Raw genomic sequence first — 72089 nt, forward strand, 5'->3', positions numbered from 1 at the left:
CTGATGGTGAAAAACTCTTAATGCACTTTTTTCAAGATAGCTTCAGTGGAGCTTCACTTGAATGGTATATGCAGCTCGAGCACACGCATATCCGAACTTGGAGGGAACTCGCTAAAGCCTTCCTAAAGCATTATCAGTATAATACAGACATGGGGACAAATCAGACTCAACTCCAAAGCCTTGTTCAGAAACCGGATGAATCATTCAAAGAGTATGCCTAGCGATGGAGAGAGATGGTTGCTAGAGTCCAACCTCCTCTTCTTGAAAAGGATCTTGTCGACATGTTCATGGGCACCCTCTATGGGCCATACCTGGAGAAGTTGATAGGAAGTACTTCTGCTGGTTTTTCAGATCTAGTGGTTTTCAGTGAGCGAATCGAGAATTGCTTGAAGATCGGCAAAATCCAGGATACAACAGTTATGTTTAATGGAGCGAAGAAATCCCAGTATGGATTCCCAAAGAAGAAGGAATGGGAGACCAATACTGCCACGACAGCCAAAGGGGAAGTTGATACCTACCAAATGCCATACTATCAGGTGGCATCAATAGCATTTAACCCATATCAGCAGCCAACGTATGTTATTCCTATTGGTCATCCACCAATGCAGTATCAACATCCCTACACTCTGCAACGACAGAATCCTTATCAGCAGGGGCAGCAAAAGCTAAGGAAGCTAGAGAGAAGGATAAATCTGATCCCCATTCCGTACAGTCAACTACTTAATCACTTGCTTCGAGACTCTTTGGTGAAATATAGAGAATTGGACCTGTAAGACCCCGATTTTGACCCTAAGATCCCTCATGCCATCTCATAAAATTTGCATTGGCATTGGGATCACACCTTGATATCCTCCTCACCTATCATTCATTGGGGTTACATTGGGAGAGATCACCAAGCATTTGTAATTATATCATACTTTATTTTTCTTTGTTTACTAACCAAAGTACCAAAAATACGTCTATGTGTAGCTTTGTTTCTTTTGTAGGTAGTGTGTGTATCCACCTATGCCTCATCAAGCTCACAACTAGGGTTTGAGACCCTCAATGAAAGGGATCAAGCTATCAAAGGTCCACATTGGTTCAAAGCATCATATATGGATCCCCATGTTCTTTATTTGTCATTTTGTTCAAGAATTCCTCAAGTGTTTGAAGCTTGTTTGTCAAGGAGGCCCTAATTCATCTGGGTATCTTGTGTGCCTTCTGAAGCTAGCGGAAATATACCCGAACATATCGCACGCTCGAACATACAACTGAGTCGCCATCAAACTTTATTTATTTCTGAAGGAAATGGAAAACATCGATAAAACCTGGGGGAAAGAGATATGTTGGGTAAGGAAGTCGGTTATGCAAGGGGAACATATTAGCACCCCTAACATCCATGGTACTCCATGGGAACCGTTTTGATTGTTCTCGCTCGAATGGGTGTTATATCTAAAGATTACTCGCAAAAGAATGGGGGAAAAGGAAAAGAAATAGATAAAGTGCTCGGTGAGGATTGGGGCCCTCATGCCTACGTATCCTCATAGTGAAATGAGGAATTTAGAGCTCCGTAGTTCAAAGAACTAGTGGTGGGAGATGAAAAGAAGTGTGATCAAAGTATGGACTGAACCGAAGGATTGTGTTTTGAACTCCAACAAGGGTGAAAACATGAACCCAAGAGTAAGGTGTCTGTTACCAGTACGTGGGCTAATATGGTTTCTGCTATAGGGTAATGCCTAAAATACGAAGAAATAAGTGTTTAAGGGTATGACCCAAACATTTATTGGTTCACAAGGAGATGCAAGAAGAAGCACAAAGAGGTAGTGTATTTGGCTCAAAGATAACTGACATATCACATGGAGTGAATGAAGGTCGAATATGAGTGCATAGTGGAAATGAATGGAATGAAGTGACCAAAGTCAAAGAATTGAATATTTGGTAATAGTGACTGAAGAGGTATTGTTTGAAACCGAAAGTATGGATATATTGAGATCCATAAGAGAAATGGGATTTGTACCATAGAGGGAAACAACGTTAAACGATACGTGGAACAACATGGTTTCCACTATATGATATTTAGCCAAAAAAGAAGGAATTAAATATCTGGGTACAAGCCAAACAACTCTAGGTAGAAATGCGGACTTTTCGCTAGGCGCCCTAAAAGGGTGTATATGGAATTCTAAACGAAGTTGTGTTTCATTGTCAAAGAAATAGTATGTCACTAGGGTGAAAGGTTTATGATCGAAGGTAGATAATGGATCATGAAAATTTTGAATGGTTCCCTAAGGCGAAAGAGGAATAATTAGAAGTATGCTCGCCAAGGATTCACATCCTCTTGCCTACGTATTCTCATTATGCAATGAGAAAATCAGAGTAATTGTAGTTCATGGAACCACGAGAACAAAGAGATAGAAAAGTGATGGAAAGTATAACCTGTACAAACATAATGGTATCAAGGGAACCCACAAATGGATGGAACTTGGAATCAAAGAGTTAACAGGCATTTACCAGTACGTGGGCTAGCAAGGCTGCCGCTATAGGGTAAAGCAAAAAACAAAGACTGAATTAAATGTCTGGGTGCCAACCAAACAAATCTTGATTCACAAGACGGACTACTGTTACATCGTCCTAAAAGGGTATAGACGGGGCCCAAGAGAAAGTATTGTTGTGTACAAGGAACAATATATCACTGAATGAGGAACAAACAGTTCGAGATCAAAGGATAAATGTCTTGGATCCAAGAAATAGATAGACTCTGAATCAAAGAGAAAAGTGGTGTTTAAACCCAAAAAGACTGAATAAAATGTTTGGGGGTATGACCCAAACAACTCTCAATTGATGAGGTGGACTGGCATTATATCATCCTAAAAGGATGTACATGGAGTCCTAGGAGAAGTATAGTTGATCTCAAAAATATGGTCTTGATCGATGAATGAAGAAAGATTGATGGATAAATAGGGTAGCTCATGAAGAATCTGAACTCTCCTGCCTACGTATCCTTATAGTGCAATAAGGAAATCAGAGCTTTTGTAGTTCAGCCTACTACGACTGAAAACAAAGAGAGATAGATGATAGGATTGCCCAGAGGCAAGGTAAATTTCTTAACAAGCAAGAGTGTGGCACTAACCAATGATGGTAATCAACAACAAGTAAAATGAGGTATAGCCAGAGTCTGAACTCCATAGCGCAAGATAGATGGATGCCATAGTCTAAACTAAATATAAGGCAAGGAACAGATTTCCAGAGTCTGAACTCAAAAAGGGCAAAGGGAATATAATGCCAAAGTCTAAACTTTAAGATGATGTCAAAGGTTGCTAGAGTCTGAACTCCATGGGCAAGATGTACAAGCATGCCATTGTCTGAACTATATAAGGCAAAAGAACTGATCTGAATGCCAGTGTCTGAACTCCACAAGGGAAAAAGAGTATGATGCCAAAGTCTGAACTATAAGGAAATGAAAGGAGTAGCCAGAGTCTGAACTCAATGGGCTGAGTGAATGAATGTCAAAGTCTAAACTGTAAGGTATAATAATATGTCAAAGTCTATACTGTATAGACAAAATTAGGATAGCCAGAGTCTGAACTCAATAGGGCAAGGATGTCAAGATCTATATCTTATAGGCAAGGAATAAAGGATGCCACGGTCTAAATTGTATGGGCCAGGATGCCAGAGTCTGTACCTCAGAGGCAAAACATAAAGCGAAAGTCTGAACTCCATGGGCTGAAAGAAGTTGCCAAGGTCTGCACTTTGAGGGCAAGAAGCACAACCAGAGCCTGAATTCCATGGGCTAAAATAAGTTCCAAGGTCTGCACCTTGAGGCAAATGATAAAGCCAGAGTCTGAACTCCATGGACTAAAGGAGTTGCCAAGGTCCGCACCTTAAGGCAAAGGATAAAGCCAGAGTCTGAACTCCATTGGCTACAGGAGGTTGCCAAGGTCTGCGCCTTAAGGGCAAGCAACAAAGTATGCCATAGTCTGAACTAATAGGTAATGCATGAAGAAATTGATTGAGATATAGGTATGTGACCCCAAGGTAATAATCCCAAGAAATGTATGAACATCCAGGAGGAAAGTATGATATTGAAGGAGGATTGATGTGCAATGATGCTTCACTATTGAAGTGTTGAATGATTGATGCTTGCTTGAAGAAGAAGGCTTGTCAATTGCATGATTTAAATTGCACCAAAGTCTGTGAACAAAGGCGAATACCTTGATCAACTAGGTTATTCGTCCCGTATCCAAGAATATTATAGACAAGGATAGGAATTCTCCACTCTTATCATTCTTTGTTTCTTAAGGCTCGTAGCGTGTATCTTGAATCGATATTAATAAGTTGCTGATAGGAAATCTCGCGCGTTGGTCCTATTGATGTAGTTTCATTTGTTGTAGAAGAAGACTTGACAATCATGTAATTCAAATTATGCTAAAGTCTATGAATAGAGGTGAATACAATGAGCCACGGGCCAAACGTCCCGCACCCAAAGATATCTAGAATGAGTGTAGAAAATCTCCAGTCTCATCCCTTCTCTATTGCTTAAGGCTCATGCCACACACTTTGAATTATGATTGATGAGTTGCTGGTGTAGTCTTTTGCTTGTTGCACTAATGTTTTGTGAAGAGAGACTTGTCAATCGTATGATTCGAATTGTACTAAAGTCTATGAATAAAGGTGAATATGATGAGCACTAGGTCATTCGTCCCATACCCAAAGATATTCAAAATAGGGGTGGGAATTCTCCAGTCTCATTTCTTCTCTATTGCTTAAGGCTCGTGTCACACACTTTGAATTAAGATAAACAAGTGTTGATACCTTTGCAGTGCTTGAGAAGTAGTCCACTTTGCTAGCTATGCTTGATTGATGTTGACCTGGAGTCTTGATCTTGTATTTGAACCTTGAGGTCTTGAGCTCCTGAGATTCATCATATCCACAATAGCTTGAGCATAATGAACTTGTCATATCAGGTGATCAAAGGTCTTTTGATCACCTGAAATAGGCTTGGGGCTTACAGCATAATTACAAAGGATTTGATTGACCAAAGTGTCCTTTGGTCAACACTAATCGACGGGATTGAAAATAATAGATTGAATCTAGGTACAATAATAGCCTACGGAATTAATCAACTAAGTAAATCAGATAATTCTAATTAAGGCCCTACATAAAGGATCATGTATATTCATGAGAATGTCATATTAAAAAGGGCCTAAAGTTATTAATCAAATTACTTGATCAAAGAATATTTGACCAAATAATTAAATCAATCAAGGGAAATCAAGTCATGAATTAAGTCAAGCTATTTATATCAAGATGAAGACATCATGAAGAAAAAGTCAAAGGAAGTAAAGTGTCAAAATTAGTGGCAACATGTAATCCTAATTTTCTACTAATTCTAATCTACCTCTAATTATGAAAATTAATCCTAATCTAATAAATTTAATCCTAAAATTAATCACTCTAATTCTAAGTAATTAAAAGAATTAAAATACAATATTTTATTACCAAACTAGATTAGCTCTAATGACTATGATAATTTTATGGAGTATTGTAGCGGGGTATTCATTACCTTTAGATTTATTGACTAAATCAAAAGTAAACCATACAAGTCGAGTCGCCACCGCACTTCTATTTATCCAAAGGAAAGGTTAGAAAGCGAACAAAAACCAAGAAGTTTTATCGAATAAAAAACTAATGAAAATGTCAGAGATCGGGTAAGGGGGTTGGTTATGCAATGGGAAGGTTTTAAGCACCCAAAACATCCTAGGTACTCCTAGGGATCCCTTTTCACACTTGTTGTAAGGTTGGTATTTTGTGAAAATTGTTTGTGCAAACATGATTGGAGAGATGAGAGAAGAATGTACAAATTATTTACAATTTTGTGTTTGAATGGATAAACCCATTGCCTACGTACCATCTTAAAAAAGATTAGGATCAAAACCTCGTAGTTCGGGGTAAAAATCTCAAAACAAGTTGGTGAATTGATTGGTCCAAAAGCCTTAAGGTCTTTTGTTATCCAAGGGAGAAAACTCAACCTAAAACCATAAATCCACCATGTGAGGATAGCTTCAACATGCTAGTGAGGGGTTAACCCTATAATAAGCATGGAAGACTCATTGTCCATCACTAAGGATATAGATGAGTATTATATCTACCTCAAGGATAACTCAAACCTAATAGCTAAAGGTTATGAAAAGTTTTTGATAAGAAGTGGCCATTGAAACCACAAAAGCATTTGAATGGGTTATATTTACCAATGAAAAGTATTTACAAAATATAGCCAAAGTTGACTTAAAGATTCAATTCAAAATAAGTGTTGTGAAAAGAAAGTTTGAAAATCAAAAGCATAATGCTTAGGTTTCTAATGTTTGAAAATCAAAAGCATAATGCTTAGGTTTCTAATGTTTGAAAACAAGTGTTAACGTTTGCACAAAAGTTTTGGCTTGGGTTAGAGTGGAGGGAAGAAGAAGAATCGCTAAAGTCCTAAGCATACAAGAGATGAAGGAGAAGAAGTAGAACCACAAATGGAGTTCCTCTCTTGAGATCATATTGATGATCCAAGTAGCTCTCATCCTTTGGAATAAGCAAGCAAATAAGTGTATACTTAAGAAATCAATCAATCAAGCAAAGCTCTTGGGAATCTTCCAATGGCTCTTGTATCTCTCACTTTTGAAGCACATGACAATGATTCTTCAATTTGGCTCAAATAGGAATCCCTAGCACAAAAGAACACACATCAAAAAGTTCCATGAAGCAAATCAAGAATGGACAAGAATGAGTTTAGAGATTTGGTCCTTCTAATCCATCTTCAACATTAAGGCTTTTTTACTCCATTTTGCATAGGGAATGTCCTAGAATCTAAGTCCATTTGTCCATTTTTTGCATTTGGTCCACAACAAACAAAACAAAACACAAGCACAATAATATATACACAATTATGTGCTCAAGTGAGCAAAAGACAAATTTCATTAACATAAACATGTGTTCAAATGAGCAAAGGGCAAAAGCAATGAATAATATGTACAAGAATGGTAAATTGCATAAATGTAAAGTGCAAGAATTAAATGTTAATGGTTAATGGTTAATATTAGTATTAGTGTGCCATAAGGCAATTTAGCGCTATGTTAAGCAATCGTAATTGGACTTATGTAGAAGCCACAACTATCTGAGGCCGATCAATAATAATGTAGGCAACAACACAAGTTAGAGATCTTGATTAGTGAATCAAGCTCCTACAACTTGCCATGCCAAAAAGAAGATGATAAATGATCTTATATTGATTTAGGTTCTTTGCTTGATTAGGAAGCAACCTATCCTTAATGCAAAGTCATTCACTTGATCCATGATCAAGTTGAATTAGATTTGAATCAAGGAAGGTTAAGCCTCTGATGTATCAAGGCTAACCACCAATCTTTAACTCATTGATCAAAAAAAGAAAAAGAAAAAGAAGAAGAAGATGAATAATAAAGTGCATTAATGGAAATGGAATGAAGTAATCAACAAGCATTGACCAAAGATAGATGAAATCAAGGTCAAACAATAGTAAACAGAAGCAAGATGAAGATTAGAATTCAAGAAACAAATAAAATATTTTTGGTATTTTTCCAAAGTAAAATAATATTTGAATTAAAATAAAAAAGAAAGGTCAAAATTCAAATTCACTTCAAATCAACTTTGAAAAGTCCAAATGAATTATCCTAAGTTCAATAAGGTCAAACAAAGTTTGACAAAAAAATTCAGCATTTTTCGAAGTCCGAAACTATTTTTAATCAATTAAAATGCATAAAAATAACCTAATTGAATTAAAATCTCAAATAAATCTCAAATCAATTAATAAATTGATGAAAATATTTTTCATAGATCTATCATCATTCAAAGAGGTTGGAAAAATATTTTTGTATTTTTTGAATATCAAAAACTATTTTAAATGAATTAAAAATAACCAGAAGAGAGAAAATTCCTAAAAAATATCAAATGATAAAATAAAAAATATAAAAAATCATTTTTAGAAACTAGAAATTAAAAGAAGAATAATGCAATTGGTCTCACATTTTTTGGACCAATAATGAAAGAGATATGATTTTTTGAAATGAAATGGAATTAAAGAAATAAAAAGAAAATTAAAATCAGAAATTAAAATGTGGAAAAACACGGAGCGTTGGATGAAGCTCATTAAATGAGCTGGCAAATCAAGCGGACCACATGCGCGCATCCACCATGCGCTTCAGTCAAATGAATCACACGCTGCATATTAAAAAGTCATAACATGGGACGACTTGGATTAAATCTGGAAACACAAATGCACGACTGTAATTCAATCTGGAGACTGGACGGTGGTGTACACCACCGTCTTCTCCGGCCAACTTCCGGCGTCGGCCAAAATTGCAGAGAATAAAAAGTTCACCAAATGCCACGATCCAGGTATCAAATGAAAGCTGGGGTGATGTACATCACCCCTGTACCAACCAAATTCACTCTAGACTTTCATGGAGAAAGAAATCAGAGGTTGAATTTTGTGGAGTTCAACTGAAACTTGATGGAATTCAACAATTCAAAGCACAAATCAAATGCCTCTATGGAGAGGATTTCAGACAACCCAGTAACAACAAGAAATATGCAATATATAAGCAGATTCGAAGAAAACAAAATCTGAAGTAAACCTCTGAAATGGAGAGCTTGAGAGCACGATCTCTTGATGCTTATGCTTGCAGTATGTTATATGGATCAAGGTGAGCAAGGCTTAAGAACTGTAGATCAAAAATCAATCAAGGAAATTGAAATTTAGATATGAAAAATTTGAGAGAAAGAGGTGAGTTCCTTTGAGTATGATTGAGGAGTGATTCGTGCAGCATGTAAGGCGCCCTTAGGTTGTGTAAATGAGAAGCATTTACCCTTTATTTATAGCAACTGATGGCTGATAAGCATGAACAAAGCATTGCATGGATGGAAAGGGCCTCCATGCATGGGCCTGTACAGGCGCATGGAGGGCCCAATTCCACTTGGATTTGCAAGCTTATCATCAGCAGATCTAATTTGGACGTGCAGATGGTGTGTAATCAAATCATGCAATGCATTTTCAAATGGTTTCAAAAATTGTACCAACTTGTTCATCTCTTCGAAAATGGCATTTCCAAAACTGAAGCATAACCTTATGGGTAATGGTTGGAAAGATTTTTGCATGAGGATCAATTGTTATGTTGACCAAAACTTCATTTGACATTTGGAAATTGGTGAAAATTGATCATGAAGTGTAAGGTGCAAAACATGTACATGTGAAAATTTCAAAAATGGCCAAACTTCAAGCCCTTCTGTTTCAATGATGCAAGCTCCAAATGACAAAACCTTCAACAACAAAGTTGTAGATATTTTCAAGACAATTAATTTGGACTTAAATTTTGCATCATTTTGATTTTTTATGAAGAAGTTATGGGCACTTGAAGTTGGACTTTTTCACATTTCAATGCCTTTGCTCCAAAGTGACCTATAATGTTTTACATTATCACATGTATTTCTTTTAGGATTTTGAAAATTTGTTCAACATAACAATTGAAGTAGACACCTTAAACTTTCCAATTCATTCGGTCAACAGAGTCGAATTCGACGAGTTAATATATCGTTGGAATCGTAATTTTACGAAGAATTCAAATATATATTGCAAATTGCGAAACAAGCTTCGAATTATACCAAAAAAGAAAAAAAGGGCAATGTCATACCCTGATTTTGGTCCTAAATTTTTTTCCAATCAATATTCATTTGCATTTCTCCTCATGACCCTTTCATCTGGTCATAAGACTATCCACCTACATTGGTTGCTTAGACATTGCCACTACTTGCCATTCCATAACTCTTAGATTTTTACCTTTCCATTTGACCTTAGATGTTTGATATCTTTTGATAGAATCAGGTGGAATCTCATGACTTTCATTCTCATGTCTAAATTCAATCCATGTTTTGTCTCCCTCATAGGACATCATTCACCCCTCGTTCAAGTTAGTCACCTATGTGGTCATTCACAATCCACTGTCATGTTCCTAATTCTTACTCACCTTTTTTTATGAATTCCTATGCCAAATACAAATATTACGTTGTGGGCCATCATTCATATTCATTTTCCCATTCATTCACAATTCAAAGAAATTCCATACATATTCCATCATTCACATGCACTGTTTCATATTTCTACCTTTCATTTTCAAAATTTTCATTCATGATTAAAAATTCCACATATTTCTCTATACACATTCATATTATCCCTTTCATATTCAAAATTTTCACTTTATATTGAGGAACTTACACGTACGCATTCATATTCCAATTACCTCATTCATGTCCAAGATTTTTCTCACATTCATTCACTCGTAACCATCCATATACATGGCAAGTGATTAGTTCATCATCTTAAGGTACCATCACATGAATAAATGAAAGTTCTAAGGTACAAAAAAAAGTTTTATTTTGCTACAAAAAAACACCAATTTTTCATTTCGCATTAAGTTTCATGTGCATTACACGTCATAAGATGTTCCAAACGCATGAAATATACACAAATGGCATTTGGACCAAATTCAATTCACCCAAACCCCAAGAATCCCAATCCCTACTTCCCTGTGGATGTCTCTAAGCAACCTATATCCACAAAGTAACTTCTTCCAGGAGGCTCAGATGAATGATGCTTCTGAGGTACTGGCAGTAATATTTGACTGCCTTCATCGATCATTTACCTATGGTTCAGGTGTTTCTGATGCAGAATCAGCGGAAAGAAACTACACAGGGTCTTGGGATTGTGCAACTGATAGTTATATAGTACATTCACATTTTGGAATGAACATTTTTGAACGGATGAACTGCTACCATTGTGGTCTTGAGTCCAGAAATTTGAAGTATACTTCTTTCTTTCACAATATAAATTCCAATGCCCTTAGGACAATGAAGGCTATGTTTCCTGAGTGCTCCCTTGACAAGCTTTTGAATCTTATGGAGAGAAACCATCAACTTGTATATGATCTAGAGGCTGAGGGTTGTGGCAAGCTCAACCATGTCCGTCACTTTCTTTCAGCTCCGCCCCGTGTTTTTATGACAGTTCTAGGTTGGCAAAATACATGTGAGAGTGTTGATGACATAGCTGCAACTTTGGCAGCCCTGAGTACCAAAATAGATATTAGTGTCCTTTATCGTGATTTAAGTCCTAAAAGCACCCATAACTTGGTTTCAATGGTTTGCTACTATGGCCAACATTATCATTGCTTTGCTTATGGTCACAATCACGGCCAATGGATTATGTAGGATGATAAGACTGTTAAGGTAATTGGTGGATAGGCTGATGTTCTTACTATGTGTGAGAGAGGACATCTCCAGCCTCAGGTTCTCTTCTTTGAAGTTGTAAACTAGATATGGTGGTATTCCACTTTGCTTTAAGTCCAAACGACGACACCAAATGGAGATAGCATATTCAAACCAAAGCAAGGGATTTCTTGGAAGTACCTGCAATGACAGTAGACACGGTAACACACGGATCAATAAGATTAAGATTCAAATTCTTAATAACCTTATTGGTTATACCAAGGGTGCCAGAAATGAGATATTTGCCATGGAACCTGCACCAATTCAAGTCACGAATTAACACAATCACATTTCGATAATTCCAAAAAAAACGCATATTCTGTTTTGTTCAAGTTAAATGTACAATGGTAAAATAACCTATTACCGACAGTAAAGGTTCAAGCTTGAAATGAAGAGGGACCATGAAGTTTGGATGCAGACAAAAGATCCCAGAGTGTCTGTACGAATGCTCACTACCACTCCCAAAGTTGTCACGCCATCACCAACGGTAAAAGGACATAAGGGGAGAGACAAAAGGGCATTAAAAAAACCCTAATGAAGAGGAGGAGAACGCGAAGAAAAACATATACTCTCTGACGGGAAAAAGGTAACATCGGCGGCGCTCCTAACCAAAAAAAAATCCACCAAAGTTCCCTTAATCTTTCTTGAAAAAAAAAACCTCCGCCAAGCACAACGCGAGCGGGAGTTCATAACAAACAAACAAGAAGAAAAGAAATGAGAAACGTTTACCTACATCCGTCGGTGAATCTCGCCGCAACTGGTTAGCTTCCTTTCCGAATTTTCTGTTTCTACGTTTCGATTCTGCTTTGCATCCTTCTGAGGGAACCATGGTTTTGTTCTGATTTGGTTTTCATCTAAGTCTCCGTGTGGATTTAGCAGTATCGCCGCTCATGTGTGTTTGTTGATTTCTCTTGATTTTTTTTTGTTTTAAATGGAAACAAAATGGGTATTTGGGATGAAGAAATAAGTCTGGTTTTTTTCGAAAATGGCAGAGGAAATTTTCTTGGGTTTTATTTCCTCTATATAAGACCCTAATTTTGACCCTAAGATCCCTCATGACATCATATCATTGCTCATTGCATTTGCCTCAAGGATCATAGCATCTTGGCTCCTTAACCCTAGGGTTGGGACTTGTGTGAGTTGGTTTGAGACCACCAAGCATGCTTGAATTGTATATTATTGCTTTTCTTATTTTGTTTACTAACCAAAAGCACAAAAATATGTCACTAACATCTTTTGTTTTGAAGCTCAAGCAATCATGAGATCCTATGCTCCTAGGAGGCTCCTAAGCTCAATGAAGTGGCTAGATGAAGATGAAAGCAAGCATGACAATGGTTCCCAAAGCTCTCAATCATCATATATTTCTCCCAAGCATCTCAATTTTCCAATTTGATCAAGATAAACCAAAGGGCTTGAGGATTGCTTCCCAAGGAAAACCTAATTCATATGTGCATTGACTGTGCCTTGCTCATGAAGCAACCTCAACCTATGATCAAATTCAATCAAGGGAAGTTCTTTTATTCATTATTTTATGAATATATGAGCCTATGTGAGTATCCTCAATCATTCATTCATCAAGATTTGAAGTTTGGAGTTGAGAAGTTGACCAGTCAAGTCATCTGACCAAACTGAGATCCACTGAGACCTAACTTTTGATGTATTTGTCAAATGAAGATGACCCCAAGAGAACAACTGTTCTTAAGAACCATATGAACAAATTTAATGTTCATCAAAAATTCATTTGAAACTTGGAAGGTCATCATTCATTTCAAAACATTATAACGTCATTTTGAATGAAACCCTAATTTTGGGTCAACTTCCCAAGGACCTAACTCCTTAATTTTTTTAATGATTTTGAGGTTAGACCAATTGCATTGGAAAGCTTAAGATTTATAGTTCAAATATTATGTTGGAAAAAATTTCATAATCCTAAAAGAAATACATGTGATAATATAAAACATTATAGGTCACTTTGGACCAAAGCCATTGAATCTTGAAAAAGTCCAACTTCATGTGACCATAACTTTCTCATAAAAAATCCAAATGATGCAAAATTTAAGTCCATATTGATCATCTTAAAACGATCTACAACTTGGATGTTGGAGGTTTTTCCATTTGAGGCTTGCATCATTGAAACAGAAGGGCTTGAAGTTGGTCACCTTTGACAAATTTTTCAAAGGCATGTTTTGTACATCAAACTTCATGGCCATTTTTCACAATTTTCCAAACTCCAAATGGATTTTTTCCCAACATAACTTTTATTCCTTATGTCAAGACCTTTCCAACCATTACTCACATGCATATGCTTGGATTTTTTATGATTGACTTTCGAAGAGGGGAACATTTAGGCCTAAATATGGAATTCACATTGAACCTTCATGCACAAGCAATTGCAATGCAAACTACACGTCCATTTAACTTAAGAGTGAGTTCAGCATCCATTTCCATCAGCTTTTGGCCTTCACATGCTCCTGTACAGGCCCATGCATGGAGGATCCAAAGCTTCATACACACGAGTTTGGCACTTCATTGCTTGGATCTCAGCTATAAATAAGCACATTGCCTCATTCAAATTTCATCCTGGAATCAACCTGAAGCTCTGCAGAATTGGAAACCCAACCCTACCAAAGGAATTATCATTTTTAATTTCTCATTTCAAGTTTGAATTTCAACAAAATCAGTTGATCTTCAATACTAATTCCTTAGCCTTGCATTCACATCATACCTCAAGATCAAACTGCAAGCAAGAGTTGGAAGAAATCGTGCTGATCAAAGCGACACTTCAAAGGTTCATTGCTCAACTGTTTTGATCCATATCTCACCATATATTATGATTTGATTGTGTTTATTTGGTTCTCTGAAGTCCTCGTGTGAGAGGCAAGCCAATGGTGGCTGTGATTTTGTGAATTGATGCATTTCAGATTGAACACCTGGATTTTCCATCTCAGATTTCTCCTTCCATAGGGATCTTGAGGATAATCCAAGGTTACAGGGGTGATGTACATCACCCCAGCTTTAATTTGGTATAAGGCACGTGCAATTTGGTTAAGGTTGCAAAACCTGCAACTGGTGGCCGGTTTCTGTTGGCTCACCGGAGAAGACGGTGGTTTCCACCACCGTCCCCACGTGGAATCTCCTTGGCCTTTGGATCCAACTGCCACGATCTAATCTGAGCCATGCTTTCATTTGACTTTTTTAATTCATTCCATTTCGCGCTTGACTCATGTACATGATGCGCGCGCGCCTCTGATCCGTTGATGTTGTCCATGTCAACTAATGAAATGGATCGTGCGTTCCCTGATTTTCCATATTTTTCTAATTTCTGTTTTATTTTCTTTTATTCCATTTATTTTCAAAAATTCATAACTCTTTTATTTGGAATCACAAAAATATGAGACCAATTGCAAAATTTTTCTTTTAAAATCTAGTTTCAAAATCTTATTTTTAATTATTTTTGTGATTCCATTTAATATTTTTTGTGAATTATTTTGTTTCTATTAGTTTTTAATTCATTTTAATTACTTTTTGATATTCAAAATTTCCAAAAATATTTTCTTAACACATATGGATGATGATAAGTCTATGAAAAATATTCTCATCAATTTCTTAATTGATTTGAGGTTTTAGTTCATTTGTGTTATTTTTCTTGATTTTTAATTGTTTAAAAATAGTTTCTGTTTTCAAAAAATGTTGAGAAAATTTGTCAAACCTTGTTTGACCATGTTAGACTTATGATGATTCAATTGGACTTATCCAAGTTGATTTGAATTGAATTTGAAATTTGACCATACTTTGTTCATTTTATTTTATGTATTATTTTAATTTCAAAAATACCAAAAATATGTTTGACCTTCCTTGACTTCTAATCTTCATTTCACTTCTGTTTATCATTGGTTGATGATGATCCCATTCACATTTGACCATTGTGTTTTGATTATGTGATTTGGATTTTCATTTTGTACATTTCATCGTCATCTCTTTTATTTTTCTTTTTTTTTCTTTTGGCCAATGAGTTAATGATTTGTGGCTAGCCTTGACATATGAGAGACTTAACCTTCTTTGATCCAAATCAAATTCAACTTGATCAAATATCAAGTGAATTGCTTTGTGTCCAAGATAGGTTGCTTCTTGGTCAAGCAAAAACCCTAAAATCCATACAAGGCCTTTCCTTCTTTTCTTTTGGCATGGCAAGTTGTAGGAGCTTGGCTTACTAGTCATGATCTCTAACTTGTGTTTATTTGCCTATAGTTTTATTAACCGGCCTCAGATAGGTGTGACTACTACATTAGTCCACTTACGATTGCTTAACATAGCGCTAAATTGCCTTATGACACACTAACATTAAATACTAACACTAACTTTTAATTCAAGCATTTAATTCTTGCAATTTATTTTAATGCAATTTAATTTCTTGCTCATTTATTCATATTGTCTTTTCCCTTTGCTCATTTGAGCTCATGTTTATGTTTATGCTATTTTCCTTTTGCTCACTTGAGCTCATTATTGTGAATAAATATATTGTGGCTTTGTGCTTGTTTTGTGGCTGTTTGTGTGAACCCAATGCAAAGAGGAGAAAGGACTTAGAATTAGGACCTTACCTATGCTTAATGGAGTTCAAGAGCAACTAGGCCTCATGCCTTTAGAATGCTAAACTTGTTGAAGAACAACTAGGCCTCATGCCTTTAGAATGCTAAATCTTGAAGGTTGATTTGAAAGGACCCATAATCTAAACTCACTCTTGTCCATTCCTCTTATTGCATTGTGAACTTTTTGATTGTTTGTTATTGTGTGATAGGGATTACAAACTTGAGATAGTAAGAGGGACCATTGTCATGAATAGCCAAGCTAAGAAAGACAAGCCAAGTGGAGATCCTAGGAGATTGAATGTTTAATTGTTTTGATTGCTTGTTGCTTGCTAAGTCCAAAGGAAAGGAGCATCTTGAATCATCTTTATGATCTCAAGAAAGGAACTCCAAGGGTTTTATCTCTTCACTCATCTTTGCATGTTTAGGACAAGCCCTTCTTTTCTTCTCCCCACTCTAACCCAAGCCAAACTCATTCTGTGCAAACATTGACATTGTTTTCAAAACTAGAAACCTAGGCCATATGCCTTTGATTTTTCAAACTCTTTTCACTAATACTCATTTTAAATGAACTCTAATTCATACTTTGACCTCCTTTTGTGAATACTTCTAATTTGTAAATCCAACTCACTTCAAGTGATTTTTGTGGTTCCGATGGCCACCTTTGTTAAAACCTTTTTTCCTAAACATTAGTCATTAGGTTTGAGTTATCATAGTGGTTGATGTAAACCTCACCTTATCCTTAGTGATTGGACTATAAGTCTTCCATACTTATTATAGGGTGGATCCCTCACTAGTATGTTGAAGCTCTCCTCACATGGTGGGTTGTTGGTTTAGGTTGAGTTTTCTCCCTTTGATAACAAAAGACGTTAAGGCTTTTGACAAATCAATTCACCATATTTTGAGATTTTTACCCGGAGCTACGAAGTTTTGATCCTACCTTTGTGATGGTACGTAGGCAATGGGTTCATTCATTAAAACAACAAAATTGTAAGTAATGTATATTCTTTTCTCATCTCCCCAATCATGTTTGCACAAATATTTTCACAAATACCAACCTACAATACACTTTTCAAAAAGGGCTCCCTTAGAGTACTAAGGATGTTTTGGGTGCTTAAAACCTTCCCATTGCATAACCAACCCCCTTACCCAGATCTCTGACATTTTTATTAGTTTTTGATTTGATAAAACTTCTTGGTTTTTGTTCGCTTTCTAACCTTTCCTTTGGATAAATAGAAGTGCGGTGGCGACTCGAATTGTATGCTTACTTTTGATTTAGTCAATAAATCTAAAGGTACCGAATACCCCGCTACAAAAAAGTGGCGACTCTGCGGAGGACCTTTACTTCCTAGTGGGTTTAGCCTACTTTTTGTCTTTGTTGTATTGTATGTTTTTATTTATTTGTGACATATTTCTGTGCAAATTTGGGATGACTATATTGTTTGTAATGTATGAATTACTTGATATATATCAATTGCTTGTGTGCTTGGTGGTCTCTTATGAGATGAGTTCTATACCCGAACTCGAGTGCACTTATGATAGGAGAATGGCGTAGTCTTGTTGACTTGTGTGGAGTTATTCCTTAGCAAGTTGACTTGCAAGCCCATTCACTTGGTGGAGGTCTTGTTGGGATCAATAATGTCACACGAGTAGTCGTGGTTAGGCATTACTCTTTCCATTACATACCTTAGAAGCCAAGGACCTTAGATTACCTAGCCTATCTTGGCATATTTTAGGACATAGTGCGAAGGTCGTTCAAGTGTAAGATTTGATACGATTTTTACGCGATCCTACACTCATAAGAGTCTCTCTTGAGAATATTTTTGGAATACGAGTAGTCGTTTTATCTGATAATATCCGAAAGATGAGATGATGACTATGGGGACCCTTTTAGAATATGATTATCAGGTTTAACCATAGTACACTCCTATTGGGTGGTTCTTAACCGAGACTACATGCTCGTGACTTGCAACAAGCCCTTGATTTACGGTTGATCTGTTCTCGTATATCCTTAATATCAATGGAACTTGGGTGTTGATAAGGTGTAAACCATAATCCAGCAAAATGGATGATTGATATTAAGGATGACTTGAGCCATCCCGTGACCTTTGTGTGGCGTGACTTGCTTGATCCTTGAGTGTGATTGTTGCATCCATGCATTCAGGCATTCATTTGCATCCATATCATTAATAATGAGAAAATTTTCAAGGAACTTAAGAGGTCTATTTGCAAATTTTCAGACATGGATAAGCAAAAAAGGAATACAAAGAAGTACAGTTTTAGACAACCCGACTTGAAAGAGTTAAATAGTTTGACATCCTATGTATTAGATCCCTTGGAGTTCAAAGCTCGCCATGGGAAGCTCTTGTCTATTCTTGCTACTCAAGTAGATGAAGGTTTGATGAGTGTGTTGGTGCAGTTCTACGATCCTCTGTACCGTTGCTTCACTTTTCCGGATTTCCAGCTTTTGCCTATGCTTGAGGAGTATGCCTATCTTGTGGGTATACCTATCTTGGATCAGTTGTCGTTCAGTGGCTTGGAGAGAGTTCCTTCTTCCCAAGAGATTCCTGATCTGTTGCACATAGATGTATATGGTATTGGTGCTCATATGACTACCAAAGGTGGAATTCAAGGTCTCCCATCTGATTTTCTCATCGCCCAAGCTACTTTGTTTGGTAAGGCCATGAGTGAGGACGCCTTTGAAGCCATATTTGTACTTCTCATCTATGGGCTGATGTTATTCCCCAACATCGACAATTTTGTGGATGTGAACGCTATTAGGATTTTCTCTACTCTTAATCCTGTTCCGACTCTGTTGGGTGACACTTATTTCTCTTTGCATATGAGGAATGCAAAGGGTGGTGGTACCATTGTGTGCTGTTTGCCTCAGTTGTACAAGTGGTTTATTTCGCACTTGCCTCAGACGCCTGCCTTCAAGGAGAACAAAGGATGTCTACGGTGGTCTACGAGGCTTATGTCTCTCACTAATGACGATATCTTTTGGTATAACCGTGTGTATGATGGTGTCCAGATTATTGATTCTTGTGGTGAATTCTCCAATGTGCCTCTTCTTGGTACATGTGGTGGGATTAACTACAACCCTATTTTGGCTCGCCGTCAACTTGGGTTCCCCTTAAAGGATAAACCTAATAACAGTTTGTTAGAAGGTGTGTTCTTTCAAGAGGGTAAAGATCCCCAGAACTTGAAGGGAAGAATGGCCCGCGTTTGGCGCAAGATTCATAGGAAGGGAAGGAAAGAGCTTGGTCTGAAGAATTGTATTTCTTTGGAACCCTACACCTCTTGGGTGAGGAGGAGAGCGCTTGAGTACCGCATGCACTATGACTACCCGAGACCTACCCCTGTGGTTATGGTTGGGCCTTCAACCCTCCCTAACCAAGGAGTAGAGGAGTAGAGGAGTTGAGAGATAAAGACCGTTCGCGTGCTTGGGTCCGTGAGCGAGAGGAGCTACTTCAGCAACTCAGAGATAAGGATGCTGTGATAGAATTTATGGAGCATCAGGTTATTGATGAGCCAGATGATGTGGTTACTTCTCTTCTTCCTCAGTCATCCAAGTTTTGGAAGAGGAAGTATGATCAACTCGCCAAGGAGAAGGCAGATGTGGAGGCAGCCTATGAGAGAGAGGTGAAGAGGCTTCGCGCAGCTTATCTTCCAGTCTCAAGAGCTTTGGACGATTGTTTCTAGGGTTCCATCAGATGTTTATTCTCCCTTCCTCTTGTATTGTATTTGGTGACCAAGACTGTACTTCTTTGGTGTAAATTTTTTTCCAAATATTATGAATATTCCATTATATGTCTAAAAAGATTAATATTTCCAAATATTTGCAAATAGATCTCTATAAGGTTCCTCAAACAAAAAATAAATCATATGCACAAACACTGCATGCATCATATGCATAAGCAAGTTTTGTTCAGAGCTTCTTGATCAGTGGTCTAACTCTTTGTTCTTCATTTATTTTGAAGACAAGCTGACGCACCGGTATAACACCAGGGAAAATTTACCAAAGCTGATGGATCATCTTGAACAAGAGAACCGTGAATTGAAGGAGGAAGTAGTTAGGCTGACTGCCATGATGGAGTCAGTGCTAGCTGCTCAGAGCCAGTCATCTCCAACTCCTGCAACTCCTCCCGCGAGGACGGTCATTTCAGAGGTAGCTTCCTCTACTGTGTCTGCCGCCACTATTCATTTTGCACCGACTATTCCAGTCGGGTTTCCCTAGGGGATGCCCGCCAACTTTGTGCTTGAGGGTCTTGCTCCGACCTTCGCTTCTCTGCCGGCATCTAGCCCGGTCCTTGCTGTGCCACCTGTCGTTGTGCACACGTTACCGAGAGTCGAAGACACCATTTATCCTTCTGAGCCATCTGAGGACCCAGATGTTTATGAGAAAATGGATGCTATGAATGACCAATTCCTTGAGTTGCGCAAGGAACTGAAGACTCTAAGAGGGAAGGACCTCTTCGATAAATCTGTTGCTGAGTTGTGCCTTGTGCCCAATGTTACAATCCTTATCAAGTTCAAAGTGCCTGACTTTTAAAAATATAAGGGAAACACTGGTCCTCTCAGCCATCTTGTGGTGTACGAATGCAAGATGTCAACACAAACAGAGAATGATCAACTCCTAATCCACTATTTTCGTGACAGCCTGTCCAATGGCGCACTCAGATGGTACATGGATCTGGACAGCGCGAACATCCGCTCCTTCAATGATCTTGGCGAAGCTTTTGTCAAGCAATATAAGTATAATGTTGATATGGCTCCTGATAGGGACCAGTTGAGGGCTATGTCCCAGAAAGAGAAGGAGACGTTTAAGGAGTACGCCCAGAGGTGGCGTGAGTTGGCCGCTCAGATCGTGCCACCCCTCGAGGAGAAGGAAATGACCAAGATCTTTTTGAAGACCTTGAGTTCATTTTACTATGAGAGGATGATTGCTAGTGCTCCCTCGGACTTCACTGAAATGGTGAACATGGGAATGAGGCTAGAGGAAGGAGTCCGGGAAGGAAGTTTGACCAGGGATGAAGGCTCTTCTGCAAAGCGTTATGGGGGCTTTGCAAAGAAGAAAGAGGGAGAGGCACATGCAGTGTCTTCCCATATCAAACGAAGACCCTCTGTGAAGAGGAAGACTGTTCGCCCTGCCAGTAACCAGCACCAAGTGGCTCATATAGCACTTGCCTTTAGGTAAGCTCAACATTATCAACAACAACAATAACAACATTATCAACAACAACATCGTCCACAATAGCAGGCCTACCAGCCTCGAAACAACAACAATACCAGCACCAGCTACGATAGGAAGAGGGTCAATTTTGATCCAATTCCAATGACCTATGCTGAACTCTATCCTTCATTGGTAGACCGAAAGCTGATTACTCCACGTGACCCACCTGCTGTACCGACCAACCCTCAGTGGTGGTACAAGCCTGAGCTACACTGTGTATATCATTCTGGTGCTCTCGGACATGATTTGGAGAAATTCTATCCCCTGAAGACCAAGGTGCAAGACCTTGTTAGAAGTGGGATTTTGTTTTTCGAGGACGTAGGTCCGAATGTCAAGAAGAATCCATTGCCCGAGCATGGGAAAGTTGCTGTGAACATGGTCCAGGGTTGTCCTAGCAAGTATAAAGTCCTGTATGTCAGTCACATCAGGCAATCGTTGGTCAAGATGCACAGACTGTTATGTGGATACAGTCATTATGAGAATGACCATGACAAATGCCATGTGTGCACTGTCAACTAGAGAGGATTCCGCCAAGTCAGGAAGGACATCTAAGAGATGCTGGATCAGGGAATGATTGAGGTACTTCAGAATCGTAACGAGGATGAAGTTGATGTAATTTTGCCTGTATTTAGAATACCAGAGCCTGTTGTCGTCAGATATGATGGCAGCAAGAAGAAGGTTTCTCCATCTCTTATAATCAAGCCAGCGGGCCCTGTCCCCTATTCATCAGATAAAGCTGTTCCCTACAGATATAACACAGTTTCGTTAGAAGATGGAAAGGAGGTGCCGTTACCCTCCACTTCTGTTGTAAGTATATCAGATGTCAGTGGTGTGACCCGCAGTGGTCGTGTTTTCTCGGCGCCGCCGAAACCCCAAGATGACATAAGAAGAACTGTCGTTGATAATTTTGCCGGTCCTGTGAGAGCTTCTTCGAATCCGACACTTGCTGTGAAGGGTGTGAACCCTAATGTTGTTGTTAAAACTTCTGTCCCTATTGGCCAGCATGGCATTTTGAGAGAGGACTGTGATGGGATGCTGAGGCTCATCAAGAGGAGCGAGTATAATGTTGTTGATCATCTGCTTCAAACTCCATCAAAGATATATGTGTTGTCTTTGTTGATGAATTCTGAGCCACACCGTGAAGCTTTGCAGAGGGTGTTGGACGTGGCATACGTGGATCACGATGTCACAATTGAACAGTTTGATAGCATTGTTGCAAAGATAACTGCTTGTAACAATTTGAGCTTTTGCGATGCTGATCTTCCCGAGGAGGGAAAAGACCACAATTTGGCTCTACACATTTCAATGATCTGCAAGGATGATGCCTTGTCTAATGTGTTGGTAGACACATGATCATCGCTAAATGTGTTTCCAAAATCCACTCTGGCGAAACTTTCATACCAGGGGCCTCCCATGAGGTAGAGTGGAGTGGTAGTCAAAGCTTTTTATGGATTGAGGAAAACTGTGATTGGCGAAGTTGAACTCCCAATCAAGATTGGACCTAGTGATTTCCAGATCACTTTCTAGGTCATGGATATCCACCCATCATATAGCTGTTTGCTTGGCAGACCATGGATGCACGAGGCAGGCGCCGTGACATCCACCATACACCAGAAGTTAAAATTCGTTAAGAATAAGAAGTTGGTGGTGGTAGGGGGAGAGAAGGCTCTCTTGGTAAGCCATTTGTCTTCCTTTTCCTACATAGATGCTAAGGATGAGGTTGGGACTCCGTTCTAAGCCTTATCTATTGCTGAGCCTTCAAGGAAAGGACCTTCTTCATTTGCTTCCTACAATGATGCGAAGTTGGCCACTGAGCATGGCACAACTACTGGTTTAGGACAAATGATTAAGCTGGAAGATAATAAATCCCGGGCTGGCATAGGGTATTCTTCAGGCATTTTCAACGAGCGTGGTTTATTCCAGAGTGGTGGTTTCATCCACACTATTGAAGACCAAGAGGCTGCTGCCATAGTGGAAGATGATGCAGAAGAAGATCTGGGCAACTTTGTCATCCCTGGAGGAGTCTGCAATAATTGGGTCGTTGTTGATGTTCCAACAGTTGTCCACAAGTCCATGTAATGTGTTCACTTTTGTTTAAAAACCCTTTTCCCATGCCAAAAGGGGAAGTGATGACATTGTTGAAACATTAATACAATGATATTCATTCGAAAATTACATGTTAAATGTTTGTTTTTTCAAAATTATTTTTCCTTTTTGCTTTTTGCATGAAATTGGTGATCACCATAAAACCCTAAAAAAAAGAATAAAATCAATCTTTTCATCGGCATAATGATTTGCCTTGTTTGAAATCTGAAATCTCTTTTATATCCAAAATCATTATGCAGGTTAATCAAACCCATTGAACATAATGATCCAACACCATCTCCCAACTTTGAGTTCCCTGTATTTGAGGCCGAAGAAGATGATGTTGAAGAGATTCCTGATGAGATCACCCGTCTGCTTGAGCACGAAGAGAAGATCATTCAGTCGCATCTTGAGAATCTGGAAACAATCAACTTGGGGTCTGAAGATTGTGTTCGTGAGGTGAAGATGGGGTACTCCTTGAAGAGTCTATGAAGAAGGGGTTGATTGAGTTGCTACGAGAATATGTCGACGTCTTAGCCTGGTTGTATGAAGACATGCCTGGTCTAGATACTGATATCGTGCAACATTTCCTACCTTTGAAGCATGAGTGTGTGCCTGTGAAGCAGAAGCTCAGAAGAACTCATCCTGATATGCCAGTGAAGATTAAAGAAGAAGTTCAAAAGCAAATTGATGCGGGGTTTCTGGTGACTTCTACATATCCTCAATGGGTGGCGAATATTGTGCTTGTGCCTAAGAAAGATGGAAAAGTCCGAATGTGTGTGGACTATAGAGACTTGAATAAAGCTAGTCGGAAAGATGATTTTCCTCTACCACATATTGATATGTTGGTAGATAATACAGCTAAATTCAATGTCTTCTCATTTATGGACGGATTTTCCGGTTATAACCAGATTAAAATGGCACCCGAGGATATGGAGAAGACAACATTCATCACACCTTGGGTAACATTCTATTATCGAGTGTTGCCCTTCGGTTTGAAGAATGCCGAAGCCACGTATCAACGTGCTATGACTACCTTGTTTCATGATATGATGCATAAGGAGATCAAGGTGTATATTGATGATATGATTGCAAAGTCAAGAACAGAAGTTGAACATGTAGAGCACTTGTTGAAGCTTTTTCAGCATTTGAGGAAGTACAAACTCCGTCTGAATCCGAACAAGTGTACATTTGGAGTCCGTTCCAGCAAGTTATTGGGCTTTATTGTCAGTGAAAGAGGTATTGAGGTTGATCCTGCCAAGGTCAATGCAATACAAGAGATGCCTGCGCCCAAAACTGAGAAGAAAGTCCGAGGTTTTCTTGGCCGCTTGAATTATATTTCCAAATTTATATCCCACATGACTGCCACATGTGCGCCTATATTCAAGCTCCTCCGAAAAGATCAGCGTCATGATTGGACCGAGGATTGCCAGAAGGCCTTTGACAGTATTAAAGAGTATCTGTCTGAACCTCCAATTCTGTCTCCGCCTGTGGAAGGGAGACCATTGATTATGTACTTGACGGTTCTTGAGGACTCTATGGGTTGTGTATTGGGTCAGCAAGATGAATCAGGGAAGAAAGAGTATGTTATTTACTATCTGAGTAAGAAGTTCACTGATTGTGAGTCTCGGTACTCAACGCTTGAGAAGACATGTTGTGCTTTGGCTTGGGCCGGTAAGCGTTTACGCCAGTATATGTTAAATCATACGACTTGGTTGATATCCAAAATGGATCCAATCAAGTATATCTTTGAGAAGCCTGCTTTAACTGGGAGGATTTCCTGTTGGCAGATGCTGTTGTCTGAGTATGACATTGAGTATCGAGCTCAGAAAGCTATTAAAGGTAGTCTCTTGGCTAACCACTTGGCACATCAACCAGTTGAGGATTATCGGTCTGTTCAGTATGACTTCCCTGATGAGGAGATTCTGTAGTTGAAGATGAAAGATTGCGATGAGCCTACGCTCGATGAAGGGCCAGAGCCTGGTTCCCGATGGGTTATGGTGTTCGATGGTGCTGTTAATCAATATGGAAATGGTATTGGGGTAGTGATTATTACTCCTCAGGGCACATATTTTCCTTTTACAGCAAGGCTCACTTTCAAATGCACGAATAATATGGTGGAGTATGAGGCCTGTATCATGAGTTTGGAAGAATGTATTAATCTTAGGATCAAACATCTTGATGTTTATGGTGATTCGACCCTTGTTGTTAATCAAATTAAGGGTGAATGGGATACGAATCAACCTGGCCTCATTCCATACAGAGATTATGCGAGGAGGATTTCAACTTTCTTTAGTGAGGTTGATTTCCATCATATCCCTCGAGATGAGAATCGGATGGCAGATGCTCTTGCTACACTTGCTTTGATGATTGTGGTGAAATATTGGAATGAAGTCCCCAATATCACTATGATGCGCTTGGATAGACCAACTCATGTATTTGCAGTTGAAGAAGCAAAAGATGATAAGCCATGGTATTTTGATATCAAATGCTTTCTCCAAAGTCAATTTACCCGCCTGGGGAATCTGCTAAAGATAAGAAGACTTTGAGGATATTATCTGGAAGTTTCTACCTCAATGGCGATGTGCTTTATAAGAGGAATTTTGACATGGTTTTGCTCAGATGCATGGATAGACACCAAGCAGACATGTTGATGATTGAAGTCCATGAGGTTTCATTTGGTACTCATTCTAATGGGCATGCCATGGCAAAGAAGATGTTGAGAGCAGGCTACTATTGGCTGACAATGGATCTGACAGCTGCAAATACGTGAAGAAATGCCATAAGTGTCAGATTTATGCAGATAAGATTCATATTCCCCCGAAACTTATGAATGTTATTTCCTCACCATGGCCTTTCTCTATGTGGGGAATTGACATGATTGGCATGATAGAGCCAAAGGCGTCGAACGATCACCGTTTTATTCTCGTAGCAATTGATTACTTCACCAAGTGGGTTGAAGAGGCGTCGTATGCAAATGTGACCAGGCAGGTAGTTGTGAAATTTATCAAGAATCAACTCATATGCCGTTATGGTGTGCCAGACAAGATCATTACTGATAATGGATCTAACTTGAACAACAAGATGATGAGAGAGATGTGTAGCGAGTTCAAGATTGCACATCATAATTCTTCTCCCTATAGACCCAAGATGAATGGGGTTGTTGAAGCTGCTAACAAGAACATCAAGAAGATTATCCAGAAGATGGTTGTTACGTACAAGGATTTGCATGAGATGCTACCATTTGCTTTACATGGTTATCATACATCTGTCCGCACTTCAACAGGGGCAACCCCTTTCTCCCTTGTATATGGCATGGAGGTTGTGCTCCCCGTGGAGGTTGAGATCCCATCAATGAGAGTCTTGATGGAAGCCAAGTTGACTGAGGCTGAATAGGTTCAGAGTCGTTATGACCAACTGAATTTGATTGAAGAGAAGAGATTAACTGCCATGTGCCATGGTCAGTTGTATCAGCAAAGGATGAAGAAAGCCTTTGATAAGAAGGTCAAGCCTCGTGTGTTTTGAAAAGGTGACCTTGTGCTCAAGAAAGTCTTGTCTTTCGCGCCCGATTCCAGGGGCAAGTGGACTCAAAACTATGAAGGTCCATATGTTGTTAAGAGAGCCTTTTCATGCGGTGCTTTGATACTTACAACTATGGATGGGGAGGATTTCACTCGTCCTGTGAATTCAGATGCAGTCAAGAAATACTCTGCCTAAAATAAAAACAGAATACCTTGCTAAGTAGAAAACCCGAAAGGGCGGCTTAGGCAAAAATGAGCGTCTCGGTGGATTGAAAACCCGAAAGGGAGATCCAGGCAAAAGTTAGAGACATAAAAAATGAATATATATCCCGCTAGATTGAGTACCCCACCCTGGGGAAATTTAGGCAAAAATTAGGGATTTGGCAAGTAACTGCATCTTGACAAGACTTGGTTCTACCAACTGTCATCTGTCAAAGATTCTCGCTCAGTCATCGTCAACTAAAGCTTCAAATACATTGGATTCAGAGTTGGTGGAGAAACGATCATTATGTTCAATGTATCCATTTTTCCAATATATATCACCAATTTCAAAGTTGTAAAGATCCATGGAGTCTAGCCATTTGCGGACTACCATTCTATCAAATAAATTTGAGCCTTTATCCCATTCTTTGCACTCTTATTTGTTTTTGCTTAACAAATGTTTGCATGTTTTAATTGATGAATATCATTGTTTTAAACAAATAAAGTTTTTATAAACTGTTTTTTAAACAAAGTGAACATTCACAATGGATGAAAGGATAATGGAATGTCTTTAGTGCTCTCCCAAGGATAGTACGATCTCCAAAAGGGTAAGACATTTGTTCATACTTTTGACATGTTCGTATCCTATTTCATCATCTTTCAGGTTGTCTCCCCTAGTGAGCACAGAGGAAGGTAATACATCATCAAATCTCTAGAGGTCTAGAGTTTTGGCCTTGATCTTCTTAGAGATATGTATACCTCTAACATCCTCAACTCCCCAGCGAGTCTGAGTCTAACATCTTTGTTTTATCAATCATATGGTTGTCATCCCTTGAGTGGATTGACCAAAAATTCCTTATTGATTGATAAAAGTTGATATGCTATCTATTTATGAGGAAGTTGGTCTTCCCCCAGCATAAGTAGAAATCTCCAGCATAATGAGCAGGAATTCCCAGCATGAGTAGAAATCCTCAGCAGGTTGGTCTACAGTCTCTCTCAAGCAGGATGACTTATAACTCGTTCCCCAGTAGGGTTTGCTCATAGCAGACTTTCCCCATTCGGGTCGACTACAGTCTTTCCCTAGTGGAGTTGCCTGATCAGAACCAGGTATTTTTGTTGTCCCCTCCTTATTGGATAGTTTCCTCTAAGTTGAGCTGGTGGTGAATATGTTTATTTCCTTCCCCAGCGGAGCAAGTGGTTCTCTCTCCTCCTAGCAGAGATATCTCTCCAACAGATGAGAGGAAATGTGTTGATTATTGGAACTTCTGTTTGGTGGTTGTTCCCCACAGAGTTTCATATCTTTCATTGATAAGTCCCTAGTAGAGTTTCTTCTACGACGGAATTTTATCCGTGTTGAACTCCCCAGTAGAGTTTCCTCTACGATGGATCTTTTGTCTGTTCAACAGCAAGTCCCTGGCGGTGACTCTGTAGCTTCCCCAGCGGAGCAATTTGTTCCTTCTCCCGGTGGCAGAGAGGTTTCTTCAGCGGTTAGAAGAGAATGCTTGATTGGTGTGTTTCTGTTCGGTGGTTGTTCCCAATAGAATTTCATATTATTGCCTGATAAGATCCCCTGTATATTTCTGCTCTGACAGATCTTATCAATATCTCTGCGTATTCCCGAGAATTGCTGGAAGATCCCTGGTAGTTGGTAGCTGTGACCCTGTGCTGATCCCCGGCAGCGGTCTCTGATCCTCAGCAGTGGTCTTTGTCTCCAGCAGTGATTGGTGTTTCCTGGTATTTGATGCTCCCCACCAGACTAGATCTTATCCTATGGGCCTGGCTTTTCTCTTTTGAGATGTTATACCGGATGTCCGTCCATTGATTTCCCGGACCTGTTTGTGTTAGATATGTCTGTTTGTCAGTATTAATCATACGTGAATCACGCATATACATGCATAATTACAACATTCAGATATTCATGTTGCATTCTTTTCCATATATCTTTGTTTGTTATCTCCTGCTAGTGGTGACATACTCTTCGCCAAGCAGATGTTTGTGTCTGATCTCTCCATATAGAGTCAGCCCTATAGGCATAAAGTGTCTATATTTCCTTATATATTTCTCACTGAGTTATGTCCTCGTGGATGATTATTGTTTCAGTTTCCTCTCTAAATATGCATTGGGATGGAATTACAACCCTGAGTTATATCCTCATTGCGTTGAGTCTTATTTGATTGTGTCTCTCTGGTTTGTTCCTAGATTGACTCCTTTCTCGTTATTCCCCTGCAGTTCCCTGTGGTTCAGGTGATCAATTGCTCAGTAAACGGTAATTGTTCATCCTCTCCCCAGTGGATCTTCCCGGCCTTCTACCCAGTAACCGATAGTTGTAAGTCCTATTTCTGTGGTTTTCTACCCAGTAACCGGTAGATGTAATCCCCTCTTTGTTGGTTATCTTTATCCAATATTCGGTATTGATATTCCTTCATTTTTGAAGTATATCACCCAGTAACCAGTGATATATATCTCGGATGATTGCTTTTGTTAAGCAATTTATCCCTAGCGAGTCATCTTTCATTTACCCTTGTTTGGTAATGATTGTTTCTCCTTTGGATTGGCCATCATTTTATACCCAGTAACCGGTATCCCGATGTCCTTTCTTTTCAGTCAATTTATTCTTTATTAACCCAGTAGCCGGTTGTGGATAATCTTACATGCGAGTATATTATCTACGTTCTGATGGTAACAGATAATATATCTCATGCGCTCTTCAGTCGAAGTCTTTTTCTTCCCTAGTTGAGCAAGATTTGTATTTCCTTATGGAATCGAATGCCCATCCTATAAATCGAGTTTTCTTTTTCAGCCCTCCTTTTCGGATGATAAGTGTCTTGGATATTTTCCCAATTCACGTCTGGTTGATCACCTATTATATGCCCAGTAACCGGTATCCCTGGGGTTCCTTCCTTCTGCTCCCTATTATGACTTTTGTCCCTTGTGGAGTCAGATTTTCCTGAGTTGAGATATGCCTTTTAGGCCCTCCTCGGATGTTTCGGATGATTGATATCTCTCACCCTTATACCGATCTTAGATATTCTTTATCCTTGAGCGTGTTGTTCTCTCACCCTTATACCGGTGTTTTGATCACATGTCTCTTTTTTGAGTTTATTACCCAATAATCGGTAATATCTTGTTGTTTCTTCCTCAGCTGAGTCCTTTATGGACATCCCAACCTGAGTCCGGATTTTTATCCGAAGTATCCTTTGTGGATAATTTTACTGTATTGGCATATTCCCCAATACATGCATCTTTGCGTCAGCTCGAGTCTTTCCATCGATTTATTTTCGTGGAATCCCTTCGTGTCTCCTAGCAAGTTTCAAGTCGTGACCTGCTCACGCATTTGTACCCTTTTCCCCAGAGTCTCTGTCTCTCTAGTGAGAGTGCTACTTCTATGGACTTTCAGTCTTTCTCTGACTTCTTTTTCCTTTATGGCCATATTTCCCCACAAAGTATTAACTTTTGCATGCATACATTTGCATCATGAGGTCTCTTAGAGACCGAAATTCGTCTCTTCGTTATTATTTAAGCCCATTCTACCTCGTCGAGACGAAGATTTTAACCTTCATATCTCCAGCTAGAATGACCCTAATTTTGACCCTAAGATCCCTCATGACATCATATCATTGCTCATTGCATTTGCCTCAAGGATCATAGCATCTTGGCTCTTTAACCCTAGGGTTGGGACTTGTGTGAGTTGGTTTGAGACCACCAAGCATGCTTGAATTGTATATTATTTCTTTTCTTATTTTGTTTACTAACCAAAAGCACAAAAATATGTCACTAACATCTTTTGTTTTGAAGCTCAAGCAATCATGAGATCTTATGCTCCTAGGAGGCTCTTAAGCTCAATGAAGTGGCTAGACAAAGATGAAAGAAAGCGTGATAATGGTTCCCAAAGCTCTAAATCATCATATATGTCTCCCAAGTATCTCAATTTTCCAATTTGATCAAGATAAACCAAAGGGCTTGAGGATTGCTTCCCAAGGAAACCCTAATTCATCTGTGCATTGACTGTGCCTTGCTCATGAAGCAACCTCAACCTATGATAAAATTCAATCAAGGGAAGTTATTCCATTCATTATTTTATGCATATATGAGTCTATGTGAGTATCCTCAATCATTCATTCATCAAGATTTGAAGTTTGGACTTGAGAAGTTGACCAGTCAAGTCATCTGACCAAACTGAGATCCATTGAGACCTAAGTTTTGATGTGTTTTGATAACACGAAATTATATCGCTTTTTAAGACTTAATTCAATTAAATTATATTATCATTTACGCTAGTTTATCTCATTTTATCAGATATTATGCAGTATTCCTCTTCTATTTATATCAGGTACCCATTTTGAAGCAAAAGTGAAAAAGGGAAGAAAAGGAGGTGTAAAAAGGAACAAAAAGGAGAGAAAAGGAACCAAAGGCCAAAGCCCAGCCCAAAGCGCACAAGTCACCAATGCTGTGCCTGTGACGGACGTCACAGGACGCGTGACGAGCGTCACGCGAAGTAGCCTTGTGACGGACGTCACACATGGTGTGACGAGCGTCACACCAGTCCACTAGCTTTTTGGCGCAAGTTACGCTCTCAGAAGAATGGAAGTAACGTTGAGGACTTCGTGTCCTATTCCCAAGCCATGAATTTAGCATGCTGAAGACTCGTGGAAAAGAAGAAAAAGGCAGTTAGTAGCACTACTATAAATAGCTACCCTAATCCCTCTCGTTTGCTCTCCTCTCTTTGCCGTTTACACACACCGAAGCTCTGCCGATTTTCTGTTCAAGCTTTTGCTTAGTTTTCTTTTTCCAGCAGAATTAATATTGTTTATTTTATTTATTTCTTTTGCAAGTTTTATTTTCTTCTTCCCTTGCAAATTTACCTTTCCCGTTTTTAGCTTTTAGATATTTTTCGCATAATAGTTTCTACACCGGAAATTATTGTGCAACTTTATACCGGATTTAACCTTACGTTATATTCGAGTTTTTTTTATTTCCTTGATTTAATTTACTGTTTAATTGAAGAATCGAAGAACAAATCCTACCGGCTTGTGGTGGAGTGTTCAAGACCATTGTATTACGCATTCAGGTTCTCTAATTGTTATTTAATATTTAATGTTTTATTCTATTGTTTATTTACATTGCCTGCCTGAAATGAGTCTGTGTATGCATGATAATAATTATTATTTAGTTAGCATGTCTGGCTAATTCGCCTAGGTATCGGTATGTAAAGTAAGCAGAAAAAGGGGTCGAGACTGAGTCGGTCTATTCAAACTTAAAATTAGAATCAATCTTTTTATGGTCTTAACTTACAGGTTTAATAACAAGATTTTTTACAAAAGTAAAGGACATAAAGAAGTTGAAACCAACAGAGCGAGAGTTTGAGGTTTTAACTGGACAGTGTAAGTTAGTCATTAAGTCTATCTCAGGGCGAGAGCAAGTTTTAGAATTAATTAAATTCTGACTTTTTTCCAAAAAGTATTTTTAAAGATTGAATGTGAGGACGAGAGTTAAGCATTTAGATTTAATTGTATGACCTAAGTCAACAGAGCGAGAGTTTGAGATAAGGGTGTTTAAAACGATCAGTATTTTCTTAAAAAGAGTTTCTGCAATTTTATTGTTTTCAAAATATGATTTTTGACTTAATTATAAGTGACAGCTACATTAATATAAGATCATGGTTTCTTCAACAGAGCGAGAGTTTGAGATAAAACCTTTAACCAATAAAGTTAATCGAAACGATTTATTTTAAGACCGAGAGACCGACAAGGAATTGATTCCCTAGTTTTGACGAACTACATACCGATATCCGTTTTATTAATATTTAATCTAGATATTAGTTTAGTTTTTAGCTTCCTTCCCCAAACAATCAACTATTATTCACCTTAGCTTTACGAAGTAACCTTAGATAACGGTATATCGATTCATAAGTCCCTGTGGGATCGATATCTTTTAAAACTACGCGATAGAACTGTGCACTTGCAGTTTGTACCCCATTCTCGACTCATAAAGTCGCGATCAAGTTTTTGGCGCCGTTGCCGGGGACTTTTATTCAATCGATATCGTAACTCTTCCGTTACGCTGTAGAGACTAGGTTTCTTTTTCCTTCTATTCTTTCTTTCGTTGATTTGTATGCCACGCACTCGCTCTCAAGGCGAACCGCTCTATTTACGAATCAACGATATCGAACTATATCTCCGAGTCTTACGACGAATTCGGGAATATCATGCTGAAAACAATCTCCCTCCTATAAACCTTCCTGATATCAAAAACATTTTTCCTTCTTTAACCGAGATGGCAGAACCAGCTCGTGCTCTTAGAGATTACGCCGCTCCATCGCAAGATGAACCGCATTCAAGTATTGCTCCGCCCGCAATCGAAGCAAACAACTTTGAACTTAAACCTTCGTTGTTGCAGGCTGTGCAACAGAACCAATTCTCTGGAAATCTTACCGAAGATCCAAACCTTCATTTATCCGTATTTGTCCAATACGCTGATACTGTTAAAGCTAATGGTGTCACTTCAGAGGAAATTCGACTTCGTCTTTTTCCTTTCTCATTAAGAGATAGCGCTAGAAGATGGCTTCAATCTCTCCCTTCCAACTCAGTCACCACCTGGAACGAGTTGAAGAAAGTTTTTCTTGCCCGATATTTTCCGCCAAGCAAAACAGCTATGTTAAGAGCCCAGATAAACGGATTTAAACAGAAAGACAACGAGTCTCTTTTCGAAGCATGGGAAAGATACAAAGACATGATGAGACTTTGCCCACACCATGGTTTGGAAGACTGGTTAGTAATTCACACATTTTATAATGGTCTCTTATACAATACAAGGTTAACAATAGACGCCGCTGCAGGTGGTGCACTAATGAACAAACCTTATGCTGATGCTTACCAGCTTATCGAGAGCATGGCCCAAAACCACTATCAGTGGGGAACCGAACGAACAACAGTGGAAAAACCTCAACCGAAAACTGGCATGTACGAGATAAGTAACCTTGATCACGTTAATGCAAAAGTGGATGCTTTGGTCCAGAAGATTGAAAGTTTAAACGTATCACCTCCAACCGCCGTGGTTGCTATAACTCAGAATTGCGAGGTCTGTGGAATCCAAGGCCACACTCCTGCGGAATGTCAACTCTTGACTGGAATCCAAACAGAGCAAGTAAACTATGCTCAAGGAAGCCCCTATTCGAATACCTATAACCCAAATTGGAAGAACCATCCAAACTTTTCATATAAGAGTAATAATGCTTTATACGCACCTGGACAGTCTCCGAATCAAACCCCATCTGTACCTCCGGGATATCAGAAACCGAATCCTAACAATAATACCCCTAGAAAATCCAACTTGGAAATCATGATGGAAAACTTTATAGCTTCCCAACAACAAACCAATAAAGATTTCTTAAACCAGAACATACACACTGGCGAACAACTTAAACAACTAGCAAGCAAAGTAGATGCCTTGGCTACACATAACAAAATGTTAGAAACACAAATATCTCAAGTAGCTCAACAACAAGCACCTACTGCTGCACCAACTGGTACATTCCCTGGACAGCCCCAACCTAATCCGAGAAGCCAAGCTTATGCAATTATATTAAGAAGTGGAACGGAAGTGGAAGGACCGTCTGATCCAAGGATAGAAAACCAAAACCCTAAGAAATCTACTGAGGAAAGTGAACCTAAGGAAAAGGAAGAGAGTAATAAGGATACCCTAGAAAAGAAGGAACCTTATGTACCTCCACCACCTTACAAACCACCTATACCTTACCCTCAAAGGCTTGTTAAAACCAAAGATGTAGGCCAATTTAGAAAATTTGTCGATCTCCTTAAACAATTAAACGTTACAATTCCGTTTACCGAAGCTATTACGCAGATGCCCTCATATGCTAAATTCTTAAAAGAAATTCTTTCTAATAAAAGGAAACTTGAGGATAGCGAAACCGTTACACTCCCTGCCGAATGTAGCGCTATAATCCAAAACATGCCCCCTAAACTCAAGGATCCGGGTAGCTTCTCTATACCCTGTCACATAGGAAAATTTGTCATCGACAAAGCCTTATGCGATTTAGGAGCCGGAATTAGCGTTATGCCTTTATCCATATGTAAGAGACTGGAAATGGGAGAATTAAGACCGACCAAAATGTCTGTGCAATTAGCAGATCGTTCCATCAAATATCCTGTAGGAATCCTTGAAAACGTTCCCGTACGCATAGGTCAGTTTTACATTCCCACTGACTTCACAATTATGGACATTAGAGAAGATGATACTACACCTATTATACTAGGAAGACCATTCTTAGCAACTGCCGGTGCAATCATAGACGTAAAACGAGGAAGACTCACCTTCGAAGTAGGTGAAGAGAAAATTGAATTCATTCTTTCCCAATTCTTGAAAGCACCTGCAATAGAAGATACATGTTACTTCATGGATATCATCGATGAATGCATAAAAGAAGCAGAGTCAGGAGAAGACAAATCATCAGACTATCTTTTAGAAGACAAATCTAAACAATGCTTAGCAATAACACCGGACCCTACGCAGTGTCTTAACAAACCAACCCCTGATTTGAAAACACTTCCCAAAAATCTGAGATATGAATTCCTAGACTTAGAACTTGAACGACCTGTGATAGTCAATGCAGATCTAGGAAGACTCGAAACAGAAAAACTCCTACATATCTTAAGAAAATATCCAACCGCACTAGGATACCACATAACCGATCTTAAAGGAATAAGCCCTTCTATTTGTATGCACCGCATCATGTTAGAAGAAGACGGTAAAACCTCTAGGGAACACCAGAGAAGACTAAATCCGATCCTAAGTGAGGTAGTAAAGAAAGAAATAACCAAGTTATTGGAAGCAGGTATTATATATCCTATATCTGATAGCAAATGGGTCAGTCCTGTACACGTTGTACCAAAGAAAGGAGGCATAACCGTTATTGAAAACGAAAAAGGAGAAACTATAACTAAACGAATCGAATCGGGATGGAGAATGTGCATTGATTATAGGAAACTAAACAAAGCAACCCGAAAAGATCATTTCCCTTTACCATTCATTGACCAAATGTTAGAACGATTGGCTAAACATTCACATTTCTGTTATTTAGACGGTTATTCAGGCTTCTTTCAAATACCAATTCACCCTGATGACCAAGAAAAGACAACATTCACATGCCCTTTTGGTACCTTCGCTTATAGACGAATGCCGCTTGGTTTGTGTAATGCCCCTGCAACTTTTCAAAGATGCATGATGGCAATTTTCGCCGACTTTCTCGAAAACATCATGGAAGTATTTATGGATGATTTTTCTGTATACGGACAAAGTTTCGAAGAATGCCTTGAAAACCTGGAAAGAGTTCTTGAGCGATGTGTAAAAGTAAACTTAGTACTTAATTGGGAAAAGTGCCACTTTATGGTACAAGAAGGAATTGTTTTAGGACACATCATCTCGAACAGAGGAATTGAAGTAGACAAAGCCAAAATAGAGGTAATCGAAAATCTTCAACCCCCAAGAACCGTGAGAGAAGTACGAAGCTTTTTGGGACACGCCTGTTTTTACCGACGATTCATCAAAGACTTCTCTAAGATAACTAAACCATTAACCGGACTATTAATGAAAGATGCTGAATTCATATTCGACGATAACTGTTTAAAAGCATTTCAAACTCTCAAACAAGCATTGATCTCCGCACCCATTATGCAGACACCAGACTGGAATGAACCTTTCGAAATAATGTGCGATGCCAGCGATTATGCTGTAGGTGCTGTTTTAGGACAAAGAAAGGATAAAAAGCTTCATGTTATATATTACGCTAGCAGAACCCTGGATGAAGCACAGATGAATTATGCCACAACCGAGAAAGAACTCCTAGCAGTGGTATTTGCGCTAGATAAATTTCGTTCTTACTTGGTAGGAGCCAAAATAATAGTTTACACCGATCACGCTGCTATCAGGTACCTTCTAACAAAAAAGGATGCTAAACCTAGACTCCTAAGATGGATCTTGTTACTACAAGAATTCGACTTAGAAATCAAGGACAAGAAAGGAACTGAAAACGTAGTAGCAGACCACCTCTCTAGACTTGAGAACCTTGAACCAGAAAGAACATCCATTAATGATGATTTCTCGTATGACAAACTCATAGCTACTTTGGAAGAGAACAACTCCGACATGCAAGTAGAAACCACCTTAGCTATATCTGTCATACCATGGTACGCTGATCTAGTCAATTATTTAGCTGCCGGAATAGTTCCACCTACTTTATCTTACCAGCAGAAGAAAAGATTCTTCCACGACATAAAACACTATTACTGGGATGATCCCTTACTTTTCAAAAGAGGCCCCGATGGTATTTTCCGTCGATGTATACCCGAAGAAGAGGTAGAAAACATAATCCAACACTGTCACTCTGCGCCTTATGGTGGACACACAAGTACATCCAAGACCTGCTCTAAAATCCTACAAGCTGGCTTTTATTGGCCAACTATATGGAAGGACGTACATGCGGCTATTAAGGAGTGTGACAGATGTCAACGCACGGGAAACATATCTAGACGTGACGAGATGCCACAAAAAGGTATTTTGGAAGTAGAGATTTTTGACGTGTGGGGGATAGACTTCATGGGACCATTTCCACCCTCCTTCGGTAACAAATACATACTCGTGGCGGTTGACTACGTATCAAAGTGGATCGAAGCTATAGCTTCTCCAACTAATGACACCCGAGTAGTAACTAGACTCTTTAAAAATATAATATTTCCGAGATTTGGCATCCCAAGGATAGTAGTCAGTGATGGTGGATCGCACTTTATATCCAAGGTACTCGAAAAACTACTACTTAAATATGGAGTGAGACATAGGATAGCAACACCTTACCACCCTCAAACCAGTGGACAAGTGGAAGTATCTAACAGAGAAATCAAGCAAATACTAGAGAAAACGGTCGTCACTTCAAGGAAAGATTGGTAATTGAAACTACCAGAAGCTTTATGGGCATACCGAACTGCTTATAAAACTCCCATAGGGACGACCCCATTTAAGCTCATTTATGGAAAATCCTGTCACCTCCCGGTAGAATTAGAACATAAAGCCTATTGGGCTATTAGAAATTTAAATCTGAATTACAAAGCCGCCGGTGAAAAGAGAATCCTTGACATAAACGAATTAGAGGAACTCAGAAGAGACGCCTATGAAAATGCCAAAATCTATAAAGAAAGAACAAAACAATGGCATGACAAGCGTATATCAAGGAAAATCTTCAAGCAAGGCGACGCAGTACTTTTATTTAACTCCAGACTAAAATTATTCCCGGGAAAACTACGATCCAGATGGTCAGGACCTTTCCATATCACTAAAATCTTTCCCAGTGGAGCGGTAGAAATAAAAGGACAATCTACAGAACCGTTCACCGTAAACGGGCAACGTCTGAAACACTATCACTATGCGGAAACCAACGAAGATTCGCAAATTCTACACTTAGACGAAACGCCCCCAGGACTCATAGACTATATTTAACAGTTTCTTTGTCGAGCTTGCGACATTTAAACAAAGCGCTTAGTGGGAGACAACCCACAAATTACTCTGTTATTTTATTATTCTATTATTATTATCATTTCTCTATTTTTCTCTTAATTATTCTTTTAATTTCTATTTAGTATTCATTATTGATTTATTCAAAAAGAAAAAAAAATATATCCATATAATAATAATTCTTTTCTTCTTTCGGCATTTGGCCAAATCCTGACTTAAACTCATGTTTTCTTTTCTCTAGTTAACACTAACCAGATGGGACATTTTGACCGTATGGGTATCAAGTTCAGAGGAATGGCTCAGAAACGAAGGTTTGAAGAACTAGCCGCTAGAGAGATGCTACCTAGTTTATATGCTGATGATTGGGCTATGACTGCCCTTGGACTGAGACAGAGTGTCCTGTTTTTGCTGAATCAGATAGGATGGGAGACCTCCCCTATCCTGAGACATTTCACCACCTACCGGAGACTCACACTAGAATTCCTTAGTTCATTAATCTATCTACCTAGCCATGGAAAAGGAATTACCAGAGGTTTTATCCAGTTCAGAATGTTCAATATGGAGTACCAATTTAATATTAGAGACTTCACCAACCTTTTGGGTTTTCCTACCTCCTTTGATACATTCACTGTAAGCCAGGAAGAACTTTTTGAATATAGAGAGCTTGAACACTTTTGGGGTAAGCTGACTGGAAATGATGAGCCCGAAGAACATGAGTTTCTCTCTGGAAACATACATAACCCGGCTTTTCGCTATTTCCATAAGATCCTGACCCACACTTTATTTGGGAAGAAGCCAAATAGTACTTCAGTTTCACGTGATGAACTCTTCATCATATTTTGTGCTTCCCAGAACCGTCCAGTAAACGGTGCTACTTTTATGTTAGCTAATTTAGACCACCTTATCCAGGATGAGCGAGCACCCATTAGAATAGGTGGCCTGATAACTATGATAGGTAATGCTATTGGATTACGTCAGCCTATGCTTGACCTGAACCCTTTTTGTGGCATTACTACTCTGAGTATACCTTACCTCTTCAACACTATGTTTATAGCAAACATAGGGTCTGATGAGTTCGAGCTTATTATTGATAACCAGGTTCTCTGCCTATTCACCATGCCCGATCCTAGAACTAGTGTTCATAACCAAAGGAACTGGCTCTATAACCTGAATGAAACCCCAACTCCTGCTGGATCCACTGAATCCATCCAGGATTATGAGATTTGTGATGACTATGAGCACTATGTTGACCATATCTCTCTTGCTGAATCTGACCCTCAGACTCCATCCGGCTACTATGATATTGATCCTCCTCCTCAGCCTGTCCTGACCGAAGAATCAGCTATGCCTGATCTCCGACATCATATGCCAGGAACAGATATTAAAACCGTCATTGAAGCTTTGATGTCAGAACAAAACGCCCTCAGGGAAGATTTCCACAGCTTGAGACTTGCAGTCCTAGAACACATGAGCAGCACGGCAAGTCAGTTACGTATGTTACGGCATCATGTTAACTCTTTTGCTCCTCCGGCCAGAGATCCGAAGATAGATGGAATTTAGTTATTTCTTTCTTAGTTATTTAGTTTTAGGTTAGATTTTTCATTAATGTTATTTGAATTCATGTTCGCATTTATTTTTTCCCTTTTCATTTCATTGTTTTCCCTTCGTGTATTACATTATGTCAATTTTATTAAAGCTTTTATTTTATGCAATGGCTATGTTCTCTACTGTTACTTAGAATGAATTATTATTATGTGAAGTAGAATAGCATGCAATACAAATTAATTAGCTAAATTAATTAGAACAATCTAAAAAACCAAATAAAACAAAAACAAAATAATCAAAATATATTCATCTCCTAATTAAGTCTGTGTAGCGCTACTGAAGAAGCCTTGCCAAAAGAACTGTGTGACGAGCGTCACACAATCCATGACGAACGGCACGCAACACTCTTGTTACGAGCGTCACACCCTTGTGACGAGCGTAACGCCTCTCAGACATGTGAACGTTAGGGAGCCGTTGGAGACGAACGTTACACCCCTACCTTTTTACATTCCCCATTCATTTTTCATTTACCACATTTAATTACTTTTCAACCACTCTTTCTTTTCACCTCCCACATTTTTCTCCTATAAATACCTACCAAAACTTCCTTCATTCACCACAAAACAATTCTCTCATATCAAATACATTTCTTTTTCTTTCCAAATCATCCCTTCAAAAATTCATTACAATGGCGGGAAATCAAAATTTCGGAAATATCATCTTCTGATCCGGAGATGACAACTATCAGCAAGAGCAATTCGAGCGCTTCCAGCAGCGAGGCGTCGCTCCCACCAGGTACCCCGATTTAACTTGCTTGCAACAATTAGGCTTACTCCAAGGTATCGAGTGGATGCTCCGTAAAGCCGATTTAACCTTCCTTTGCACTCATAACCAACCCACCTACCCTTCCCTAACCTTAGAATTCCTAAGTTCTTACGACTACACCACTCCCGCCGGTGAAGGTGAATTTCTAACCGGTACGGCAACCTTCCGTATGTTTAACACCGAGTATTCTCTAACCCAACGCGAATTGAGTGCCATGCTACAATTTCCCACAGAAGGCCTACTGCATGCCAGAATCCCTCCAACCTCAAACTGGAACACAGTTCTAGTTTTCGACCTTTTTAAGAAAATTTCCGGTATAAATACCTACAACTGGGAAGAACTCCTTCTCTCCCACATCCATAACCCCACCATCCATTATTTTCTCCGTATCCTGCAAAACACACTTTTTGGAAGACCAAACAACAGTAAGGTTAACTCGAAGGAGTTATTTTTCCTCCAGTGCGTTTTCGAACCGGATACTAAGGTGAACGCCGCCTCTTTTCTCTTTCATCATATCCGCACCTTATGTGCTAGAGGCCGGCAACCCTTTATAATTGGTGGATTAATAACCTCCATAGCACTTGGCCTGAACCTAGGGGATAAACTCCAAACTTTAGAATCCCTACCACCCCTGTCTATGGATATCAGCTATTGTCGCTCCAGCCGCCTGATTAAAAACAGAGTAGGCGGAGGATACTATCTTATGGTGAACAACCAAGCTGTCCCAAGTGTTGTGCTACCCAATACCACCCTAACGGATGTCACAAACCCGGACCGCCACCTTTATGATCTCAGCGCTCCTGAAATCACCGAGCCTTCACAAACAAACCAGCAAACAGATGAGTTTGAAGAAATGGAACAAGGTGATCATCCGCCAACACAACAATCAGTCCCGCTAAACCCTTCCAGTAATGCAGCCGGCCCATCCTCCCAACGTCGTCGACGAAGACGACCTGCGACCAACGACGACATTATGGATGCTATCGATGGTATGCAGGCACAGAATGCAGACATGATGCAGATGATGCGTCAAATGCTACAGCAACAGGATGCTCGGAATGCCATAACCGACCAGCGGTTTACTGAGTTGTTTAGCAGATTCGACAGCTTAGACATACGCCAAAGATCACCAGGACCAAGAACCAGAGGTGGAAGGCAGCCTTAGTTGTATTTTTCTTTTCATCTCCATTTTGTATTTCTTTCCCTTAAAACATCGAGGACAATGTTTAGTTCAAGTATGGGGGGGAAACATTATTCTTTCCATTCTCATCTTTGTTTCAAGTATGTACTCTCCCTTTTCATTGTTATTTCCCTATAAAAAAAAAAAACAAAATATTTTTTTAAGTTAAGTCCTGAATGTGAAAAATTTTCTATTATCTATTTCCCTCAACTTTCTTGAGCCATAACAAAAATTTTAACACACCCAATAAGTATAAAGGTTGCTTACTTTATAAAATTTGAGTGAAATCAAAACAAAATCATTACCATAACAACGCTCTGAGAACCGCAATATGTTAGATCAGGATAAGTACCTATTATACCGAACTCCTTGAACTTTTAGTTCTATGGTAACCCCAAGTAGTTTATACAGAAGTCAGCACCATCTTAATAGCAAACTACGTGGAGAGCCGATGAATATAAGTGAATGATCCCCAAAGTAACATGAAATATACGAATATATCAAGAAATGCACTAATTAAATTAGGTGATCCTTACCAGATCATTTAATCTAAAGGTTGCAGATCATGCAAAAGCACAATACGAAAGATCCATTACGAGTTGGTTCAGTAGGAATCTGGTACTGAACTTGGTAGGGCGGACTACGGTTCGATCCCCCGCAATTTGCAATGGACTGAATAATGAAGTTATCCGACTTATGTACCAGAACTTCTAGCTAAAAGCGGATCATAATCACTAACCGGTTACTCCACTATGTGCGCGAAAAGATAAAGGGCTTAATGTGATTTCGCTAGAATGAAAACGGGTAAAATAAGACTAAAAGAACCAGGATAGCTATCATAGGGTACTTGAACTGATTGGCATAAGGTAGGGTTATCTAAGTTGTAACGGTAGTTGTTGATGTCAAGATTAAACTCAAGTCCTCCTAAACAAAAATCCATTGGCAACCTAGTACGAATTGATGTGTGCTTTAAAATTTCATCTGGCTAAAACTTTTAACAAGTTCTATACTGAATTTTGCTTGAGGACAAGCAAAGAATTAAGTATGGGGGAGTTTGATAACACGAAATTATATCGCTTTTTAAGACTTAATTCAATTAAATTATATTATCATTTACGCTAGTTTATCTCATTTTATCAGATATTATGCAGTATTCCTCTTCTATTTATATCAGGTACCCATTTTGAAGCAAAAGTGAAAAAGGGAAGAAAAGGAGGTGTAAAAAGGAACAAAAAGGAGAGAAAAGGAACCAAAGGCCAAAGCCCAGCCCAAAGCGCACAAGTCACCAATGCTGTGCCTGTGACGGACGTCACAGGACGCGTGACGAGCGTCACGCGAAGTAGCCTTGTGACGGACGTCACACATGGTGTGACGAGCGTCACACCAGTCCACTAGCTTTTTGGCGCAAGTTACGCTCTCAGAAGAATGGAAGTAACGTTGAGGACTTCGTGTCCTATTCCCAAGCCATGAATTTAGCATGCTGAAGACTCGTGGAAAAGAAGAAAAAGGCAGTTAGTAGCACTACTATAAATAGCTACCCTAATCCCTCTCGTTTGCTCTCCTCTCTTTGCCGTTTACACACACCGAAGCTCTGCCGATTTTCTGTTCAAGCTTTTGCTTAGTTTTCTTTTTCCAGCAGAATTAATATTGTTTATTTTATTTATTTCTTTTGCAAGTTTTATTTTCTTCTTCCCTTGCAAATTTACCTTTCCCGTTTTTAGCTTTTAGATATTTTTCGCATAATAGTTTCTACACCGGAAATTATTGTGCAACTTTATACCGGATTTAACCTTACGTTATATTCGAGTTTTTTTTATTTCCTTGATTTAATTTACTGTTTAATTGAAGAATCGAAGAACAAATCCTACCGGCTTGTGGTGGAGTGTTCAAGACCATTGTATTACGCATTCAGGTTCTCTAATTGTTATTTAATATTTAATGTTTTATTCTATTGTTTATTTACATTGCCTGCCTGAAATGAGTCTGTGTATGCATGATAATAATTATTATTTAGTTAGCATGTCTGGCTAATTCGCCTAGGTATCGGTATGTAAAGTAAGCAGAAAAAGGGGTCGAGACTGAGTCGGTCTATTCAAACTTAAAATTAGAATCAATCTTTTTATGGTCTTAACTTACAGGTTTAATAACAAGATTTTTTACAAAAGTAAAGGACATAAAGAAGTTGAAACCAACAGAGCGAGAGTTTGAGGTTTTAACTGGACAGTGTAAGTTAGTCATTAAGTCTATCTTAGGGCGAGAGCAAGTTTTAGAATTAATTAAATTCTGACTTTTTTCCAAAAAGTATTTTTAAAGATTGAATGTGAGGACGAGAGTTAAGCATTTAGATTTAATTGTATGACCTAAGTCAACAGAGCGAGAGTTTGAGATAAGGGTGTTTAAAACGGTCAGTATTTTCTTAAAAAGAGTTTCTGCAATTTTATTGTTTTCAAAATATGATTTTTGACTTAATTATAAGTGACAGCTACATTAATATAAGATCATGGTTTCTTCAACAGAGCGAGAGTTTGAGATAAAACCTTTAACCAATAAAGTTAATCGAAACGATTTATTTTAAGACCGAGAGACCGACAAGGAATTGATTCCCTAGTTTTGACGAACTACATACCGATATCCGTTTTATTAATATTTAATCTAGATATTAGTTTAGTTTTTAGCTTCCTTCCCTAAACAATCAACTATTATTCACCTTAGCTTTACGAAGTAACCTTAGATAACGGTATATCGATTCATAAGTCCCTGTGGGATCGATATCTTTTAAAACTACGCGATAGAACTGTGCACTTGCAGTTTGTACCCCATTCTCGACTCATAAAGTCGCGATCATGTTTGTCAAATGATATATTACACACAGAGAAAATATGTTATTAAGAACCATATGAACAACTTTCATGTTCATAAATAATTCATTTTAAACTTGGAAGGTCATCATTCATTTCAAAACATTATAGGTCATTTTGACCGAAACCCTAATTTTGGATCAACTTCCCAAGGACCTAACTCCTTCATTTTTTATGATTTTGAGGTGAGACCAATTGCATTGGAAATATTAAGATGTCTAATTCAAATGTTATGTTGGACAAAATTTCATAATCCTAAAATAAATACATGTGATAATACAAAACATTATAGGCCACTTTGAACCAAAGCCATTTAATCTTGAAAATGTCCAACTTCAAGTGACCATAACTTTCTCATAAAAAATCCAAATGATGCAAAATTTAAGTCAAAATTGATAATCTTGAAAAGATATACAACTTTTATGTTTGAGGTTTTTCGATTTGAGGGGAACATTTAGGCCCAAATATAGAATTCACATTGAACCTTCATGCACAAGAAATTGGAATGCAAACTACACGTCCATTTCACTTCAGAGTGAGTTCAGCATTCATTTCCATCAGCTTTTGGGACTCACATGCACCTGTACAGGCCCATGCATAAAGCTTCATGCACACGAGTTTGACACTTCATTGCTTGGATCTCAGCTATAAATAAGCACCTTGCCTCATTCAAATTTCATCCTGGAATCTACCTGAAGCTCTGCAGAATTGGAAACCCAACCCTACCAAAGGAATTCTCATTTTTAATTTCTCATTTCAAGTTTAATTTTCAACAAAATCAGTTGATCTTCAATACTAATTCCTTAGCCTTGCATTCACATCATACCTCAAGATCAAACTGCAAGCAAGAGTTGGAAGGAATCATGCTGATCAAAGATGCACATCAAAGGTTCATTGCTCAACCGTTTTGATCCATATCTCACCATATATTGTGATTTGCTTGTGTTTATTTGGTTCTCTGAAGTCCTCGTGTGAGAGGCAAGCCAATGGTGGCTTTGATTTTGTGAATTGATGCATTTCAGATTGAACACCTGAATTTTCCATCTCAGATTTCAACTTCCATAGGGATCTTGAGGATAATCCAAGGTTACAGGGGTGATGTACATCACCCAAGCTTTAATTTGGTATAAGGCACGTGCAATTTGGTTAAGGTTGCAAAACCTGCAACTGGTGGTCGGTTTCTGTTGGCTCACCGGAGAAGACAGTGGTTTCCACGATCTAATCTGAGCCATGCTTTCATTTGACTTTTTTAATTCATTCCATTTCGCGCTAGACTCATGTATATGATGCGCACGCGCCTCTGGTCCGTTGATGTTGTCCACATCAACTAATGAAATGGATCGTGCGTTCCCTGATTTTCCATATTTTTCTAATTTCTGTTTTATTTTCTTTTATTCCATTTATTTTCAAAAATTCATAACTCTTTTATTTAGAATCACAAAAATATGAGACCAATTGCAAATTTTTTCTTTTAAAATCTAGTTTCATAATCTGATTTTTCATTATTTTTGTGATTCCATTTAACATTTTTTGTGAATTATTTTGTTTCTATTAGTTTTTAATTCATTTTAATTACTTTTTGATATTCAAAAATTCCAAAAATATTTTCTTAGCGCATATGGATGATGATAAGTCTATGAAAAATATTCTCATCAATTTCTTAATTGATTTGAGATTTATTTGATATTTTAGTTCATTTGTGTTATTTTTCTAGATTTTTAATTGTTTAAAAATAGTTTATGTTTTCAAAAAATATTGAGAAAATTTGTCAAACCTTGTTTGACCATGTTAGACTTATGATGATTCAATTGGACTTATCCAAGTTGATTTGAATTGAATTTGAAGTTTGACCATACTTTGTTCATTTTATTTTATGTATTATTTTAATTCCAAAAATACCAAAAATATGTTTGACCTTCCTTGACTTCTAATCTTCATTTCACTTCTGTTTACCATTGGTTGATGATGATCCCATTCACATTTGACCATTGTGTTTTGATTATGTCATTTGGATTTTCATTTTGTACATTTCATCTTCATCTATTTTCTTTTTTTTTTCTTTTGGCAAATGAGTTAATGATTTGTGGTTAGCCTTGACATATGAGAGGCTTAACCTTCTTTGATCCAAATAAAATTCAACTTGATCAAAGATCAAGTGAATTGCTTTGTGTCTAAGATAGGTTGCTTCTTGGTCAAGCAAAAAACCTAAAATCCATACAAGGCCTTTCCTTCTTTTCTTTTGGCATGGCAAGTTGTAGGAGCTTGACTTACTAGTCATGATCTCTAACTTGTGTTTATTTGCCTATAGTTTTATTGACCGGCCTCAGATAGGTGTGACTACTACATTAGTCCACTTACGATTGTTTAACATAGCGCTAAATTGCCTTATGGCACACTAACATTAAATACTAACACTAACGTTTAATTCAAGCATTTAATTCTTGCAATTTATTTTAATGCAATTTAATTTCTTGCTCATTTATTCATATTGTCTTTTCCCTTTGCTCATTTGAGCTCATGTTTATGTTTATGCTATTTTTCTTTTGCTCACTTGAGCTCATTATTGTGAATAAATATATTGTGGCTTTGTGCTTGTTTTGTGACTGTTTGTGTGAACCCAATGCAAAGAGGAGAAAAAACTTAAAATTAGGACCTTACCTATTCTTAATGGAGTTCAAGAGCAACTAGGCCTCCTGCCTTTAGAATGCTAAACTTGTTGAAGAGCAACTAGGCCTCATGCCTTTAGAATGCTAAATCTTGAAGGTTGATTTGAAAGGACCCCTAATCTAAACTCACTCTTATCCATTCCTCTTATTGCATTGTGAACTTCTTGATTATTTGTTATTGTGTGATAGGGATTTCAAAGTTGAGATAGTAAGAGGGACCATTGTCATGAATAGCCAAGCTAAGAAAGACAAGCCAAGTGGAGACCCTAGGAGCTTGAATGTTTAATTGTTTTGATTGCTTGTTGCTTGCTAAGTCCAAAGGAAAGGAGCATCTTGAATCATCTTTATGATCTCAAGAAAGGAACTCCAAGGGTTTTATCTATTCTCTCATCTTTCCATGTTTAGGACTAGCCCTTATCTTCTTCTCCCCACTCTAACCCAAGCCAAACTCATTCTGTGCAAACATTGACATTGTTTTCAAAACTAGAAACCTAGGTCATATGCCTTTGATTTTTCAAACTCTTTTCACTAATACTCATTGTAAATGAACTCTAATTCATACTTTGACCTCCTTTTGTGAATACTTCTAATTTATAAATCCAACTCACTTCAAGTGATTTTTGTGGTTCCAATGGCCACCTTTGTTAAAACCTTTTTTCATAAACATTAGTCATTAGGTTTGAGTTATCATAGTGGTTGATGTAAACCTCACTTTATCCTTAGTGATTGGACTATAAGTCTTCCATACTTATTATAGGGTGGATCCCTCACTAGTATGTTGAAGCTCTTCTCACACGGTGGATTGTTGGTTTAGGTTGCGTTTTCTCCCTTTGATAACAAAAGACCTTAAGGCTTTTGGCAAATCAATTCACCATATTTTGAGATTTTTACCCCGAACTACGAGGTTTTGATCCTACCTTTATTGATGGTACGTAGGCAATGGGTTCATCCATTCAAACAACAAAATTGTAAATAATGTATATTCTTTTCTCATCTCCCCAATCATGTTTGCACAAATATTTTCACAAATACCAACCTACTATACACTTTGCAAATAGGGCTCCCTTAGAGTACTAAGGATGTTTTGGGTGCTTAGAACCTTCCCATTGCATAACCAACCCCCTTACCCAGATCTCTGATATTTTTATTAGTTTTTTATTTGATAAAACTTCTCGGTTTTTGTTCGCTTTCTATCCTTTCCTTTGGATAAATAGAAGTGCGGTGGTGACTCGAATTGTATGCTTACTTTTGATTTAGTCAATAAATCTAAAGGTAACGAATACCCCGTTACACTCTACTATTTACTTTCTTTGGTGCTTTATTTGCTTGGTTTATCAAAGGTCAAGGTGGTTGGACCGATGCACAAAGCTTACCATCCCAATGCTTTGCCTTTTCATTTTCCCATGTCCCCAAACCATCATTATGTCAGCCATGATTACTAGCATCTTTCGCTAGAATCGAGGCTGCCAGGCGAATGGTTTTCCCTTTTGGTCTCCCTTCAGCGTTCTCACGTTGGACCAAGGAATGGAGGTCTGGGTTTTATTCAATCCAGGTCCAGCGTCCCATGCTTGGCTTTTTGTTTGGTTTTCTCTTTGAGAGGTTTTGGTTAGCATTTAGGTGTGTTTGTTGGTCCTAGTTTGGCAACTGGTAGCTCGTGGCCCGGTGGAGATGAAGTTAGTTCATCTCCCCCTTAGTAGTGGGTTCGATACCCGTGTGTGGCATGTATAGATTTTGATATACATTTAATTTTATATTTTATTTCTTTTAATCTCTTTTATGCTTTATTCTCATTTCTTCGACATTTATTAATTTCAATATTTATTCCATTGTTTAAACATCGATTGTTTTTTTATGGATTTTGCAATTCCTATGTTATTCGTCCATGATTATTCTTATTGATATATTGATAGCATTTCACCGCGTTTTGGTTAATCGTATATGACATTTCAATTATTGTCAGCATGCGCAAACCGGCTTTGAGCACATTACCTAGATTTTGGTTGTTCCTCAATTTTCATTTGCCTTGCACGTCTTTGCGTTATGTGAATTTGATTCACATTCTTGCATCCCGATTTTAATCCGTGCATGTCCCGAGTTTGTTTCTTTCAATTTAACTTTCGAAGGTCTCGTAAATATGATTTGTGTGTTTGTTGTTTTCTTCACATGGCTTACTCTTGGGCCTTCTTACAATGAGACGATTCTCTTACACCAACACTCATACGTTGCATTGCTTGTTGTATGGGTCCGGCTTAATTATTTCATTATTTTGAATCCCCATTTGACAAAATATACCCCCACTTCCAGGATGTGTAATAATTTTACTGTTTTATTTCTTTATTTGCTTGACTGTTTAGCTAGTTACTAACACAAGAATAAAAAAAACTTCTTTTCAAAAAGGATAAAAAATAATGACTCGATCCAACGTCGAGTATTTTCTCAATAAACAAATCAATCCATTTCTATCCATTCCATTTCTTTCAAACCACTTCATTCAAATCTTTCTCAATCGCTCATCAAATACTTGATCCAACGTCAAGCCATTTTCACAATAAAACTCAAAAAATACTTAATTCCTATTTAAACACTTTTCAATAAAGATGGAAATGGAATGTGGTGGTGTAGGACCCTACTTTTGACCCTAAGATCCCTCATGGCATCATATCATTTGCTCATTGCATTGCCTTAAGGATCATAGAATCTTGGCTCCTTAACCCTTGGGTTGGGACTTGTGTGAGTTGGTTTGAGACCACCAAGCATGCTTGAATTATATATTATTTCTTTTCTTATTTTTTTTACTAACCAAAAGCACAAAAATATGTCACTAACTTGTTTCGTTTTGAAGCTCAAGCAATCATGAGATCCCTTGCTCCTAGGAGGCCCCTATGCTCATTAAAGTGGCCAGATGAAGATGAAAGCAAGCATGACAATGGTTCCCAAATCTCTCAATCATCATATATGTCTCCCAAGTATCTCAATTTTCCAATTTGATCAAGATAAACCAAGGGGCTTGAGGCTTGTTTCCCAAGGAAACCCTAATTCAACTGTGCATTGATTGTGCCTTGCTCATGAAGAAACGTCAACCTATGATCAAATTAAATCAAGGGGAGTTCTTTAATTCATAATTTTATGAATATATGAGCCTATGTGAGTGTCCTCAATCAGTCATTCATCAAGATTTGAAGTTTGGACTTGAGAAGTTGACCAGTCAAGTCATCTGACTATTTTGAGATCCACTGAGACCTAACTTTTGATGTGTTTGTCAAATGAATATGACCCCAAGAGAAATAATGTTCTTAAAAACAATATGAACAACTTTCATGTTCATATAAAATTCATTTGAAACTTGGAAGGGCATCATTCATTTCAAAACATTATAGGTCATTTTGACTGAAACCCTAATTTTGGGTCAACTTCCCAAGGACCTAACTTCTTCATTTTTTATGATTTTTAGGTGAGACAAATTTCATTAGAAAACCTAAGATGTATAATTCAAATGTTATGTTGGACAAAATTTCATAATCCTAAAATAAACACATGTGATAATACAAAACATTATAGGTCACTTTGGACCAAAGCCATTGAATCTTGAAAAAGTCCAACTTCAAATGCCCATAACTTTCTCATAAAAAATCCAAATGATGAAAAATTTAAGTCCAAAATGATCATATTGAAAATATATACAACTTTGATGTTGAAGGGTGTTCCATTTGAGGCTTTCATCATTGAAACAAAAGGGCTTGAAGTTGGTCACTTTTGACAAATTTTTCAAAGGCAAGTTTTGTACCTCAAACTTCATGATCAGTTTTCACAATTTTCCAAACTCCAAATGGATTTTTTCCCAACATAACTTTTGTTCCTTATGTCAAGACCTTTCCAACCATTACTCACATGCCTATGTTTGGAGTTTCTATATGGGACTTTCGAAGAGGGGAACATTTATGCCCAATTATGGAATTCATGTTGAATCTTCATGCATAAGGAATTGCAGTTCAATTTGCACGTCCAAACCTTCTCCAAATGAGCTCAACTTGCAAATCCATCAGCTTTTGGGCCTCACATGCGCCTGTACAGGCCCATGCATGGAGGACCCAAAGCTTCATGCACACGAGTTTGGCACTTCATTGCTTGGATATCAGCTATAAATAAGCACCTTGCCTCATTCAAATTTCAATCTTGAATCAACCTGAAGCTCTGCAGAAATTGAAACCCAACCATACCAAAGGAATTCTCATTTTTAATTTCTCATTTCAAGTTTGAATTTCAACAAAATCAGTTGATCTTCAACACTTATTCCTTAGCCTTGCACTCTTACCATATCTCAAGATCAAATTAAAAGCAAGAGTTGGAAGGAATCGTGCTGTTTGAAGCTGCACTTCAAAGGTTCATTGCTCAACTGTTTTGATCCATATCTCATCATATATTGTGATTTGCTTGTGTTTATTTGGTTCTCTGAAGTCCTCGTGTGAGAGGAAAGCCAATGGTGGCGTTGATTTTGTGAATTGATGCATTTCAGATTGAACATCTGGATCTTCCATCTCAGATTTCTCCTTCCATAGAGATCTTAAGAGAAATCTAAGGTTACAGGGGTGATGTACATGATCCCAACTTTAATTTGGTATAAGGCACGTGTATTTTAGTTGAGGTTGCAAAACCTGCAACTGGTGGCCGGATTCTATTGGCTCACCGGAGAAGACAGTGGTTTCCACCACCGTCCCCACGTGGAACCTCCTTGGCCTTTGGATCTAATTGACACGATCTAATCTCAGCCTTTTGTTTACTTGACTTTTTTAAATACACTTGGCAACGCGTTTGACTGATGATCACCATGCGCGTGCGCTTTTGGACCACTTGATGTGTCCACGTCATTTAATGAAGCAAATCGTGCGCTCCTGATTTTTTCTCTTTTTTTAATTTCTGTTTTATTTTCTTTTATTTCATTTATTTTCAAAAATTCATAACTCTTTTATTTAGAATCACAAAAATATGAGACCAATTGCAAAATTTCTCTTTTAAAATCTAGTTTCGTAATCTGATTTTTAATTATTTTTGTGATTCCGTTTAATTTTTTTTGTGAATTATTTTGTTTTTAATAGTTTTTATTAATTTTAATTACTTTTTGATATTCAAAAATTCCAAAAATATTTTCTTAATACATATGGATGATGATAAGTCTATGAAAAATATTCTCATCAATTTCTTAATTGATTTGAGATTTATTTGATATTTTAGTTCATTTGTGTTATTTTTCTTGATTTTTAATTAATTTAAAAAAGTTTCTGTTTTCAAAAAATGTTGAGAAAATTTGTCAAACTTTGTTTGACCATGTTAGACTTATGATGATTCAATTGGACTTATCCAAGTTGATTTGAATTGAATTTGAAGTTTGACCATACTTTGTTCATTTTATTTTATGTATTATTTTAATTCCGAAAAATACCAAAAATATGTTTGACCTTTCTTGACTTCTAATCTTCATTTGACTTCTGTTTACCATTGGTTGATGTTGATTTCATTTTTTTGATCATTGTCTTTTGTGTATGACATTTGAATATTCATTTTGTACATTTCATCTTCATCTCTTTTCTTCTTCTTTTTCTTTTAGCCAATGATATATGATTTGTGGTTAGCCTTGGCATATGAGAGGCTTAACCTTCTTTGATCCAAATCAAATTCAACTTGATCAAAGATCAAGTGAATTGCTTTGTGTCTAAGATAGGTTGCTTCTTGGTCAAGCAAAAAACCTAAAAGCCATACAAGGCCTTTCCTTCTTTTCTTTTGGTATGGCAAGTTGTAGGAGCTTGGCTTACTAGTCATGATCTCTAACTTGTGCTTGTTTGCCTATAGTTTTATTGACCGACCTCAGATAGGCGTGACTACTACATTAGTCCACTTACGATTGCTTAACATAGCGCTAAATTGCCTTATGGCATACTAATATTAACTACTAGCACTAACTTTAAATCAAACATTTAATTCTTGCAATTTACTTTAATGCAATTTAATTTCTTGCTCATTTATTCATATTGCCTTTTCCCTTTGCTCACTTGAGCTCATATTTTATGTTTATGCTATTTGCCTTTTGCTCACTTGAGCTCATTATTGTGAATAAATATATTGTGGCTTTGTGTTTGTTTTTGTGATTGTTTGTGTGAACCCAATGCAAAAAGGAGAAAGGACTTAGAATTAGGACCTTACCTATGCTTAAAGGAGTTCAAGAGCAACTAGGCCTCATTCCTTTAGAATGCTAAACTTGTTGAAGAGCAACTAGGCCTCATGCCTTTAGAATGCTTAATCTCAAAGTTGACTTCAAAGGACCCCTAATCTAAACTCTTTCTTTGTCCATTCCTATTATTGCATTGTGAACTTTTTGATTGTTTATTCTTGTATGATAGGGATTCCAAACTTGAGATAGTAAGAAGGACCATTGTCATTAATAGCCAAGTTATGAGAGACAAGCCAAATGGAGATCCTTGGAGCTTGAATGTTTAATTATTTTGATTGCTTGTTGCTTGCTAAGTACAAAGGAAAGGAGCATCTGTAATCATCTCTATGATATCAAGAAAGGAACTCCAATGGTTTTATCTCTTCTCTCATCTTTGCATGTTTAGGACTAGCCCTTCTCTTCTTCTCTCCACTTTAACCCAAGCCAAACTCATTTTGTGTAAACATTGACATTGTTTTCAAAACTAGAAACCTAGGCCATATGCCTTTGATTTTTCAAACTCTTTTCATTAATACTTATTTTGAATTGAATCTTAAGTCAACTTTGACTTCATTTTGTGAATACTTCTAATTTGTAAGTACAACTCACTTCAAGTGATTTTTTGTGGTTCCAATGGCCACCTTTGTTAAAACGTTTCATAAACATTAGCCATAGGTTTGAGTTATCATAGTGGTTGATGTAAACCTCACCTTATCCTTAGTGATTGGACTATAAGTCTTCCATACTTATTATAGGGTGGATCCCTCACTAGTATGTTGAAGTTCTTTTCACATGGTGGATTGTTGGTTTAGGTTGAGTTTTCTCCCATTGATGACAAAAGAACTTAAGGCTTTTGATCAAATCAATTCACCCATATTTTGAGATTTTTACCCTGAACTACGAGGTTTTGATCCTACCTTTGTGATGGTATGTAGGCAATGGGTTCATCCATTCAAACAACAAATTGTAAATAATGTGTATATTCTCTTCTCATCCCCCCAATCATGTTTGCACAAATCTTTTTCACAAATACCAACCTATAATACACTTTGCAAAAAGGGCTCCCTTAGAGTACTAAGGATGTTTTGGGTGCTTAAAACCTTCCCATTGCATAACCAACCCCTTACCCAGATCTCTGACATTTTTATTAGTTTTTGATTTGATAAAACTTCTCGGTTTTTGTTCGCTTTCTAACCTTTCCTTTGGAAAAAATAGAAGTGCGGTGGCGACTCGAATTGTATGCTTACTTTTGATTTAGTCAATAAATCTAAAGGTAACGAATACCCCGCTACAGAAAAGTGGCGACTCTGATGGGGACGAAAAACACTTCCTAGTGGGTTTAGCCTACTTTTTGCCTTTGTTGTATTGTATGTTTATATTTATTTTGTGACATATTTTTGTGCAAATTTAGGATGACTGTATTGTTTGTAATGAATGATTTGCTTGATATATCAATTGCTTGTGTGCTTGGTGTTCTCTTGTGAGATGAGTTCTATACCCGAACTCGAGTGCACTTATGATAGGAGAATGGCATAGTCTTGTTGACTTGTGTGGAGTTATTCCATAGCAAGTTGACTTGCAAGCCCATTCACTTGGTGAAGGTCATGTTGGGATCAATAATGTCACACGAGTAGTCGTGGTTAGGCATTACTCTTTCCAATATAGACCTTAGAAGCCAAGGACCTTAGATTACCTAGCCCATCTTGGCCTATTTTAGGACGTAGTGCGAAGGTCGTTCAAGTGTAAGATTTGATACGAATGTTACGCGATACTACACTCATAAGAGTCTCTCTTGAGAATATTTTTGAAATACGAGTAGTCGTTTATCCGATAATATCCGAAAGATGAGATGATGACTATGGGGACCTCTTTTAGCACATGATTGTCAGGTTTAACCATAGTACACTCCCATTGGGTGGTTCCTAACCGAGACTCCATGCTCATGACTTGCAACAAACCTTTGATTCACGGTTGATCCGTTCTCGTATATCCTTAATATCAATGGAACTTGGATGTTGATAAGGTGTAAACCATAATCCACCAAAATGGATGATTGATATTGAGGATGACTTGATCCATCCCATGACCTTTGTATGGCGTGACTTGCTTGATCCTTGAGTGTGATTGTTGCATCCATGCATTCATTTGCATCCATATCATCAACAATGAGAAAATTTTCAAGGAACTTAAGAGGTCTATTTGCAAATTTTCAGACATGGATAAGCAAAGAAGGAATACGAAGAAGTACAGTTTCAGACAACCCGACTTGAAAGAGTTAAGGAGTTTGACATCCTATGTATTAGATCCCTTGGAGTTAAAAGCTCGCCATGGGAAGCTTCTTTCTATTCTTGCTACTCAGGTGGATGAAGGTCTGATGAGTGTGTTGGTGCAGTTCTATGATCCTTTGTACCGTTGCTTCACTTTTCTGGATTTCCAGCTTTTGCCTACACTTGAGGAGTATGCCTATTTTGTGGGTATACCTATCTTGGATCAGTTGCCATTCAGTGGCTTGAAGAGAGTTCCTTCTTCCCAAGAGATTGTTGATCTGTTGCACATAGATGTATCTGATATTGGTGCTCATATGACTACCAAAGGTGGAATTCAAGGCCTCCCATCTGATTTCCTCATTGCCTAAGCTACTTTGTTTGGGAAGACCATGAGTGAGGACACCTTTGAGGCCATATTTGTACTTCTCATCTATGGGCTGGTGTTATTCCCCAACATCGACAATTTTGTCTAGTCTTAATCCCGTTCCGACTCTGTTGGGTGACACTTATTTCTCTTTGCATATGAGGAATGCAAAGGGTGGTGGTACCATTGTGTGTTGTTTACCTCTTTTGTACAAGTGGTTTATTTCGCACTTGCCTCAGACGCCTGCCTTCAAGGAGAACAAAGGATGTCTACGGTGGTCTACGAGACTCATGTATCTCACTAATGATGATATATTTTGGTATAACTGTGTGTATAATGGTGTCCAAATTATTGAATCTTTTGGTGAATTCTCTAATGTGCCTCTTCTTGGTACATGTGGTGGAATTAACTACAACCCTATTTTGGCTCGCCGTCAGCTTGGGTTCCCCTTAAAGGATAAACCTAATAACATTTTGTTAGAAGGTGTGTTCTTTCAGGAGGGTAAAGATCCCCAGAACTTGAAGGGCAGAATGGTCCGCGCTTGGCGCTAGATTCATAGGAAGGGAAGGAAAGAGCTTGGTCCGAAGAATTGTATTGCTTTGGAACCCTAAACCTCTTGGATGAGGAGGAGAGCTTCTGAGTACTGCATGCCCTATGATTATCCGAGACCTACACCTATGGTTGTGGTTGGGCCTTCAACCCTCCCTAACCAAGGAGTAGAGGAGTTGAGAGATGAAGACCGGTCACGTGCTTGGGTCCGTGAGCGAGAGGAGCTACTTCAGCAACTCAGAGATAAGGATGCTATGATAGAATTTCTAGAGCATCAGATTATTGATGAGCCTGATGATGTGGTTACTTCTCTTCTTCCTCAGTCGTCTAGGTTTTGGAAGAGGAAGTATGATCGACTTGCCAAGGAAAAGGAAGATATGGAGGCAACCTATGAGAGAGAGGTGAAGAGGCTTCGTGCAGCTTATCTTCCGGTCTCGAGAGCTTTGGACGATTGCTTCTAGGGTTCCATAGGATGATTATTTTCCTTCTCTCTTGTATTGTATTCGGTTACCAAGACTGTACTTCTTTGGTGTAAATTTTTTTCCAAATACTATTGCTATGAATATTTCATTATATGTCTAAAAAGATTGATATTTCCAAATATTTGCAAGTAGATCTCTATAAAGTTCCTCTGATAAATATAAAATCATATGCACAAGCATTGGATGCATCATATGCATAAGCAGGTTTTGTTCAGAGCTTCTTGATCAGTGGTCTAACTCTTTGTTCTTCATTTATTTTGAAGACAAGCTGACGCACCGGTATAAAACCAAGGCAAATCTACCAAAGTTGTTGGATCATCTTGAGAAAGAGAACCGTGAACTGAAGGAGGAAGTAGCTAGGCTGACTGCCGTGATGGAGTTAGTGCTAGTTGCTCAGAGCCAATCATCTCCAACACCTGCAACTCCTCCCGCGAGGACGATTATATCAAAGGTAGCATCCTTTACTGTGCCTGCCGCCACTACTCATTTTGCACCGACTATGCCAGTCGGGTTTCCTTGGGGGATGCCCGCAAACTTCGTGCCTGAAGGTCTCGCTCCTACCTTCGCTTCTCTGCCGGCATCTAGCCCGGTCCTTGCTGTGCCACCTGCCGTTGTGCACATGTTACCTACAGTCAAAGACACCATCTACCATTCTAAGCCATCTGAGGCCCCAGATTTCTATGAGAAGATGGACGCCATGAATGACCAATTCCTTGAGTTGCGTAAGGAACTGGAGACTCTAAGGGGGAAAGGCCTCTTCGGTAAATTTGCTGCTGAGTTGTGCCTTGTGCCCAACGTTAAAATCCCTATCAAATTCAAAGTGCCTGACTTTGAAAAATATCAGGGAAACACTTTCCCTCTCAGCCATTTTGTTATGTACGCACGCAAGATGTCAACATAGACAGAGAATGATCAACTTCTCATCCACTATTTCTAGGACAGCCTGTCTGGTTCCGCACTCAGATGGTATATGGGTCTGGACAGCGCGAACATCCGCTCCTTCAATGACCTTGGCGAAGCTTTCGTCAAGCAATACAAATATAATGTTGATATGACTCCTGATAGGGACCAGCTGAGGGCTATGTCCCAGAAAGAGAAGGAAACATTTAAGGAGTACGCCCAGAGGTGGCGTGAGTTGGCCGCTCAGATTATGCCACCCCTCGAGGAGAAGGAAATGACCAAGATCTTTTTCAAGACCTTGATTTCATTCTATTATGAGAGGATGATAGCTAGTGCTCCCTCGGACTTCATCGAAATGGTGAACATGAGATGGAAAAGTGTTATCCCCTAAAGACCAAGGTGAAAGACCTTGTTAAAAGTGGGATTTTGTTTTTCGAGGACGTAGGTCCGAATGTCAAGAAGAACCCATTGCCCGAGCATGGGAAAGCTGTTGTGAACATGGTCTAGGGTTGCCCTGGCAAGTATAAACTCCTGTATGTCAGTCATATCAGGCAATCTATGGTCGAGATGCACAGACTGTTATGTGGATGCAGTCATTATGAACATGACCATGACAGGTGCCAGGTGTGCACTGTCAATGAGAGAGGATGCCGCCAAGTCAGGAAGGACATCCAAGAGATGCTGGATCAGGGTATGATTGAGATACTTCAGAATCGTAACGAGGATGAAGTCGATGTAATTTCGCCTGTTTTCAGAATACTAGAACCTGTTGTTGTCAAGTATGATGGCAGCAAGAAGAAGGTTTCTCCATCTCTTATAATCAAGCCAACAAGCCCTGTCCCGTACTCTTCAGATAAAGTTGTTCCTTACAGATATAACACAGTTGCGTTAGAAGATGGGAAGGAGGTGTCGTTGCCCTCCACTTCTGTTGTGAGTATATCAGATGTCAGTGGTGTGACCCGCAATGGTCGTGTTTTCTCGGCGCCGTCGAAACCCCAAGATGACATGAGAAGAGCTACTGTTGTTAATTCAGCCGGTCCTGTGGGGACTTCTTCGAATCCGACACTTGTTGTGAAGGGTGTTGACCCTGCTATTGTTGTTAAAGCTCTTGTCCCTATTGGCCAACATGGCATTCTGAAAGAGGACTGTGATGAGATGATGAGGCTCATCAAGAGGAGCGAGTACAATGTTGTTCATCAGCTGCTTCAAACTCCGTCAAAGATATCTGTCCTATCTTTGCTGATGAATTCTGAGCCACACCGCGAAGCTTTGCAGAGAGTGTTGGACGTGGCATACGTGGATCACGATCTCACAATTGAACAGTTTGATAGCATTGTTTCAAACATAACTGGTTGTAACAATTTGAGCTTTTGCGATGCTGATCTTCCTGAGGAGGGAAAAGACCATAATTTGGCTCTACACATTTCTATGAACTGCAAGGATGATGCCTTGTCTAATGTGTTGGTAGACACAGGATCATCGCTAAATGTGTTGCCGAAATCCACTTTGGCCAAACTTTCTTACCAGGGGCCTCCCATGAGGCAAAGTGGAGTGGTAGTCAAGGCTTTCGATGGATCGAGGAAAACTGTGATTGGCGAAGTTGAACTCCCAATCAAGATTGGACCTAGTGATTTCCAGATCACTTTCTAGGTCATGGATATTCACCCATCATATAGCTGCTTGCTTGGCAGACCATGGATTCACGAGGCAGGCACCGTGACATCCACCCTACACCAAAAGTTAAAATTCGTCAAGAATAAAAAGTTGGTGGCGATAGTGGGAGAGAAGGCTCTCTTGGTTATCCATTTGTCTTCCTTTTCCTATATAGACATTGAGGATGAGGTTGGGACTCCGTTCCAAGCCTTATCTATTGCTGAGCCTTCAAGGAAATGACCTTCTTCATTTGCTTCCTACAATGATGCGAAGCTGGCCATTGAGCATGACGCAACTACTGGTTTAGGAAAAATGATTAAGCTGGAAGATAATAAATCCCGGGCTGGAATAGGGTATTCTTCAAGAATTTTGAATGAGCGTGGTTTGTTTTAGAGTAGTGGTTTCATCCACACTGTTGAAGACCAAGAGGCTGCTGCCATAGTGGAAGATGATGCAGAGGAAGATCTGGGCAACTTTGTCATCACTGGAGGAATTTGCAATAATTGGGTCGTTGTTGATGTTCTAACAATTATCCACAAGTCCACGTAATGTGTTCACTTTTGTTTAAAAACCCTTCTCCCATGCCAAAAGGAGAAGTGATGACATTGTTGGCACATTAATACAATGATATTCATTCAAAAGTTACATGTTAAATGTTTGTTTTTCCAAATTATTTTCCCTTTTTGCTTTTTGCATGAAATTGGTGATCACCATAAAACCCTAAAAAGAGAATAAAATCAATCTTTTCATCTGCATAATGATTTGCCTTGCTTGAAATCGAAAATCTCTTTTATATCCAAAATTATTATGCAGGTTGATCAAACCCATTGAACATAATGATCCAACACCATCTCCCAACTTTGAGTTCCCTGTATTTGAGGCCGAAGAAGATGATGTTGAAGAGATTCTTGATGAGATTACCTGTCTGCTTGAGCACGAAAAAAAGATCATTTAACCGCATCTTGAGAATCTGGAAACAGTCAACTTGGGGTCTGAAGATTGTGTTCGTGAAGTAAAGATTGGGGCACTCTTTGAAGAGTCTGTTAAGAAGGGGTTGATTGGGTTCCTACGAGAATACGTCGACGTCTTTGCATGGTCGTATGAAGATATGCCTGGTCTGGATATTGATATTGTGCAACATTTCCTGCCTTTGAAGCCTGAGTGTGTGCCTGTGAAGAAGAAGCTCAGAAGAACTCATCCTGATATGGAAGTGAAGATTAAAAAAGAAGTTCAAAAGCAAATTGATGCGGGGTTTCTGGTGACTTCTACATATCCTCAATGGGTGGCCAATATTGTGTCCGTGCCTAAGAAAGATGGAAAAGTCCGAATGTGTGTGGACTATCGAGACTTGAATAAAGCTAGTCCGAAAGATGATTTTCCTCTACCACATATTGATATGTTGGTAGATAATACGAACAAATTCAATGTCTTCTCATTTATGGACGGATTTTCCGGTTATAACCAGATTAAAATGGCACCCGAGGATATGGAGAAGACAACATTCATCACACCTTGGGGAACATTCTGTTATTGAGTGATGCCCTTCGGTTTGAAGAATGCCGGAGCCACGTATCAACACACTATGACTACCTTGTTTCATGATATGATGCACAAGGAGATCGAGGTGTATGTTGATGATATGATTGCGAAGTCCAGAACGGAAGTTGAACATGTAGAGCACTTGTTGAAGCTTTTTCAGCGTTTGAGGACGTTCTAACTCCGCCTAAATCCGAACAAGTGTACATTTGGAGTCCGTTCCAACAAGTTATTGGGCTTTATTGTTAGTGAAAGAGGTATTGAAGTTGATCCTGCCAAGGTCAAAGCAATACAAGAGATTCCTGCGCCCAAAACTGAGAAGAAAGTCCGAGGTTTTCTTGGTCGCTTGAATTATATTTCCAGATTTATATCCCACATGATTGCAACATATGCGCCTATATTCAAGCTCCTCCGGAAAGATCAGTGTCATGATTGGATAGAGGATTGCCAAAAAGCCTTTGACAGTATCAAAGAGTATCTGTCTGAGCCTCCGATTCTATCTCCGCCTGTGGAAGGGAGACCATTGATTATGTATTTGACCGTGCTTGATGACTCTATGGGTTGTGTATTGGGTCAGCAAGATGAATCAGGGAAGAAAGAATATGCGATATACTATATGAGTAAGAAGTTCACTGATTGTGAGTCTCGATAATCAATGCTTGAGAAGACATGTTGTGCTTTGGCTTGGGCTGCTAAGCGCTTACGCCAGTATATGTTAAATCATACAACTTAGTTGATATCCAAAATGGATCCAATCAAGTATATCTTTGAGAAGCCTTCATTAACTGGGAGGATTGCCCATTGGCAGATACTATTGTCTGAGTATGAGATTGAGTATCGAGCTCAAAAAGCTATTAAAGGTAGTATCTCGGCTGACCATCTGGCACATCAGCCAATTGAGGATTATCAGTCTGTTCAGTACAACTTCCCTGATGAGGAGATTCTGTATTTGAAGGTGAAAGATTGCGATGAGCCTACGCTCGATGAAGGGCCATAGCCTGGTTCCCGATGGGGCATGGTGTTTGATGGCGCTGTTAATCAGTATGGAAATGGTATTGGGGGCAGTGATTATTACTCCTCAGGGCACACATTTTCCTTTTACATCAAGGCTAACTTTCAAATGCACGAATAATATGGCGGAGTATGAGGCCTGTATTATGGGTTTGGAAGAGTGTATTGATCTTAGGATCAAACATCTTGATGTTTATGGTGATTTAGCCCTTGTTGTTAATCAGATTAAGGGTGAATGGGAGACGAATCAGCCTGGCCTCATCCCATACAGAGATTATATGAGGAGGATTTCAACTTTCTTTACTGAGGTTGACTTCCATCATATTCCTAGAGATAAGAATCGAATGGCAGATGCTCTTGCTACGCTTGCTTCTATGATTATGGTGAAATTCTGGAATGAAGTCCCCAATATCATTGTGATGCGCTTGGATAGACTAGCTCACGTGTTTGTAGTTGAAGCAGTAAAAGATGATAAGCCATGGTATTTTGATATCAAGTGCTTTCTCCAGAGTCAGATTTACCCGCCTGGGGCATCTGTTAAAGATAGAAAGCCTTTGAGGAGATTATCTGGCAGTTTCTATCTCAATGGTGATGTGCTTTATAAGAGGAATTTTGACATGGTTCTGCTCAGATGCGTGGATAGACACGAAGCAGACCTGTTAATGACTGAAGTCCATGAGGGTTCATTTGGTACACATTCCAATGGACATGCCATGACTAAGAAGATGTTGAGAGCAAGCTACTATTGGCTAACAATGGAGTTTGACTGCTGCAGATATGTGAAGAAATGCCATAAGTGTCAGATTTATGCGGATAAGATTCATATTCCCCCAACACTTCTGAATGTTATTTCCTCACCATGTCCTTTATCCATGTGGAGAATTAACATGATTGGCATGATAGAGCCAAAGGCGTCAAACGGTCACCGTTTTATTCTCGTAGCAATTGATTACTTCACCAAGTGGGTTGAAGCGGTATCGTATGCGAATGTGACCAGGCAGGTGGTTGTGAAGTTTATCAAGAATCAACTTATATGCCGATATGGCGTGCCAGAGAAGATCATTATTGATAATGGATCTAACTTGAACAACAAGGTGATGACAGAGCTGTGTAGCGAGTTCAAGATTGCACATCATAATTCTTCTCCCCATAGACCCAAGATGAATGGGGCTGTTGAAGCTGCTAACAAAAACATCAAGAAGATTATCCAGAAGATGGTTGTTATGTACAAAGATTGGCATGAGATGCTGCCATTTGCTTTGCATGGCTATCGTACATCTGTTCGCACTTCAACAGGGGCAACCCCTTTCTTTCTTGTATATGGCATGAAGGTTGTGCTCCCCGTGGAGGTTGAGATTCCATCAATGAGAGTCTTGATGGAAGCCAAGTTGACTGAGGCTGAATGGGTTCAGAGTCGTTATGACCAACTGAATTTGATTGAAGAGAAGAGATTGACTGCCATGTGCCATGGTCAGTTATATCAGCAAAGGATGAAGAAAGCCTTTGATAAGAAGGTCAAGCCTCGTGTATTCCGAGAAGGTGACCTCGTGCTCAAGAAAGTCTTGTCTTTCGCGCCCGATTCCAGGGGCAAGTGGACTCCAAACTATGAAGGTCCATATGTTGTTAAGAGAGCCTTTTCAGGCGCTGCTTTGATACTTACAACTATGGATGGGGAGAATTTCGCTCGTCCTGTGAATTCAGATGCATTCAAGAAATACTTCGCCTAAAATAAAAACAGAATAGCTCGCTAAGTTGAAAACCCGAAGGGGCGACTTAGGCAAAAACGAGCGTCTCGGTGGATTGAAAACCCGAAAGGGCGGTCCAGGAAAAAGTTAGAGACATAAAAGAATAAATATATATATCCCGCTAGATTGAGTACCTTACCGTGGGGCAATCTAGGAATAAATTAGGGATTTGTCAAGTAACTGCATCTTGACAAGACTTTGTTCTACAAGCTGTCGTTTGTCAAAGATTCTCGCTCAGTCATCGTCAACTGAAGCTTCAAATACATTGGATTCAGAGTTGGTGGAGAAATGGTCATTATGTTCAATGTAGCCCTTTTTCCAATATATACCACCAATTTCAAATTTGTAAAGATCCATGGAGTCTTGCCATTTGCGAACTACCATTCTATCAAATAAATTTGAGCCTTTATCCAATTCTTTGCACTCTTCTTTGTTTCTGCTTAACAAATGTTTGCATGTTTTAATTGATAAATATCATTGTTTCAAACAAATAAAGTTTTTATAAACTATTTTTAAACAAAGTGAACATTCACCATGACTGAAAGGATAATTGGAACGTCTTCAGTGCTCTCCCAAGGATAGTACGATTTCCAAAAGGGTAAGACATTTGTTCATATTTCTGGCATGTTCGTATACTCTTCATCATCTTTTAGGTTGTCTCCTTATTGAGCACAGAGGAAGGAAATACATCATCAAGTCTCCAGGGAATCGGGAGTTTTGGCCATGATCTTCTTAGAAATGTGTATACCTCTAACATCCTCAACTCCCTAGTGAGTCTGAGTCTAGCATTTGTGTTTTATCAATTATATGGTTGTCATCCCTTGAGTGGACTGACCTAAAATCCCTTATAGATTAATAAAAGTTGATATTCTATCTATTCACGAGGAAGTTGGTCTTCCCCCAGCATAATTGGAAATCTCCAGCACAATGAGCAGGAATTCCCAGCATGAGTGGAAGTCCTCAGTAGGTTGGCTTGCAGCTTCTCCCCGGCGGGTTTGCCTACAACTCATCCCTAATAGGTTGCTTAAAGCAGACTTTCCCCAGTTGGGCTACCTATAGTCTATCCTCAGTGGAGTTGCCTGATCAGAACCTGGTATTTTGTTTTCCCCTCCATATTTAGAAAGTTTCCTCCTAGCAGAGCTGGTGGAGAAGATGTTGTGTCCATCCCCAGCGGAGCATTTGGTTCTCTCTCCTCTTAGTAGAGATGTCTCTTCAGCAGATAAGAGGAAGTATGTTGATTATTGGAATTTCTGTTTGGTGGTTGTTCCCCACAGAGTTTCATATCATCCCTTGATAAGTTCCCCAGTAGAGTTTATTCTACAACGGAATCTTATCTGTGTTGAGCTCCCCGGTAGAGTTTCCTCTATGATGGATCTTTTGTCTGTTCAGTAGCAAATCCCTGGCGGTGACTCTGTAGCTTCCCCAGCGGAGCAATTTGTTCCTTCTCCCGGTGGCAGAAATGTTTCTTCAATGATTAGAAGAGAGTGCTTGATTGATGTATTTCTGTTTGGTGGTTGTTCCCCACAAAATTTCATATTATTGCCTGATAAGATCCACTGTAGAGTTCTTCTCTGGAAGATCTTATCAATATCTCTGCATGTTCCCGAGAATTGTTGGAAGATCCCCGACAGTTGGTAGCTATGACCTTGTGCTGATCCCCGACAGCGGTCTCTGATCCTCAGTAGTGGTCTTTGTCTCCAGCAGTGATTGGTGTTTCCTGGTATTTGATGCTCCCCACCAGATTGGATTTTCTCCTGTGGGTCTGGCCTTATCTCTTGAGATGTTATACCGGATGTCCGTCCATTGATTTATCGGACCTGTTTGTGTTAGATATGTCTGTTTGTCAGCATTAATCATACATAAACCACGCATATACATGCATAATTATAGCATTCAAATATTCATGTTGCATTCTTTGGCATATATCCTTGCTTGTTATCTCCTGCTATTGGTGAAATGTTCTTCCCCAAGCAGATGTTTGTGTCTGATCTCTCCATATAGAGTCAGCCCCATAGGCAGAAAGTGTCTATCTTTCTTTCTTCATGCCCCACTGAGTTATGTCCTCGTGGATGATTATTGTTTCAGTTTCCTCCCTAAATATGCATTGGGATGGAATTACTCCCCTGAGTTATATCCTCATTAGGTTGAGTCTTGTTTGATTGTGTCTCACTAGTTTGTTCCTAGATTGACTCCTTTCTTGTTTTTCCCCTGCAGTTCCCTGTGGTTAGGTTGTTTAATTACTCAGTAACCAGTAAATTGTCCACCTTTCCCCAGTGGATTTCTGTGGCCTTTTACTCAGTAACCGGTAGTTGTAAGTCCTATTTATGTGGTTTTCTACCCAGTAACCGGTAGATGTAATCCCCTCTTTGTTGGTTATCTTTATCCAATATTCGGTATTGATATTCCTTCATTTTTTAGTACACCACCTAGTAACCGGTGATATATCTCTCGGATGATTGCTTTTGTCAAGCAATTTATCCCCAGCGAGTCATCTTTCATTTACCCTTTGTTTGGTAATGATTGTTTCTCCTTTGGATTGGTCATCATTTTATACCTAGTAATCGGTATCCCGATGTCCTTTATTTTAGGTCGATTTATCCTTTATTAACCCAGTAACCAGTTGTGGATAGTCTTCCATGCGATTATTGTGAGCAAATTCTTTACTTTGAATAAGTTTTGAATGATAGCAAATTGTGTGATCATTGTCTAATTGTTGGTTGTGCATTATTTTACATGTTTCATTTGTGTTTTTAGCCTATACTATTGTTTCGTATCTATACATAAAGATCCACATTGATACATTTCTTAAAAGAACTCATAAAAACTGTTTTGTGTCAGTATGTATCGATACATGTTCATCTGCATCGATACATAAATTTGTTTTAAATCACAAAACGTTTTTGCTTCAGTATGTATCGATACATACGAGCTTTGTATCGATACATGCTTAGTTAAAATGTTCTGTGTATCGATACATACGAGCTTTGTATCGATACATGCTTAGTTAAAATGTTCTATGTATCGATACATACGAGCTTTGTATCGATACATGCTTGTATTAATTCTCTAAAATTAATCAAAGCTACAGTATGTATCGATGCATAATCTTTTGTATCAATACATAATTCTGTTTTGTCTACTAACAGCTTCTGTCTTTCACATATAAGAAGTATTTTGACAGCTCAGTTTAAAAACAACGAATTCAGAAGTGAAAAACAGTTGAACACAAATCAAAGGAGTGTGTAGCAACAATTGTTTTGAGCAGTTAGAAATCTGAAAGAGACTTCATCTTCTTCATCTTCTCAATCTCTTTTCTTCAAGAACATCAACACATAATCATTCTTGTTCTTTGGATTAAAGGATTCACGAGATAACGTTCAGTGGAACGATCAAGGATCTAGCTGAGGTATTCAATGGAATGATCGAGGATCTAGCTGAGTTGAAGGTTGAAGGGGGTTTCGAGGAAAAACCAAATGGTTTGTCCTTCAAGAACTGGAGTGTTCTTGCGGGTTCGTTAGTCACGTTTGCAGAACAGATTCAGCCGTAGCGTAGTGTCACATTACGCGAAAAACCGGCGGGAAAACAAAACAACAGAGTCGCCACCGTGCGTTATTTATCCCAAAAGAGGGAAAGGAAACGCTCGAAGTAAACCTGGGAAAGACATGGTCTCGCGATCAAAGAGAATGGGATCGGGAGTCGGTTATGCGAAGGGAAGGTATTAGCACCCCTACGCATCCATCGTACTCGACGGGATCCACGCACAAAAGGAAGGAAAATGGTTGCTAAACACTGCTTAAACAAACAAACACTAGCTGAAAGAGACACAAGGAAACAAACAAAACTGACTCGGCAGGATATCGCATCCTGGGCCTACTTAGTCTATCAAGCATAGACATCAGAGTCGAAGTAGTTCGGACGGGGGAAGCACATGCTCGCTAGGATGTCGCATCCTATGCATACGTATCTTCTTGGACTAAGAAGAATCAGAGCATCCGTAGCTCGGCTCACGCACGCCAAACAAAACCACACAAACACGGGCAAACATGGAACCCGAATGCCAATCGCTGGACTTATATCAGCTTCCGAACCAAACACACCCACACTGGAAACCAGATGCCACTTGATGGACTTATACCAGACTCCAAGCACACAACAAGAGGATACGGAATGCCAATCGCTGGGCTTACATCCATCTCCTAACACACACAAGACAAAACAAAAAGGGCGCCCGGAGAGATCTGCTCATCTCCTGCCTACGTACCTCATCTGGTATGAGGATCAGGGCGACGTAGTTCCCCTACGCAGGGACACATGACTAGCCTAACCAGATAACAAAGGGAGACACAACTAGGGAGACTACGACTCGAGCCTAGATGTTATCATGCATAATCATCCCTAAGTCAAGGTTGCTATCTAACTTGCACAAGGAGCAAGCTAAACCTAAGCACAGGAAAAATCAAACAATCACAAATAGCACACACTATATACACACATAGTGAGGCTCAAACAAGGGTTAGGCTGCAAGAAGCAAGCCAACTGTATCAGGGTGATGTTAGCTCTTAACCCTAACATTGAGAGTTAGGGTGAAGCAGATGAAAGGTGAGTGAAGATGAGACTTCACAGCTCTTATCCCTGGCCTGGGAGAGCTTCAGACAATGAAGTGTGGGTCCAGAAAGTGGGAACCCTTCTACACTTATGACACTGACTCAACATAGATCTTGGGGTTAATGTCCACAAGGCATCAACATGTGATGTGAGCCAAGGGACGACTCAACAGAATAGCAGGAGATGGATTGCACATCTCTTGTGTCTGCCAATTGCCTTATCAAAGGTCTTTTCCTGCTTGGGGACAAAAATAAACAAGCACAAACATTGCCTCTTAAGGAGGACTTCAGACAGGTGCCTGGCCAAGTAACAGGCCAGGTCTTCCAGACTACATGGAGAAGAGATCATTATACCTCAATGATCAATGCTAGCAAGCAAAGCAAACACAAGTTCACAAGGGAACTATAGCAACTAAGGTACCTGAAATCAATCCAACATAATAAGTACACCAGACAAACAAAAAGCAAACAGACAATTACAAGTCCATAGCACAAACAGATAACAAGCACCAATGCACAAAGGTGCAAGCCACAAGGCATAGGCCTAAGACTCAATGCCTACAAAACAAACTCAAAGTTAGTCATAAACAAGCTATAAATCAACTCCAATCGAGTGCACATCATCAAGTATAAGCAATTGTGCTCTTTGACCTGAAACAAAGCTCAAACATTAAGCACTAACCACTAGGACAAGGCCTAGGGTCAAAATGGGAGCAATAAACCAAAACAGAACATGAAACTTATCAAAAATCAAGATCAATCAAATAAGAATCAAAACCAAGTGGTCTCACATTCATATCATTCACCAACATCATTTCATGAAGCAAAGAGTACAAAGCATGCAATTTAGAACCCCATAGGACCCAACAGAAAGATCCAATTCAAATCAACTCACAAACATTTCAATAAATCCCCAAAAAATTCATGGTCAAACAGCATTCATAACATGACATACACACCAAATTTCAAGTCATTTGGACCAAGGGAAGCAAGTCAATTAAATTCCACAAGTCAAAACAAGTTCAAACAAGCTCATACAAGGCACCAAAACATGTACCAACTTCAAGCAAGCATAAAACAGAATTGGCATAAGATAAATGAATGAAACCAAAGCCATGGCAAACCTCAAGATGTCTATAATACACATGCCAAATGTCAAGTCCATCCAATAAACCACAATAATTTCACAAAACATATGAGATCATGACTCACAAAAGGTTCACAATTGGTCAAACAGAAGAGAAATTCTCAATCAAATAGTAAATGCACTCAAAACTTCCAGGAAAATTCACAAGCATTCTCAACATCCAGAATATTCAACATGCAAAAATTTAGGTCATTTTGAGTTCATATGGCATGGAAACAAAAATCATGAAGTTGGACATGAAATGGTGTGACACAAATTGTCACACATCCAAAGATCATAGCATATCTCACAATCCATGAACTCAAAAATCACAAACTATATACCAAAATGCTCCTCAAGGTGTCTAGATTATGCATACAAAATTTCAGCTCCATCCAATTAAGCATCATTGTTTCATGAGCAAAATATCAAGCAAGGTGCAACAAATGACATGTATGAGCAAACCCTAGCCAAAACAGAAATCCACACGTTCACAATTTCCATAAAAATCATCAAAAAATAGTAGACATGGCAAGGATCATGATAGAAAAAACCTCATATTAATTGGACAAATATTGAATGAGTTATGAATTATTTAGTGGCATGAAAAAATAAAAAAAAAGGTGAACAAGGCATGATGAACATGTGAAATATGAATGAAATAAATTGCCAAAGCCAAAGGAGAAAATGTCTCCACCCGGAATCGATCTATGTTTCAATTCAAAACTGGCGCCACTTAGCAAAACGCGGCGTTTAACTTATACACATGGCAAGGCGTGATAGGCTACATGGCTTAGAAACACTATTTTCATGCAGAAACACGGGAACAAGGATCAAATGGCATTCTGGAAATGGATTTCTAGGGTTCATGCACGCGTTCATCCAGTTCATCATCATCATGAACTTTTTGTCACCAAAATTAGCAAACAACATACCATTCGACTCGTCTCTCAACCTACATCATCAATCTAACCATAATTTGACCTAATTCTAATCATGTTGAACGAATCGATCCAAGAAAGTTTTCACAACCAAACTTAAAATCGTGATAACTTCCTCAATTCTTGATGAAATTCAAATCTACAAGGTTCAGTACACTCGGCATGGCACGATCTATAGAAAGCACATCAATATTTCAAGAATTATAGGATTCGAGATCTGACCTCTATGAAGATGCAGATGTGAAATCACAGCTTTCAAGTCTCCAAAGGCAAAAACAGATGATCAATGATGCTTAGGTTGATGAATGAGTGAAAGACTTTAGCTCAATTGCCTTGAATCTTGCTCCAATTTCCAAATGCCATTGATGGAGCTTCTTGCTACAGTCCTCGATTTGGCTCAACAGTGGCTATTCCTTGCTTCAATTCAACTCCAATAAGCTTGTGTATGTTGGAACAACAAAGATCAATGCAAGTTCTATGAAGATTTTGCAGAAAAATGAGAGAAAAAGTTTTGAGAGAATTGTGCAATTCTTGATCTAGATCTGTTCAAATGAGATGTTAATGATGAATTCAGTTAGGATTAACTATTTATATGTGTTGTTAATCAACTTTGTTAATCAAGCTTAGCCAAAACCAAAGTGATTAGTGAAAATGCAAGTTTATGTGTAATTGGCCAAAATAACCTCATGTATGCAATGCCTTGCTACAATACACAAATTCCTTGCCAAACACACTCCAAATTTCATTTAAGACCAAATTCAAGTGGAATTATGTGTGGAAAATGCATACTTTTGAAAGTCACTTTTTTTCCTCTCTTTTTTAAATTCAAGTCACTTGAAAAATGCCATTTTGATGTGATGACTTTTGGTGAAATACAATGAATGATTTGGATAGATCATGTCAAATGGAGATTGTAGCAAAAAACCCCACTCAATTTGGCCAAATGGTGTGAAAGTTATCCCACTTTGAAGTTCAAAATTTCTTGACAATGATTTGATCATAACTTGCCAACCACACATGAGAAATGGATGTTCTTGGACTTTTTGGAAAGGTGAGATCAAGATCTTCAACTTTCATGTATGATGATGTAAATTTGAGGAGAAGACCTTTCCATTTTTGGCAATTTGAAATTACAGGTCACTTACTATTTTTGGAAACTTTTCTTCTGACCTCAAATTCTTC

The 72089-nt window shown here is 38.7% G+C and overlaps 2 pseudogenes; one reads left to right on the forward strand and one right to left on the reverse strand.

Annotated features, from left to right (window-relative positions):
* Positions 1-233: 233 nt before the first annotated feature.
* On the forward strand, positions 234-11358 carry LOC127104001 (uncharacterized; annotated as a pseudogene).
* A 22233-nt stretch (positions 11359-33591) lies between these two features.
* LOC127109166 (uncharacterized) lies at positions 33592-33691 on the reverse strand (annotated as a pseudogene).
* Between the last annotated feature and the right edge of the window lie 38398 nt (positions 33692-72089).

Source organism: Lathyrus oleraceus, chromosome 7 (genome assembly GCF_024323335.1).
Source record: "Lathyrus oleraceus cultivar Zhongwan6 chromosome 7, CAAS_Psat_ZW6_1.0, whole genome shotgun sequence".
Taxonomy (NCBI): Eukaryota; Viridiplantae; Streptophyta; class Magnoliopsida; order Fabales; family Fabaceae; genus Lathyrus; species Lathyrus oleraceus.